Genomic DNA, 72,089 nt, shown 5'->3' with positions numbered 1-72,089 from the left:
TTGTCCAGTTTACCCCCACAAAACTTAGGGACATCGAAGGGTTCAAATCACTTCGTTGTTTTCTCCCGTTGTTTTGTCACTGGATAAAAGAAAAAAACAACAACAACAAACCCGCTCTGATGAACGCCCTGAAATTTGCGTTATACATATAATTCCCTATATTACGGAGTTATTACTTCATACTGCAACATTATAACGCTCTTTTACGCCATTCAAACACCCAGTAACGCATTATTACATTGTACTGCAATATGACTTCTTATTATGGCGTTATTACGCCTTCTCACAGCCTTTCAACACCCTCAATTACAGGAACCTGTAACCTCTAACGCTGTATTCCATAGATTGATAAAGCCTCACGTTTCTGCTCGATGTCTGCCAGTGGTTATTCAGTTTGGCGTTGATAATGATAGGAAGAGGAAATGTTTTGCAAGCCAAGCAAGTAGTTCTCTTCCGTCGTTTGCTGCCCGATTTCCGGTTAAAAATGTTTATGTTTTATCCAGGCAAAGGTAGTTGGAGTCGGGTATAGTTGGCTACGAAACCCAACTGTGCATTGTTCAACAGGAAAGACAACCTGTAAATGCTGTGAACGAAACTCGGAGATATAATAGGGACATTTGATTTATGGTTGTACCTGAAACGCGGATGCTTTACTTCAAATTATTGGAAAACTAAGTTTTGTGAAAAGTTTGACGGAAAACTTTCTAGTGAGCTGGTGAATGGTTTTCAACTTCGACTGCGTATTTCACTTCACGCTATCGTACTATCCAAGCAAAAAGGAAAATAGGCTATTTTGATATACTGTATAAATTCATCGCGATTACACAGTGGCATGATGCACAATGTCTTTGTTTGCACTCGATCGGTGTCTGCATGGAAGTTTGATCATTTTCTTAGCCTTGTCGTGAATGTTCGTTGATTCGTCAAGGAAAATATCATTATCTTCAGCATCGTCATCCCTTCTCTTCACTAAGAACTAGGATAAAAAGAGGACAAGATGTCTGAAGGATTTTACAGCAAAGTTTTGAAGAACCCAAAGGTCAAACTTCGATTTGGTGGAACCAAGACACCTGTCATCGAGGAAATCGACGCTTCTCTGCCAAGTCCGAGAAAACTTGGGAAGGCGTCCTCCAAAAAACTGGATTTTAAAAAACTTGAACCCGATGAACTCCTCCTGCAGAAAAGTCCTTTATATCGGTTTACCAACGAAGGTACATATTCTCGTCAAGAGTTAGAACTTGGCAATTTATCTTTTTATCTAAAGAGGATTACATCGAGGAAGTTGTTATGGGAACAGCTCAAATTAGTAATGGTCATATGAATTTGATTTTAGACTTTGCTGTAGACACCTTTCTTCCGTGATTTGCTTCTCCTTCGTATTGCACAAAGTGCCTAGTTGATACAGTTTGCTGACCGTTTTGGGCACTTGTTGCTTACAGAGTGCATGGTACGGCATTTTCCGCCCGTTGTCCTGGATGTATTTTGGTAAAGTAATTGAAAGTAGAGGATATAATTGAATCCCTTTAATCAGGACGGCTTGGGAGCCAGACGCTTGTCAAGATTAACCGACTGCCTCAATTGAAAGTGAAATTCATTCCAAGCTGTCACGTGATTGGTCTTAAAACAATTTCGATTTCGTATGGATATCTGACCATATAGTGTCCTGTTTAACACTATGTTTCTTCTCGTTCATCATTCTCTCCTGTAAAAGGATTTACCAAATATTCACAGGACAGTAATGCTAATCAGTGCTCAGCTGATAGGCATCATTATTTCATTATGTGTAAATATGTTTAATCTACGCAATACAACAATAAGCTGTAAATATAATCGCTCTTGGAAAATGTCTGTGAATTTTTGGCGTTAATGTGATGATCTGATCCTGTTGATTCTTTATTGAATGGTGGCAACTGGATTTCTTCCATTTATTGGTGACCGTTTTCGATCTCTGCAGAAAAACAATTTATCAGACACTTCTGTTGTTTTAAATTCTTTTTCTCGTGCCCTTATGCATGTATTATTCTTTGCTTTTTCTTTTTTCTTTTAAATCAAAGGTATGGCTATGTGCGCTTCCGACCGTTTGTGTCTGATGAATTGATGATGTAATGTATACCGTAAGATAAAAACACAAAGATTATCCTCAGATTTAAAGACAGAGAAGGAGACAATTAAGATCGAGCTAAATGAACAAGGATAGATAAGTGTGTAATTAAAGGGTGAAGAAGTTGAAAATTCCTGGAGTATTATTTTTCTTAATCACCGCCCATACGTTTACATTCAGTTGACATCTTGGTATTGGTCTATTTCTTCCTTTTTTCTAGGCGAGTCAAAGACGAAGAGGCAACTAAAGTCAAGGGGAATAGTCGATTTAATGAGACAACTCTCTAGTAGTGTGGAATTGTTGTCGGACAGCGAAGATTCATCCTATGGTGGCTATGACAACGATGTTCCCGGAGGTTCGGTGACAGGTGAGTTTGGTAAAACGAGTCGAACATGCACTGTTTATCAATCTATATCATACGTAACCTAGCATTGATTTTAACTATCACCCATGGAGCAATTGGTTTGGGCAGGGGCACACCATGTTTGTGAAGGACAGGTAGAATGTACAACTCCCTAGTAACACTGTGAATGATGTACCCGTAAAATTGGAGGGAGTAGATTCAGTAGAATACATGTGGTTGTTGACTCCTTGGTAGGGGATCCTATGTGAGAACCATGTCCAATGTTAGCCAGTGGACAGGGTGATTGACCTGCACATTTTCGAAGAGCACAATGAGCGAATCGAAGTCTGTCAATGTAATGTATAGGCGTTACAGATCGGATGGGAAGGGTTGATAATGCCAGAGGTAGTGCTCCTGGTTTGGCTGAGGGGCAAAATGTTCCATTCCCACTAATTAACCCCCGACCTCCATCGGACTGTCGGAATTCTCTGAAAATCCGAAGCTCTCAGAAATTAATGATTTTTTTTGTTTCATTTCGTTTAAAATGAATGAACCAAAAGTGCATGTGTATGTTTGTTTGCGCGGGTCTTGCATCAACAGTTGCGAGATTACATATTGGTCACAAGTTTTTCTGTATGATTGCGTCAAAGTCTTCAAAGAGTACCTTTATTGAAATGTTGCTGTCAAAATGTATTTCTTGTCAAAGTACCTCGGCCTTGCGTCATTTTTAAGACAAACGAAACCAGTAAACCTAAGAGAATCTGGTCCTGTCTGGCTAAACCTTTATCTTTCGAGATTTTCGTGTGACGGTCAGACGGTGGAAGAAGTATAGCTCGTAGGCCCTACACGTGACATTCTGGAACGGGTAACAACTAGATTAATCGCAATAATCACTCTTCAGATAGCGAGTCTCCCAGTCCATATATCCACAAGATAAATTTTATCCACAATACTAGCGTTAATTACCCATTGACTACCTCTTCAGTGTTGCCACTGCTCTGGTGGAGGGTTCTTCCATTATTATTACACCAGCACTACCAGATACCCATTTATTCATCAGGGTCAAGAGTAATTACCATCGGGTGAAACCATCCTTTCCCAAGAAGTAATCTCTCTTTAGGACTCGACCCTCTGACCTTCCTTTCAAAGTCAGGAGTCTTACCCACTCTACCACAGTGTCCCATAATCATAAGTCTTCTTCCACTATATAGAAAACAGCATGAAGAAGGTTAGCATTAGAACATGCCTACATCTGTAAACATATGAGAAGTATCTTATTTTTTTTTGTCTCAAAATCTGGTTTCAATGTTTAATTATCATTGAAACTGCTTGATGTGCATTTTATGCTACCCTTATGCTGTTGCTATATTTACACTGCTTTTGTCGATGACTATTATGAGAACTATCAAAGCAATGGTAGATAAAGGAATACAAAACCCCATGACAGCCAGTAATATTTTCTTTACACAAGTGACATGACAACGGCCAGCGCTATGGGTCTTGTTGGCACCTTTCCATGTTGAACCAACTAAGGTCGAAGCACAGGATATGGGCCAATTAGGCCTCTTCCGTTTTTGGTAGAACCAACGGTGAGTGTTCAGTTCCGCTCTGTGCCACACGCAACAACAGTTACTGTGGAACACATCGCTGATAGCTCTGCACGTTACAAGTACCTGTCAAGTTACAACATTATTTGCATGGGAACAATTCTTTCGACAATGTCTGCCAACGTTAATGGATTTACGGAGCTATACTTAACCTGTACATCGAGATGAAAACGGATGACCACGCCTTTGCAAAGTACCAGCCACAGTTTTGAAACTAATGCAGTTTAATTCCGCGCGCAAGGTAGAAATGGAAATATTGGCAAGTATTACATCAGTGATCATTACAAACATTGGCATCTGGAGACCTTCTAGTGAGTTATAAAAATCATCTAATCTAATGATACAACTGTTTTCGTAAACACGAAACTACTTGGGACACCGTCAACAGCATCATGAAGAAACCTCGCGCCAAGAAGAGCCTGCCTCTTCTCGACTCCACTGCGTCTCAGAAAAAAGGGAGCACATCACGAGGCGCTCAGTCGGCTGGGGCATCCTTGGATGACAGCAAGAATTCCTTCAAGGAAGAATCAAAGCTTTTGGAGGCATCTAAGCCTGAACGTGATGTCGAGAGACAAACGCGGGCATCGACATCGAAACGTTTTGAAGCGACGGAGCCCGGATCTGGAAGACAGATGAAATCCTCAATACTAGATTCTAAGGGCAGGGAAAAGACGACCGCTTCTGAAATGTCATCTGTACTTGCGGAGAGTGCGTCTAGCCCAAAGACACAAAGATCGCTGATGAATTTTGGTGCCAAGGTAAAGATTCGTGCAGCGACTGTAAAAGACCAGTCTGATGTATCAAAGAATGATGGCGGAGAACATAACATGAAATCTATATCACGTGATGAGCCTGACGTGGGTCCCAGTCGGCGACCACGAAAGTTTGACGCAAAGTCAATGACGAAAGGAATATTGGTGAAGGGTTTAGACATTGCATCAAACACAATTATGCGAGGTGATCGTAGTCCATCCCGATCAACACCAACTCGAACTGACACTTCTGAAAATGCAGAAAATCCAAAAAAGACTGCAGGAGTCAACGCGGCAACCGCTAGTCCTCTTCTCAATTCCAAGAAGTCGGTTAGTCGCGGTAAATCGCTCCTTATCCCAAGTAGGGAGGACCAGTTTGGTAAAATCATAGAACCTGCAGATGATGTCGACTCCATCAGTGGAATAGTTTATTCAGAAACGGAGAAGCATAAAGGACCGTCAAAAAAGTCAAAGAAGAAAGAACGAAGTGAATATCTGAAGCCAAAGGAGGTTCGGAGAAGTCCGAGAATCAAGTCGGCAAACAAAGTGGCAGAAAGATTTGAAACTGAAGGGTCAACCTCAGAATCAGACCAGGAGTCCTGGTACCCTGTTAGATCCCAAATGCTTCGTGATATGTACTCTGACAGTGAACGACGAATGGCGAACTTTGCTGACCCTCTTTATGAATTGAAGAACGTTGAAGAATTCAGCATTGCAGATTTCGACCTCTTAACCTCATACCCAGATGTTCCAAACTATGCCAGGGAATTTTCTTCATCCAGCTACGAGTTATTGGGTAGGTTTTCTGTATTCTGAATAACACCAACGTTCGCATGATGCAAATATTTCACACGTTTACTCAATGTTGAAATACTCCATTGCCACCTCATGGTTTGTGATGCTATATTTACTTTGACAGTACTCTCATTTGAGCTATTCTGGTCACCTCAAGTTCAGACGGACACTCTGGTTTCATGGACATTCTATGATCATCTGGAATACAGAAGCTCGGGCTATAACCCTAACCACAAGTGTTATTATGATGATAATGATAAAGGTTAGAATAGCAACGTTGATCAAATCGATCTGATTAAAAAAAAAATGATTTCTTTTTCAGTTACAAACCCATCGTGGACGTTCTGATTGCTGACAAGCGTTGGTTCTCTTGTGTTATTGAGGATATTGTTGGCTGTTCAGATTTCATTTCATCAGTTTTTCAATAATGAACTGTATTCATTTCACATTATCTTTGCCCTCTAAATTGATACCTTAAAATTTATGTTATGATCAATACACACGGCAGGCAGGAATTTACTTTACGCTTTCCCATGGGGCTGAGAGAAAAGATTTTATCTTGATGAAGATTGATTTGGAATCAAGTGATACAAGAGAGGTGTCATTATTAGCCAGGAAGAGAAACACACGTATTGACATGAACACTCGAGCCCGTACAAAGACACACACCCTTCCATGGAAGCCTAGGGAGGTGGGTTGAGCGATTTTTTTCAAGAACAGTGCCCTCTGTTGGTTCAGAGATTGAAGGGTTACTGTTTTCAACACATCTACATAATAATGAAAATAGTGAAAGCTTCGACGCGAACCGCGGTAAAAAAAAAAAAAAAAAAAAAAATAATGATTATCGCAAGAGACTAATTACCATGAATACCGAAACTAATGTGACGTATCTTATTCAAAGGCTTTAAGATACAACTATTCCTCTTGTTACTTCTTTCTCTTTGCGTTGGATGGAAGGACCCCCACTTATTGATAAGCAATACAGTATTCCAATCTGGAATACTGTATAGCTACATCGCACACCGTAAGAATCCATTGGAGGATTAAACTCTGATTTGATATCTGTTTGAACACTCGTTTGGTTGTTAGGTATGTATAAGTATATTCAATCACACCATTTAAACACTACTTTTAAAATAACATATTATCCCCCACCATAACCTGTTATAAATGTGTGACAAAGGATCAATACTATCGCTTTGTCCCAATCTTTTAATACCATAGAGAATACAGATTTTCTTTCTTTTTTCATTTCATCATGTGATCGGGGAAAGTTTGTAAGTTATGTCCGTAGCTCTCTTCCGTCTGTGAATTTCCGCTGCTGAATTTCCGGTTGAACCTTGGCAATGGTTATTGGAGCAAGGAGGTAGTACGTACTAGGCTTGCCTGGTATCTCTGTGGTTGGAGTCAGCTATAGTTGACTGCAAAACCTTTTTGTGTGGTGCATTGTTCAACAGGAAAGACACTTGTGTACGCTGCTGTAAGCGAAACGGAGAACTACTAAGCGATTATACAAGCTTCCTTTTGGATTGTTGGAGTTGCATATTCAAAGTTGAAAGAAGATCTTTTATGATGAACTGATGGCTGCTCATATAACTCTCTCAGCGTCACTGCATGTTCTGCTTTACGCCACATCAAACTAAGGCAGAATGGAGAAATATACTGTTCTAATTGCGTAGACCTACGTACATTTATCGTGTTCATACTCTGGTGTGATGTACAACTATACGTGCAATTACTTTGTGTCTTCATTGGGGCTGGTGTGGTCGATTTCTAGCTGTCCTCTATTATATCACTTTGAATCACATCGTTCTCTCTCTTCATGGACAATAAAGCCAAAAAGGATTCAGGATGTCACTAAGCGCTGAAGTTCTGAACAACCCGATGATCCGACAGCGGTTTGGCAGATCCGAGAATCCTGTCTCCCTCAAAGAAGACGGATCTATCCAAATTCGGGAAAACCTGGGAAGGCGTCCTGCGGGGCGTCCTGCGGGGCGTCGTCCTCACCAAGGCGCCTGGATGATGGTTAAAAACTCCATCCCAACGCTCCGTAGGCTGAGAAATCTCAATCCATTTACCAGTGAGGGTAAGTCATGTTAATGGGTCAGCACATTGAAGCACGATTTTCTCTATATGGAAGAAAATGACATTGAATTGTGCATTTTCATCTTCCTTTTGAAAACCCCTTGATGGATTTTCACCAAACTTGGCACAGGTAGCATGCCCAGGGGGTTTAGATCTCGATTTATCCAACTAAGCACCTTGCTCCCTTTGGGGCCTAAACCCCCAAATTAAGGACTCAATAGGAATCTTCTTCTCTAGAACAAGATGTTATAAAGCGAAATTGATACTGTGAGTTTGTACATTGAGAACAATAATTTCAGGCTTGTGCTCCCCTTGTGCCCTTAGAGTGGGGATGGGGGGTGGGTGGTGAGGGATCCAAATGAGGGCCTAACTTGTACATTTTCATCATCTTCTTGAAAACACCATGATGGATTTTCACCAGACTTGGCAGCTATAGCATTCGTAGAGGAGAAACGGATCTCAATTTGTTCCAATGGGCACCATGCACCCCTCGGGGGACCCAGGGAGCCAAAACCTCCCAAATTAAAGATTATTCAAAAATGTTTTTCTCTAGAATCAGAAGTGATAGGGCTTAACTCTATTTTTTCAAACTGCACTGTCACACCTTGTAAGTACAGTGTACTTGGCAAGCATTTTTACCGGTGTCAAGGAATATGCAGATGGACACCATACCATCAGCTTTCAAAGCTGGCCCTGCCCCCCCCCCCCCTCAAAAAAAGAGAGAAAAGCTTGCAATGTTCTCAGGTAAATGTCTGCAAGAGTGCGTGGAAAGTGAACTTGCAATACACAGGTGAGCGCGAGACTCCCGCGTCTTTAGTTGTCTTTATGCATGTAGTTTTTCCGACTCAAGTTGTTTATTTTCTATGCCCCTGGATTTCCTGAGGATATCTGGTGAGAGATTTCGCCAATGTCTCGTCTCATTTATCGATCCCTCGAATTAAGAAAGGATTCACGCGACATTGACGTAACATGACATCATTGAACAGACGTATGTTTTGACACGGATTGTCGCCCCTACACGGATTGTCGCCTCCTGCTCGGGGCGACAATCCGTGACGGGCGTTGGCGGCACGGATTGTTGCCCCCGTCACGGATTGTCGCCTGGCGACAATCCATGACGAGGGCTGGCGGCACGGATTGTCGCCCGCCCTCGAAGCACATTTTGCTGGGTAATATCGTTCTGGACATAATCATTGAAATACTTACACATAACTTACATGGCTACATCCATGCAAATATGCCATGTAAAAAGGAAGTGTGTATGTGCGCGTGCACATGATAATTTAGTGTCCATTTGTGTGTGTGTGTGTGTGTGTGCGTGATGTTATTATGTCAGTTTTTTGCGTATGTGTTTTTTAGCTGCGCGCGGGGAGGGATACCTAGTAAGCTGTTGCTGGCATAAACGTTGATATTGATTTTATCAGCAGCTTTGAATTTGATGAGTTTGTTTGGCAGATTTGTATATGAATTCGGAGTGGAGCTTGCGTGCGGGCGGATACTGCTTTTCTGCATACGGTCATTTAGTTATCAACGTTGAGAAATCGTTTCATCAGGAAGGAATGTGGTATCGGTTCCGGTGTGCGTCGGTATGTGGGAAGGGGGTTACATTTCGTTATTGCAAAAGTTTGTTATTCTGAAGGCTCATTCGTCCGAAGGCTCATTCGTCCGAAGGCTCATTATTCCGAAGATTCGTTATTCCGAAATTTCATTTTTGGATCAACGAACCTCTAGGTATAGGGAATTGTGTGTTTCGGATAAATGAAGCCTCGGAAAAAACGAAACTTCGGAATAACGAACCTTCGTGTGTGTGTTTGTATTTGGGTTGGTGAATGTGGGTGTGGGATGATTTAGGTTTTGTTTAATCAGGGGTTGTTGGGTTGGGGATTGGATTTTTTTTTTTTTTTTTGTTTGAAAAGATTTTCTGCATTTCATATTTTCTTTCAGAATACAAAAATAACAAAGGCAGGTTCAATTACACAAATACAATTCTGAAAATTATTGACATATTACATAGTAAGTCATATTTTGTATATAAAGACAAATGAAACGTTAAATAACATACAAAATGTTTATATGGCCAATAATGACTTGATTCACAGTACAATATATAATATATACATATGATGCAGCGGGCCGCCGTTATAAGCCGTGCTTGAACAGACGGACAGCCAGAGTTAAATTACCATTTTTTATTGTAGTACTTGAACACTAATACGGATGGGCCATGTTAAAGTGCGTGTAAATCCAGATTTATACAATTACTTGGTAAACAGGAGTGGTGCCTGTGAGTGCGTGTGCAGGTGATAAAGCGCGAAAGTGTTGATGGTCAGCACTTCTAAGAAAATGATTGAATATGAAGAAGGATAGTTATAAACTTAATGGTATGACAGATGTTTTTAGGATTTAATATTTAGGATAGATGTAGGCCCTAGATTTGTTTCGGTTGGGGAGGGGAGGGAGTGGTCGGTTTTTTTTTTATGACTGATTTCATTCTAGATTTGTTAATGTATTTGTGTTTTTTTATGTATATGCCCTTGTAAGTAAGAAGGTGTTACATGATCCAAACCAATATATTCAAGGAATATAGGTTTGGTAGGGCCCTACATGTCAAAACTTTCTCGTGAAGAAATTATTAGTAGGATTGGTCTACAATCGAGTTATCTATGTTGAAGTGAGATTATTTGTGGTATAAATTGACAAATGGATTTGTTTGTGTTTCGAATTGCCATTTTTAACTTTTTTTTTGTTCATGTTACACCCAGAATGGGTCGATTTATGAATGATTTGAATGAAATCAATAAATATCAAGGAAAAAAGTGTAGAGTTGGTTTATTTGCATTATGAGGATTTGTTTGAGTGTTTGTTGGTGTTTGTTTGTATTACATTTTATGTATTAGCGGTGTGCAATGGCAGTTCGTTTGTGCTAAAATCAACAAACGATTGACAAATTTTTTACGGCGTGTGGAAATTATTCGCTCATGCATAAAGCATGTCAAACCTATTCTGGGACAAAGAATAGTGATTGGTATGGACGTTCTAGTTTATAAGACTGATGGAAGAAAACGACTGCAGTGAAAAATGAACAAAGACAAATAACATTTGGGGAGGGTACCTCCCTCGTATGTATTTTCTCTCGGTCTCTCTCTCGCCTAGCCCGCCTCACCGCTGATATTAGTCTGGGCTCCGTCCCCTTTTCCTTGGTGCGACCAAGAGAGGGCGCAAATTTTCTTATTGCGATAATCGAGAGACTGCGCGCCCAACGAAAAAATCTTTTTTCTCGGGTTTCGCAATCCTCGGGTGTCACGCCCTCATACGGCTTGTCGCGTACAATCACGGCTACGAGTAAAAAGAGTCCAGAAGCTAGACTACGCTGATATTGGTTGACACACCCATACTATTTTTAGATCAACGCTGGTGTGAATTCTTTAAACACGTGCTCATACACTCTGAAGGCGTTTGTATTGCCACAGTAGCGCCACTATATACCCTGTCATGATATGACATGTTAATAATGAAGGTGGCATACATTTGTACACTTATTTTAATTGCCTCTCCAAAGGCAAGGCGTGTTTGAGATATTGCAGACTGGAAGCTATTCTTATAAGTTTATACCCCTATCTTGCCATTTGTACACTTCTTGATACAGTGTTAAATGTGCTATTATATAATTTGTTTGGATAGTTTAGCACGGCTGGTGAAGAGACTAGCGTGCGTCTGGCGTGTTCATACGATGCATCACCACACAGCGAGTATTCGAGATGAAGCACTCATTCGCAACTTCCAGAACCGAGTGTCCTTTTGTAAGATTTATGCCAGTTAAGAAGGTGGGATTGTAAGACCTGAAAATTTATAGTTTTGTGACCCTTGTGGATCAGTTTGATAGTGCAAAGGGTGATTGTTAGATTTGTGGTTTGCTCGATCAGTTAGCATTCTTAGCTTCGATCGTTCATGACACTTGCCTATTGAAAGTTTGATTCACGGCCCTTGAGCGTGCTGTAACTAGTGCAAGTTTAAGACATTTGGTGTCTGATTGGGGTTTGAGAAAGCGATATGGAGTGTTATTGATTGTTTGAAGAACAATTGTAAGGATTGATAATTGTGTTTGAGGTGAATTCGCAGTTGAAGTAAAAATAATGTGAATTCGGTCTGTTCAGGAACTATTTTATTAGTAATTAGCTGGCTTGGTGTTCCTTGGTAACCGGTTCACGCCAATAAAAGAGGCGGAGTGATATTTTGGGGTAAATATAAGGTGATACGCCTTTCGCATAGTCTCAAATTAGGCGCCCTTTGGTAATAATCACATATTCTGTATAATGTCATTGCAGACGTTTATATTGGGAATAATTAAACAAAGTAGTGGCACAGTTTATTATTTCAGCCTGTTTCACATGAACAAACTCCTCGAGTGGCTGATTGGTAGTTAGGCAGTCCTGTGAGATGCAATCAAAGAATCATTCACATGTTAAACTTGCAACTGGTTTACCTATTGGTAAAGGTTGGATAATACATGTATGTTGGATGCAACAGATTTCTACCAGTGATGTATTAATGATGAGCAAGGACTGTTTATGTAAAAAAAAAAGAACAAAACTCTGTATGAGCAAAAAAGATATTTTCATTGATACCTTTGGACAATATAACACAAAGATATAACAGCAACAGCTGATGTAGATTATATCATGATTTGCAAGATAGTTTAGACATGTGCATGAACATGAATGTGTGAATCTTTTTTCCTTTGGTGGCACATGCACATGTGAAGGAATTTGGTGCCAAAATTTAACAGAAGTTGAAAGTTACACTTCAAGTGTATTTGTTATAGCATTCAGGGAAAGGTGAATGCACATACAGTTGTATTGATTGGCATAACTTGTACACATAACAGAAAGTTGAGTTAACTGTGTTTATGTTATGTGTGTTTGGTCATTATTTCAGGTGTAACAGACACAGTTGTTGAATTTTACTACTGCATATACTACAACTAGCTACAGTATCTACAGCTACTACTGCTACTGCATATCGTACCATGTACCGCATACCACCGCACGTTCCTGTTTTACGATATCATACCTCACTGTACTGCATTGCGTTGCATTGCATCGAGTATTGTATGTCATATGCAAGAGAGAATAAAGGAAGCTACAAAGGTCTTTTATGGTAAACGCTCGTCCTACATCTCTTTATTGCAACAACGTGTAAGCCTGGAAGTTTGCTGAGTGAACCACAACATACCCCATACACACGTAAGCATACAGGCACACGTATACACACAGACAAACAAACCACTACCACTATACAACCACCACACATGCACAGTTTCTATATATTGTATTATTATACTCCAAACACACACACATACACACACACACACAACAAATCATACACATCACACATCATGCAGCTCACAATACACTCACACACACACACACACACACCTACGCATAACTTACCAGTCATACCCATCCCACCAAAGCTTAACACCGGAGGAACCACCCCGAGGCGACAATCCGTGACGGGGCGACAATCCGTGTCGCAACAAATTTTTTGCCAACACGGATTGTCGCCTTCGAGGTCAAAAACTGGGAACTGCACAAGCGTCACGGATTGTCGCCAGGCGACAATCCGTGACGGGGGCGACAATCCGTGCCGCCAGCGCCCGTCACGGATTGTCGCCCCGAGCAGGAGGCGACAATCCGTGTCGCAACAGACGTAACATGACATCATTGCTTTAAAATGATGTTCCCACACGAAGATTTTGTCCTATCTTTTTTCATGCTTCCCACGGCGGGTGTAGATTTCTGTGTTGTTGTTTTCAAAGGTATGTTAGAGTGACCTTAAAGAAATGAATGATATCATTTCTGCATCTGATAAAATTATGAAATTATTAGATGTATAAACAGATAGAATACTAAAATGAAAGTGCAGGGATTATCCACAACTGTGAAGACTTATAAAGCAGGTTTCAAAGATCGAGTAATAAGATGAACATCATATAACTGGCGAGATTGGCAAGCAAATCCGAGTGTAATGAAAAGCTTGCATTTTCGTCGCTTTCCTGGGGGCATTTCATGAAGCGTTTTGGTCGGATATTTTTCTGACAAACCGTTACAAGCTACTGAAATCCTTGTATCTGATTGGCTGAGAGCAAATTTGTCCGACAACTTTGTCGGACAAAATGCTTCATGAAATGCCCCCCTGGAATGAGATTGAAATCTGTCTTGACTCTTCCAACTTTCAAACAATCATCCACAATAAATGAAAAACGCCGCTTTTGATTACAGTATGTGTTCATGACTATTGAATAACACATACAAAAACGCCAGTTATTGTCTTAGTCTTATCATCTGACAGTTAGGAAGGGGTCTCCTTGTTTAAAATTCATAGAATCCTGAAATTTCGAATAATACTAGACAAAGTATGTGTCAGCTTCGAGATTTAGATTTAAAATAAAGTCATTAAAAAGGGAACGAAAAAGATTCCTATATTGTTGAGATTTGTCCATGGAACGACGACAACATTGGAAATTTCACCTTTGAGCAGCCGTTTTTCTTATGACAAGTTTGCATAGCTTATTGTATATTTTTCGTCACTTCTCTGTAAATATTCTCTGCACTTGAATACACAGTCGCTGGACAAAGGCTGTCGGAAAGTTAGCTCACTTTGTTTGCCAGACATGGACCAGTTTTGGAGTCCGAACACGGAGGTGGTAACTACATTCTAGTCAGTGCTGAGTGTCTTTGTGTTATCATTTTGTTCGAAAAGTAGGTGTTGGAATACTCTGGACTTTCAGACGTGGGCGACATTATCACCGTTATTCGCCTTACTACGCTGCCAGCAACTCTAAAGTCTAGTGGAGGTTGGCTATTACAGATTCTGCCCAAACTAAAACTTGTATTCATGCCGTAGCAGACAGGCAGTCAAGATTAGACTCATGGTAATTGCTGTTGAAACCTCCTGTCGCACTTTTCTACAAGTGTTCATTGCTTTTAGTTGAACATTATATATCGAAATATCGTGTGATCCTCAACATTTGAACTACAGTCTGCGCTGCTACCAAAATATGTTCCAATTGGCAGACAGGAAGCGACTTACGATTCCCATCAGACTGCTTGCTATATGCCAAGTGTTCGTCGTATATTTCATTCTCATTGCTCTCTTGTATGAACTCATCAAAACTGACGTTGAGTGTTAGTTGACCGTAAGCCCATTTTGTCCACGAGCTTTTGATACAAGAAAGAGTATTTTCGCACTTCAATCGTCTTGAATATCATCCCATTCCATTACGAGTTGGCAAACAGGTTCCGTAACAAGTAAAGTGACAATGAGCGCAGCTCAAAAAAAAAAAAATTATCACTTCAGCAAGTCCAGTGTGAAACAACGAATGGCGGAAAATGAGTCTGTCAAAGAGTCGGAATACGTCGCCAACAGCCACATTCCAAACAGCAGAACGTCTGCCACCAGTACCTATTTAAACTTCGTTCATACTGATACTTCTGATTCCGACAGTGATCAGTCCGCGGACACACGCCTGGCGGAGACTCCAGTCACTGAAGATAATCTAAGTAATCCTACTCCACTCGTGGAGCGGAGCAACGAAAATCATCGTCCACACACTTTTAAGGGTACAGAAACTGGGGAGAATTCCAGCCGGAATACCCACAAAGGCATAACCACACCGAAGGCAGTTTTGCAGCTATCTAAGTTTTCCCTTTTCTTCGATGAATGGAAAGCCAAGAGATCGACGGAAGAACAAGATAAAGGTAGCTTTACGACGTGCACAATTATAGAATTTAAATGTACAGTTACATCATTATGAATAAATGCTTAAGAAAAAGGTAAAAGAGAAATGCAATGTATGGAACTAGTGAGTATTGAGCATTGATTTTAACTGGTCTACACTATTTTACCCATTAAAAGAAAACACTTTCGACGAAAATGTCTAGACAAAATGTTTTTCCAATCTGAACTAAAACCAAAACAATAACAAAAACCCACCATTAATCTGTTTTCGTTTCATTGTGCAGCATTCATCGCCATTATGTTTTTCAAAATTATTGCACAGCACAAGGACCCATGTAAAACCGGCTATCCAGTAAATTATTTCAGAACATTGACTTCTCACTATATACACAGTGTTTCATTTCTTACCAGCTTCGTGCTCTCATATAGCTGTTAATTAAATCAGGATGATGGACATACAGTGGAGCTTATCACACTGAGTAACCTTGCTTGAAAGAAACAAGATACGGACATTCATCTATTATCTCACTATCATTATCTATTATGGGTTCTGAAGGTGGGATAAGTCCTTCGATGATATATCGAGAAAAAAGGTAATTAAGACGTGATATCCTGATTATCACATTCGAATTGGCTGTAATCACACAAATGCAAAAATAACAGAATCGTAGAGGACTCATTAAAATCTGACCTTTTGTACAAAAGTTGCGAAATTCACAAAGGTTTCATAAGATACTGCTTGTTGCTGAAAGTATGGGTCCTCAAGTGTCGCACGGTCGATTTCCTCACGATAAGGCAATATTGTCAACAAAATAACCATTTCAACTCGTTAACGAAATTGTCATTTCGTCACGCAACGACTGCTTCCGTGACGAAATTGTTACTACGTTGACAAAATTGTCATTTTATGACGAAATCGACAGGGGGACACTTTGTGCCCCATGAGCAAGCACATAAGTATACACAAATTACGTCTTGAGTTGAATGTACCACAGCCTCGTGTGCCTCATGGTAACACACACGCAACACCAGTTGCGAAACCACACAGAGGCCACGAGGCCAACGACTGTGATGTCCCACAAAGTGGTCGCGATGCCTTCCGAAACTTGATGGGTATGAGGCCTTTACTGGAAGTGGCCGATTTCTAAAATAAGAGTAACTAATAAGCCTTTTCATAGAGCTGCATAATGCATTCGTCCAACTTGAAGGTTGACTTCAGTCCAGCTGTGAGCTAGATTTAGCTATAACTGGCTTGAATATAGTGTAGGCCTAATCCTCTCTTGGTTGAAACAGGATAGAGGAATCATGAAGTGTTGATGTGAGTGGAGAATATAGATGGTACTGAAAATCATAGGCACAACAAAGTTGAAAGGAATTGGGATGTATGGGCGGCTAAGTTTTAAAGGAAATGGAAAGGGGCGTGTATGAAAAATAAACTAAGGAAAGCTACAAGGGACATTAAATTTATACATATTTATCAATAATCCTCTTATAATAGCATATGAATTTATTGTTGCCTATTAAAAAAAAAACAATGTAATTCATGTACAGTGTCGCATCTATAAAACAACAGTGGAAACTGTCGTTGACAGGCAAAGAAACACAAATCAATTTTTGGATAAAGTCGGCAGAGAGATTCGAAATTGAAGAGTCAACCTCAGAATCAGACCAGGAAGCGGGCCAGGAATCCTGGCACTCAGTTACATCCCAAATACTTCGTGATATGTAGTCTGACAAAAGTGGATGACGAACTTAGCCGACACTCTTTATGAACTGAAGAAGTTCAAGGTATTCAGCATTGCAGATTTCGACCTCTTGTCCTCATACCCAGATGTTCCAAACTATGCCAGGGAGTTTTCTTCTTCCAGCTACGAGTTATTGGGTAAGTTTTCTGTATTCTTACCAATAATAATAAGGACCTACCATTCTCATAAAAACAAACAATCATTTCAGACAGTTGCTTGATGCGATGCTATATTAGTGTCGACTATTTTTCATTCGCTTGTAGTTATTTCAGTCCCTCCCTTCAAGCTGGACGCTGTCTTCATGTCGTGGTATTCCAGAGACATGCGAGTACACTTTGCTCGAATTATAACCCCCACAACAATAACAGAGTTACGATAATGATGAAAAAGGTTGGTTAGTCAGGGACGGATCCAGGAATTCCATAAAGAGAGGGCGCCTGTATAAAATCAAATGGGGAGCGTACGCCCCCCATTTTTGTCTTTTTCTTCTGTTCTGGCAAAGAAGCAAAAAAAAAAAAAAAAAAAAAAAAAAAAAAAGGGGGGGGGGGGCGCCCAGTGGGCTCCCCAATGGATCTGCCACTGGTAGTAACAATAGTCCGATGGCTTTATGTCAAACCGAGCGTGGAAGTTCTTTTGCTGGCTACGCGTTTTTTCCCCCTTCATATTACCATAGATTCTGTTGATTGTTTACATTTCACAGGATATCAGCTTTTTAACATGAGATTTGGCTTGTTAAGATTGCATTTCGAACGTACTGCACACACTGTTCCGTAGTCCACACACGAACACGTACACCAACTCTGTTGGTTCAGAGCTATTACAGTTTAAAACACATCAGCATGAAAAAGCAAAAAGCGTTGTTTTTAACCTAAAACATGGATGCCCAAGGCAAAACGAAATTTACTCGGTGTACATGTATTTGCCGTTTATCCCACCTAATATGGACAATTTTGTCAACGACACCGGCGTTACTGTTCCCATGAGATTCTCACATTTCTCACATAACCCCCATTTTGAAACAGCTCCATTGGCTTCCTGTTCAGTCACGTATAGTTTTCAAGATACTGTTACTGACTTATCAGTGCCGCCATTCAATGGCACCAGAATATCTCAGTAAGTTCTTGGTCAGGTACGCTCCCTCTCGTAATTTAAGATCAACTCAGAAAAATTTTCTCCAATGTCCTATTATCACAACAAAGTTTTATGGTGAGCGATCTTTTGCCCATGCTGCTCCCACACTGTGGAACGCTGTTCCGTGTTATATAAAAGAAGCTTCCACAGTGTTAAAGTTTAAAACTGCTCTTAAGACATTTCTGTTCAAAAAGTATTATGAATGAGTTTGGTTCTGCATTTATGGTACACATATTGTACACTGCATTTCTTCTTTCTACTTCATCCCTCTCCTTAAAGCGCATAGAGACACCACGGTAGTGATATGCGCTATATAAGCACTGTTATATATATGTATATATATATATATATATATATATATATGAGATTGCGCAAGTATTCTACTTTTTTAGAAATATGGTTCACTACGTTTTAGAAATATACATACTATGGATACGATAATGTAGTTTCCTATTCGAGTTCATTATTTTTTTTCTTACATCCCCTAAAAGAAAATATTTCACAATATAATATTCTATAGATTTTTAACCTGTAACATTTCTAACTTTTTTTTTCTTAACGCAGAGCCAATAGGACGGCTGCAGTATTTCATTTAATCATGCGAATGTACTTTCCTTCGTCATACAATTCTATACCTATCAAATGGCTTAATGTGACGCATTATAAACCAGGTCCTGTTGTAAATGTGTGAGGATACATCCTCTTCTTCTCAATGCCGCTTTCACTTTATTATGTACCTTTCGAATATAGAGAATACAGATGGAAAATTTTGTTTTTTCGTGAAATGATAGTGGAAAACGTTCTGCAAGCTAGGTCCGTAGGTCTCTTCCGTTGTTCGCTGGTAAATTTCCTGTTGTGCAGCAATGATGGAGTCAGCTATAGTTGACAACGAAACCTAATGGTACATTGTTAAACTGGCAAGACACTCTACGCTTGTAAGCACAACGCGGAACTACAGTAGCGAAGTTGGATTTATGCTTATACTGTTATAAACGCGGATGCTTAACTTTGGATTGTTGGGAATTTTGGGCAAAGTTTGACGAAGAATTTTGTATCTGGTGTGAGCCGATGAGTGCTTGCTCTGCTTTGCGTATATATTCCACTTCACGCCACATCAAGCTAAGTGAACGTAGAATGGAGAAATTAGCTGTTGTCCTATATATATTACTAAAGGACCTATCACATTCATCGTGATAATTAAGTGATGAGACGCCTAACGTCAGTGTACGTACATTCGACGTGTGTCTGCATGAGGGAAAGTGGGGCCAATTCTGTCTGTCCTCCAGTCAACGATGTGCGCACAGCGTGGACTATTACAGGAAATGACATTGGAATCAATGATTTAGGTGATATTTTAAGAAACTGTGAGTATGTGATAAGTTTATTGGTGACTACTGAAAACTCGCAGCACACGGTGTGATCGCACTGTCTTTTCCTCTGGTGGTTTTCTTCAGACTCGTGAAACTTGAGGTTTGTCTCTGAGTTGACCTTCCGACTATGGTCATGGTCTTAAGTACTTGACCGTTCAGTAATTCGCCGAGGAAAAACACTTTTATATTCATCAATCTAGTTCTTTCTCTTCATGGAAAGGGGATTACAAAGAAGACAGGATGTCTCAAGACAACAGCAAAGTTCGGAAGAACCCAAAAGTAAAAAGCCTATTTAGCTTACCGGTATTCAAGAAACCTATCGCCATAGAAGTCGATGCATCTCCCCCTAGTCCGAGAAAACTTGAAAAGACGTCCTCCTCACGAAGACGCCACAACACTTTAGACGGTGTCAGAAAACTTCAACCCGACGTACTCCCAGTACCAGAAAGTCCACGTCGATTTACCCATGAAGGCACAAGTCCTCGTAAGGAGTCAGAACAAGGAAACCCAACGTTCTCTTTTGATGATGGCGACATTGAAAAAGTAGCCGTAGAACCAGGTAAAAGTGATAAAAATGCCCGATATATTCCTCTTTAACCTATTCAGTAGATTTTCTTATTCTTTATCTTTGAACATCCTTTTTCTTCTACTTCTAGTTCATTTTTTTTTTAATTTCTTGGCTACAATGTGCCTGGTTGATGGTTTTGCGAATTTTACGGGTCACGTTTTTCTAAACAATTCTAAATAAATATGTATGTGTTATGATTATTATGTACAAGTTTATAATCTTTGCTTCTTTTATTGGTATTGTCGTAATCGCATGTTCATTCAAAAATATGTTCCATATAGTACAGGCCTGTTTATTTTGGGAGGACATTTTTAAAATATTTTTTTGATGTTACAAATGTAGTAAACTCAAACTCAATAGGTAGGGGCGAACTACGAAATAATGCTCGACATGTCCCCCCTCCCTTTCTGTGTATTTCTGGTGAAATTTTCGGTAAGACACGGCTGCCACTCCATAATCAGGACTACTCGTGACAGGAGGAAAAGCTTTGTCCTGAAAAGTTAAAATGATGTTTTATTCCAATCTGCCGTGTGGTGTACTTTCCATGACTTGTACGATCGTATTTTCTGTTTGCCTCGTGCTTAATTTTGCTGTTTATTGACGGAATAATATTCGTATGTTAAAACAAACGTGAGCGAAATTTTGATTTCGTACGGATATCTTGTGAAAAATATGTCCCGGTTATGATGTCTCTTTGTGCTACAATGTGCCTATAAGTATTCACACGATATTGATGCAAAACAGCGCTCAGGTGACCGGTTTTTATTCTGTATTGTGTTCAGTAGAGATAAGCCGTGAGAATTATTAGGCTTGGAAATACATAGATCTATGAAAGCGCTATATATTGTATTTGGTGATACGACAAGAAATTTGCTCCTGCGACAATTGCTCTTGTCCTATTTTCTCCAAGGACTTAGAGATAGATGTAGGGATGTGTTAGGGTTTTAGTCTTAGTTTGATGTGATGATTAGAAATAACAGATAAGGCTTAAAGGGTTATGTTTGTGTGTAGGTCTTATGTTTGGCTATTACAAAGCTAATAGATATTTCATGGGAGCAATTGTTGCAGTAGCGAATGTCGTGGTAACTAAAGTCTTCATCAATACAGCAACTTGACTTGCTTCATTCATTGGCAACCATTCTCCGTCTATAGTCGTACCAAACCACAGTTTTGAGACCCGCCTGTTGTTGTTACCTGCTTTATCCTGACCCATTAGTGCGTTTTGCTTTGCTTTTTTCTCTAGTTGTACAGTCGTGATGGAATTCGCTTGAAGGAAAACGGAGGATACCACCATTTTCTTAAATGAAACAATTAGATTACTCAGACAGTTCTGAGACAAAAGCAAGATTACTCTCAATAGTGAAAACAAGGAGGAAAAGATATAACAAAATGGACCTGGCTGGTTGAACTTGTGGAGCGTAATGCAAACTTGTATTTTTGCACCCTTTCCATTAATGAGATCAAAATCTGTCTTGACGCTTCTTTTGTTATCAAGATAGCCATCTACAATGAATGAGGGATTTTGCTTTTCGTTCAAAGGTCATGACTAATTGTCTTAGTCTTAGTATCTGACGGTTAGGGAGGGGTGTGCTCGTATTCCTGTTTTACATCATAGAACCTTGTACAGTCATAAATGAGGTTGCGGTGTCATGACATTTCGGAAATATACAAACCATGTGTAAAGTAAAAAAAAAATGTAGATTTGAAAGAACGCCAGTGAAAATGAAAGAAAAATGCCTAATATTGGTATTTGTCAACGTAACAAGGACACAGTCTGAATTTCAATTCACCTTTGATCAGCTGCTCTGTTTATGACAAGTTTACATTATTGTGGTGTGTATTTTCGTTATTTCTCTGTCAATACTCTCCGCTTGACTACACATTCCGCCTACAGTCATTGATGCTCTGTTTATCAATGAGATAGCTCACTTTGTTCAGGAGACATGTTATGGACTAGTCGTGGTAGTCAGAACACGGAAGTGGTAAATGCATTCCGATCAGTGCTGTGTCATTGCCTTATCACGGCGTGGAATCCCCTCAGAAATGGGCGACATGATCAACGAGACATTTTTTTGCTGTTATAGACTGCTAGCAGCTCAAAAATCTGGTGGAGAACGGCGAGTACAGATTTTGTCGTGTGAAAATTGGAGCATTACACCAAGTGTACTGTGGTCGGAGCCGGACAGGCGCAATCAGACGCGATCAGACGCGATCAGACTCGATCATGGTAACTTTTGATGGCAATTTCTGTCCCACGGTTCTACAAGTGTTCGTAAGCTTTAATTGAATGTTACATAGACATTATCGTATCAATGACTCAACCTACAGTCCGTGCTGCTACCAATCTGTTCGGATTGGTAGACGGGAAGCGACCTGTAGCTAAGTAGCTTGTAATGATTCTCCTTAGCCTGCACGTATCTGCCAAAAGTTTCCGGCTCGGAGAAGATGTTCACAGACCCGTGTTTGCGATCATGGTCCTGCTTTTTATGAGTGCATCACAATCCACGTGAGTTTCGATTGTTTGTTGATGATATTATCAATCTTTTCAAAGAGTTTTTATACGAGAAGGAGTATTTTCGCACTTCGTGGTGAAGATTATCCAATATTTTCATTACAAGTCCGCAAACAGTATCAACAACAGTCAGTATCAACACCAGTGACAATAATAATAATTCAACATAAGTTTCACTCCAGACAACAGATGGCTGAAAATGAGTCTGTCAAAGTGTTGGAAAACACAAAGCTCAAACAGAGACACTCTTGGAATACTGACATATATATCCCAGGAACAAGGAAACTTAGAAAGCGATCTTCCCGCTACGATATTCCACATGATGTCGACGTTCCGGACGGTGCTCAGCCCACGGAGACTTATCGTCCAGTCACTGACGACACTTTGAGTCCATCGGAAATTAGTGATGTAAGTCCATCGTCTGTGGAGCGGACAAACGAAAATTATCGTCGATATACCCACGAGGGTGTAAGATCACCAGAAACTGGTGTCCACAGCCCCGATGAGGCTGGGGAGAATTTCCGCCGGAAAGCTCACACCCACGAAGGAGTAAGGAGTCCAAAGCCAGAGTTACAGCTATCTAAGTTTTCTTTTTCCTTCGATGAATGGGAAGCCCAGGGAGCATCAGAAGATCAAGGTATAGAGAAAGTTAGCTGTATCACGAACAACGTGTGGCTACACTCAGTGGAATCAAATAGCATCACATGTCATGATAAATAATACTTATATATATATATATATATATATATATATATATATGAAGAGTTTGTTTGCAAAAACCGATAAGTCCATTTTTGAAGATTTTGAGGTAAGATCTCTGTCATATAGTACAAAATAATACCTTTGAAATGATATATTGGTCACTACATATAAAGGTATATTTTTGAAGTTATGGTCAAAAGAAGCAAAAATTTTGCTATTATTCTCTTTATTTTTCTTGACCTTTAATCGCAAATATCTCCATTTGGCAAATATGGACTTATCGGTTTTTGCAAACAAACTCTTCATATATATATATACTGGGTGTCCCAAAAAAAAGCGGAACGGTGGATTTTCAGTGCCTTGCGGTCTAAAAGTTATATATCTTTTGACATCATTAAAAAGAACATCTTCCGCAGAATACTATGATACCAAAATCATTTGATTTGGTTCAGTACTTTTTATTCTACACCAATTTCTGAAAATGCAGTCATTGTAAAATTTCGCCGGATTTTTGCGACTTATGAGATAATAATTTGAGTGCGACACGCGATCCATACGGTGAATATTGTGTAAGCTCGGTGATCCATGTCAACAAAAGATACAGCTTTCACATTGGGCACGGGCCAGGAAAAAAACAAACCAGTGTGTGTGTGTGTGTGTGTGTGTGCGCGCTCCCAATATGAAAGCGTTATCTTTTGTTGACATGGATCAACGAGCTAACACAATTCACCGTATGGAACGCGTGTCGCACCCAAATTATTATCTCATAAGTCGCAAAAAATTGAAAATGACTGCATTTACAGAAATTGGCGTAGAATAAAAAGTGCTCAACCAAATTTAATGATTTTGGTATCATGTCTTTCTAATGATGTCAAAAAATATATCACTTTTAGAACGCAAGGTACTGAAAATCCACCGTTCCGCTTTTTTTTGGGACACCCGGTATATATATATATATATATATATATGGGTGAGAATTTTGAACGATGTACAATTGCCAATTTTCGCACCTTATGACATTCTTTCCCTTAGAACACGCCAGGATGATCTAAGAAACCGGATTTTTTCATGTCATCTCAAAGATTGGTAGATTTCCTTTCAGGAAATATATGGTTTGGTTGACTTTTGCCTGATATTTTTCATTTGACAAGGACTTAAATCGTAAAAATACGGTAAAAACGCTATTTCCACAATAATCTTTGTTTTTCAAACTAATAATGTGCATTTTTAAGCGTACGTGGCATCTAATATCTGACCATGTTCTAGATCTGACATATCATGGGTATAAACCACAAAATTATAAGAACTTTACGAGCACGTATAAAATCACAGAGAACAATTGAAATATCAAAGTCCTAAACAGACGAACGTCCGTGGTGCTTTTATTTCTATCGCTGCTGCAAATTCTACTTTGTTGTCCCAAATGTAATGTATACGAAAATTTGGTGTTCCACCTAATGAATATATCCTGCAAAAATTGTACGTCTCCTGGCTGTACATGGGGTGTAATATTCTTTTATGCAAAATTATACTCAGTTTTCGTCACGGACGTGCTTCCGCTATTTTCTAATAAAAATCGTATCACATTAAACGCTATTGGTGATATTGTTCTGAGTCGTAATCAACTAAGGTCTAGCCACACGATAATATGCTTGTTTTGAGTTTCTGTCCATCCTTTGTCAAATAGGAAACGAATTTATATTTTTAGACGAACCTCCGAGAAAAAAAAGAACGTCCGTGATGATTAAAACGTTTTCGAGTGGGACACCATCTTGCTTTGATGACGAAGGTGCATTTTACCTTTGGCTCTCTAGCCGAGGAGCTGTATGTTATTTTTGGAGCGGACTGAGGCTTGCCCGCAGTTTTTGGACAATGCAATTCACCGAAAACCAAGCAAATAATTAATATTTTCTCTAAAAATTCACCTCCTGATCCCCCTCTGAGCAATACATATGTTGTAAGGATGTCAAATTTCTTATAATTTGCATTGACAATACCTTTTCAAATTTTTGAAAGAGTTAGGAAGGCTAGGTACTCTCTGCCGATTAGTTATCCGTCCTGGAAGATGACCCTATCAGTAGAACGAACGTCCGTGACAATTCCAGCGAACGTCCGTGACGTATGCAATCCCTTCGATAGGGATAACTTGTCCTGAAAGTGTCCTGTATTCTTTAAAACTTTTAGCTCCAATAGTCACAAATAAAGTTTTACAAAGCAAACAATGAGTTTAAGGCAGTAGTTTCAGAATTTTTAAGGCGTCATGTGATCATGATGAAGAAACAGTTGAAAATTTACTCACAATTTTACGCTTGTTTTCCCTCTAATTATACAAAAACAGCTAAACATTGAAAACAAAGTTGTAGGAAAATAGAATTTTGCGTAATCTGTAATTTCTGTGCATTTAAATTTCTTTCTAATGAGGATCTGGAGACAATTTGTACTGTTACAGGTTCTAAAAGTTTCGCTCACGGACGTTCTGTCCGAGAAAGGAAATTGCTGATAATTACAAATATATCACTGCACATAAAGTTAATGTTAGTTGAAAATATTACCAAATCACCGAGCCGCTCATACCCAAAAGTGAATAATGTTCAGCACTCAGTTTACTTGTAATAACATAAGGAAAACGTTTTGGTCACGCATGTTCGTTGGTAGAATAAGTCAATGGATTACATAGTAGGAGAAAGAGGATCAGTGCCACTTTTTAGTGACAGGTGCGCCAAGTGTTTATCTTTTGAATATGGTAGCTGCCGTCTCAAACAGAACACATCCAGTTTGGGCCTCCATAACGGACGTTCGCTGTAATTGTCATGATATTAAATGCCTTAATTCATTCTTATTTTTTTCTTCATGACGATTTTTCTCTCATTCTTTCAATAGCCTGGACATGCTGCGACCAAACAGAAAACAGAAACAAAACAAAACAAACCAAAATAAATCCGAAAAGTGCTACGTAATCACATGCAGGATAATGACGAAAGAAGTCTGTAATGGGCATGTGTTGAATAAAAAATGGAAAAGTTTCAAAAGTATATGGAAGCAGTTAAATAAAAGTGACTGAGAAATAGAGAAGGGATCGAGCTCCAACACACAGAGAAAAGAATTGCCAGTGCACTCCCGTTGTACCAAATTCCTCTGGAGAAGTTTTTGTTTGTTTGTTTATGTTTTTTATTCATCGAAATGTTGTCACAAGCGAACAAAAATAATGCAGTATACAATTATTTTCTGATGAAAACAAACAAATCCTCCGCTTATCATCACATGGTGTTGTTTTATACTCATCAATGAAAAGCAATGTTCATTTGTAATTCTTTCCAAGATTTTTTTTTTCATTTTACATTTAAGAGACAGAGAGATCATCAATTTGTTTGTGCTTTTGTGCTTACTTTGAAAACACATGTTAAAAAAAGTAATGATTGAGAATAGGTTTAAGGTTGCACTTTGATACGTTCGCTCTTCCTAAGATTCGTTACTCTGATGTTCAAAGGTTTGTTATTCCGAAAATGAAAAAAAAAAGTTTGTAGTTAATTAAGGAGGTTTGTTATTAACAATTTTCTTATTCCGAAAGTTTGTTAGTCCGAAAAATAAATATTAAGGATCATTATTTTTAGGTCCGTTCTTCTAAAAGTGGAAAGGGCCTGATATTAGTTTAGGTGAAAATGGTTATTATGAGGTTTTGAAATTTGGAGGTTTTAGTTGTTAACTTAATTGTTTCTCCACATTTGGATAAGCGAACATGATTTTTCATGTTCCAATTAATAAACCTTTCGGTTAACCTTCGGAGATTCCTATTATTTACCGAATAAAAAAAGCTTCATAATCATACGAACTCTATCAATTTTCGTATTGACAAACTGTGTGAATAACGAGCCTCCGAAATGACGCGCTACAACATGTTTGTTATAACAAACCATATTGTATAATATCGAAGTCACAAACATCCATCCAAGTTATATGGACTTATTGTCTCTTGTTATAACGAAACTTCGTAGTATCGAACCTATTATCATTTCTGACTAATATAATAATACAAATTCTCCTCGGTAACTGTGTGTAGCACAAGGAGCAAACATAGGGGGATTTCTTCCCAAGGTATTCGTTTGCCCTCCCCAGCTAAACTTCGTATTTCTATAACAGAGCACATTTCTGTTGTCTTTCTATGTTAATTCTTTGTCATAATTTTAGCTGTGACCATGTTCGTTATAAGCAAATTTTGCATTGTAGACTTTAGATAACAAATTTAGGACCTGAATCTTTACTTCATTATAAAGAAATTTTGATAAATATATTCGTTCTCAAGGATGGACTACGTCACTGAGATTACACGTACGGTTGTACGTTCATTTACGAGAGATGGAAAAATTGTTTTCTTTGATTCCTCAGTATGAGAAGATAAACAAGCTTATATAATTGAGAATTGGTAATATCTGTTCAGGATTTTGCAGAGGAGTTTGTTCTCGACATGAAATTGCTGTTTGTTGTGAGTAGAATGCGTTTCCAACTCAAGAGAGCTGCATCTTGTTTGTTCCGAACGTCCGTGAGCTACATGCGAACCTCCGTGATGAAAACTATGCTATGTTCGTTGGGTTATAGAGACTGCCTAGATCAGATACATCTTAAAAAGGTATGTTATTATTTGGGAGTGGGGATTGAAGTATGGGATAGTGAAATAAGAGGACAAAATATTGAGTTTCTGTAAAATGCGCGTAAAGTGGAGAAAGTGTTTAGCGGAAGAGCAATATTTCAACAGAAACGACGAATTTAGTTAAATCATCAGTTGTCTACCATTACGTACAGGTTAAGAGTACAAGCTTAATATTCTGCAAGCACGTACACATGTCCCTTAAGATACTTTGTTAGGATTTTGAACTGAATCAGATCTTTGCAAACTATGTTATATGGTATTCAAGTGTATGTGCTGTACTATTCCTCACGGACGTTCGCTGCTCTGGACATGGTAAACTTCAGCGGTGAATAAAAACTTGTTCCTCTGGGAAAATCCTAGTATAATTGGGTTCATATTAAAGCTTGAGATATACTCTTTCAGGTAAGATGAATAATTTGGAGAATTTCCTACTTTTTAAATTTTGCCTTGTTTTGGCTCAATTGTACATCGTTCAAAATTCTGACCCATATATATGTATATATATACTGTATATATTATATATATACACTGTATATATTAAAGCGCATTCATAATGATAATTACAAAAATAATGGCTACTTGTACAGCACACAGGTCTACCTTTCAGTGCTCATGGTGCTTATAGACATACAGAACAGAAAAACTGGATACAGAATAGGATTATGAACAATTTTATATGTATACAGCTACAGAAAAAAAAGAAAACTTGCGATTGAGCTAATAAGGGAGTTTTGAGTATAGATTTAAGTTTGTCTGCACTGTACTGTCCACTGAAGTGACTGGGGCCCGTTGCATAAAAGTTACTAGTATGGTAACTTTGCCATCCATTGGTAACTACCATGGCAACAATACTCAACAGCCAATCAAAATCAAGAATTCCGTGGAAGTTACCATTGGATGGCAAAATACCACAATAGTAACTTTTATGCAACGGGCCCCTGGCCATGAATGATTATGTCCAGAAGAAAAGTTTTGCCGTCTGAACAAAGCATTTAAACAACATTCATCTCCATTCAGTACTTCAAAATAATAATTGTACAGCACAAGGACCTATGCAAAACCCTATACTACCCAGCAAACTATTTCGGGGTATTTTGTATACTAAGAGTTTTCTTCACCAGCCTCGCATTTTCGTAAATACGGTTCAAAAATAAAATGAGAAAGATGGACGTATATATAGTGGAGATAATGAACATTTGTTTTTGACAGCAACGAGATGTGTGCATTCGCTCATGCTGACCTAACGGGAGTAATTATATATTTTATATATATATTTATTTTTAACCACACCTTAAAGGGACTGTACAGTACTGGTTGAGGTGGGGATTCATGTTTTGCACATTCCTATGTGAGATAATGAGAAACCTCTTATGAAATATGAAAGAGCATGTAATTTTAAGAAGGGTTCAACGTTTATTTGATGAAAATTGGTTTTCAAATGGCTGAGATATCCAAAAAAAGTGATAATAATAAAAGGCAACAGGCCACAACTTTATTAGGATCTCTTTGTTTCACCTTGTTTTTGGATATCTCAGCCATTTCAAAACCGATTTTCATCAAATAAACTTTTGATACCCCTTAGAATTGCATGCTCTTTGACATCTCATAGAGTGGTTTCTGAATATCTTGCAAAACGTTAAAAGCTAAATCCTCACCTCAACCAGAACTGTACACACCCTTTAAGTGAGAAAGTTTTGAAATCTGTGTTGCACAATTTTACGTGGCAGCTAATCATAGAAACAGTATGCAAGCATCTACGAATAATATCGTAAGTTGATGATACCATAGCTTTACAGGTGTCAAGGTGACGTACAAAACTAAATGTCTAATAAGTTCAGTTTTTGCATGAAATATTTAAAAAGGTACATTTTCCCTCAATTGTTTGCTGTAGTGGTGCAGCATTCCAGCTCTGATGGCTTTGAAGGAATATGAAGGATTTTAACTTCGATAAAAATCAGCCTAAAACATTACAGTAGGCTCAATATGCTGCTGTTTTGTGCGTGAAATCAATGAAGTGTTTTCACCATTATTCATGTGTCCACTATCACTATAATAATATTCTGGTCCGAACATAAAGAAGCAGTGATTGTCCAATTGATGTAAGTTCTGAATCATCAAGGTAGCGTTCAATAATGGTCCAAAGTTAAATCATGTGAAACCATCCTTGGACTTTGAAACAGTAAGTCCCAATGCCATTAGATATATTTAATTTTGTACCTTTATTAACCGTGATAGACCGGGCTTCGGCCTTTTTCTGTCTTCTTTTGTTTGTTTTTTCGCTAAGCTAAATCCAGAGGGGGGGGGGGGTGGGGGGGGGGGGTGGAAGCGGACTCCCCCCCCCCCATCTCATCCATCAGTGGTGCGATCATAACGAAATTCGGCATGCCCGACACTCATCACGTCGTAATCTATAAGATTGTATCTGAAATTTCTTTGAAATGATCTATTTCTAATTATAATTAATTAATTGTGCTAAATTAATACCAAGAGCTTATCTTATCCTAATTAATTGAGAGTCTACTTTTGGTTTATATATCTGTTTAAACATATTAAACAATTGTACATCACGAAAAACTTCCCAAAGTTATTTCGGTAGCGCGCCTGCCTTGCGATAAAATGGCTCGGGTTGGGCCACTTGTTCGAATCCCAGAGAGTCAGTCTTACTGAGAAATGTTGTGTGTTTTCATGCCGTCACTTCCATTTGAATCATAGCACTATGCCTCTCGGAAAGAAATGATAATGATAATAAAAACAATCTCAATAATAATTATGATTATAATGATAATGATAATAATAATTATTATTATTATAATGAGAATAATGAAAAAAAAGATTAGGTCCCCTGTATGAGAGAGTCATAATCCCCGCGCGTGTAAATCAATCAATCATTCATCGCAAAAGCATTGTCCATTACTTGATGACAGTAGTTCGTTAAAGCAAGGCAAATATATTTGAATAATAGAGATTGAATCCTAGAAGGCAAATTGTTGCTTTGGTTTAATCATCCATCCTAGATTAAACAAATTTTTGTCTAAACCAACCTTTCACAGATACCAACACATATACCGCTGAACCGGGGAAAGAAAACAAAAACAAAACGGCCGATGATGATGACCCAACTTCGGAATCTTCCGATGATGACACCTCCGGTCTTCTGTCGGCACCACCTGAGATTCTTGCTCGGGGACCGACAGCAAAACGCGCCTATGCCAAAGCAGCCCGAGAAGGCACGAAAAAGGTTTACCGAACACGACTTATGCTCGTCGGCCAGGAACGAGTTGGGAAGACCAGTCTAAAGAAGTCACTTACAGGTCAAAGGTCAGTTACCCTTCACTTCACTTGGCTTCACACATGTAAATGCTGTCAAACACATCCAGCTCATATTGCAAAAATAACTCAAAATGTTCAAACTAGATTTGTGTGCATATGTTCAAAGTGAAGAGGTAGTTTTTAATTGTCATCAATCTGCTGTTATTGTCCAGTCAATTTATAGTGCTTGTTGACGATTCAATGTACAAATTGTGATTTCATCCGCGCTTTGCATTTACTTCAATGTAGATTCGATAAGAATGAAGCAATCACAGATGGAGTTGAGACTTCAAGCGGATGTGACATCAGTATAGAACTTGCAAAGGCTGGTGGGAAGTGGTGCATTCATCAGAAAAAGGGCGCCACTGATGAAGCGAATGGTGAGCAGAACTTTTCAACTTTTCTCTATGATTAAGTTATTTTTGTCTCGCCACCGTAGCGGAACCGAGACATAGACATCACCTTTCAGTCGTCGTTGGCGTCTTCAACAATTTGTTGTACTCTCTCTCTAACTTTCCACAGCTTTGCGCTACGATCACCAAACCCACACCACATGTACATAACCTAAAACTGCCGGTCAGGTTCGAATATCTTATGTTCAGTCCGTCAAGGTCAAAGGTCAAAAGTCAATGAAACTGCTGTGATTTTTTTTAGCAGTATGCACTGCTTGTATCCACAGAGTTGAACTATGACCATCAAATTCACACCACATGTACATAACCTAAAAACGCTGGTCATAACAAATTTGAAATATTGATAAGTCCGGCAGGGTCAAAATGTCAATGAACTTTCCTGATAAGCAGTCGTCTCACGGCATTGTGGTGTAGGACTTAACCTTACTCTCAATAACTTTGCACAGATTTGAGCTATGACCACCAAATTCACACCACAGGTACATCACCTAAAGATGCCGGTGAAGTCTGACAAGGGTAAAGGTCAAATAATCAATGAACTTTACCCGATAGGCAACGTATGCCCTATACACGTAGTATAGTGGTGTACTCTTAAGAACTTTCTGCAGCTTTGAGCTATGACCGCCAAATTCATACCACAGGTACATTACCGGAAGATGTTAGCCAAGTTTGAATGTTCCTGATTTCTGACAAAGGCAGAGATCAAACTGTTAATGAACTTTCCGTGACTTAAGCACCATATATATTGTGTGTTCTCAATAACTGTCCTCAGCTTTGAGCTATGACCACAAAACTTACACCACAAAACCTTGAAACTACCACATGTTCAAATTCCCATTTCTGTATGCTTTCAATGAATAATGATATTGCGTTTAATCGAAATTATGATGCCATAGTCTCACACGTAAAACAATGATTAGTTAGAACCGTTATACTATGAGCTGTTTCACATTTTCTTGCAGAGGACTCATACACGCAGGCTCTGGCTGATGCTATTGCCAAACAACTCATCATAAGCTCACGAGCGGTAGGTTGTTTAATGAGAAAAGTATTGAACATGATATCGTAACCAGCATATCGATTTTTTTTTTCAGGGTTATTCACCACATAGTAATCATATTGCAAAATTTTGGTAATTTCACTAACCATAAAACTTAATTTCTTGATTCACATGCCAAATTTCATATATATTGCACTTTTTTTCAAATAAAATGCGTTTGTTGACCCAAAAACCCACAACAACTGTCTAATAACATACAATCTTTTTTTATACGCTGCGTTTGTCTAAAAACTTGAAAGAGAGAATCACCACCCCGGTAACATTTGAACGTTTTCTGAACGTTCTTAGAACGTTCCAATTTCGTTATTTGGACGTTTTGTAAAAATATTTTCTGAACGTCTTTTTGTGGAAGGTTTTCGACGTATTTAAAACGTTTTAAATGGACTTTATGAAAACGTTATGAGGACGTTCTGTGGACGTCCAGAAAGCTTTTGACAGCCGTCTATAACGTTCAAAAAACAATCTAAGAACGTCTAAAAAGTCTTATGACCCTTTCCAGAAGAACAGGGCGGCGAGGGGGGTTTTGTTGGGCAGTGTGCGGTTGAGATGTGGAGGCCAGTGTCTTGAGGTAAGGTGTTGTGGATGTGGATTTCTCTGATTTCTCTGATTCTTCTAGAGTGCCAGTGAGGAATAGATGTGATGAGGTGCCTGCGGTCCCAGTCGATGCGGTGGTCTTCTCGCTGTGCGCGTTTTACGATGGCTGATTTCTCCCATCGCAGTCGCTGAGTTGTTGGCAGGTCTTGTGTTCTTTGAGTCTAGTGTCGAATTTGCGGCCTGTTTCCCCGATGTAAACTTTGCCCCACTAGAATGGTGTGCTATATACGCGTGGTTACTTGTTGGGCGGGTTCTTGTCCTTATGTTAGTGAAGAATGGAGTGTAGTTTGTTGGGAAGAGCTATGCCTGACTTGGATGATGGCTGATCTCAGGATGCGTTGTAGTTGTTTGGAGGTCTTGCCGATGTATGGGAGCACGACAGTTGTTGGTGGGCTGATGACGGGAGTTTGGTCGGTGGGGCACTGTTTGTGGTCTTTTTTGTTGGTGGTTGTGTGTGGATTTTCCGTCGAGGGTACTGGTTGATGGTAGTGAGAGCGTTGGTGACATGTCTGAGTTCCTTGTGTAGATGGTCTTGGTCTCTGAGTTGATAGGCTCATCTGATGAGGGTGTTGGGAACAGATTGCCGAACGGACAAGTGGCGGTGAGACCGGTAGAGGAGGTTTCGGTCAGTGTGTATTTGTTTGCGGTAGACTTGGTGAGAGGGGAAACTGGAAGAGGTCTTCTTGACGAGGATATCTAGGAAGGGGATGCAGTTGTTTTCTTCTATCTCAATGGTGAACTTGATGCTGAGATGCTGTAGGTTGAGGTGGTTGAGGAACAGATCAAAATTTGATCAGCTAGGGGCCAGACGACGAAGGGTGTCGTCGACGTAACGGAGCCATAGGGAAGGACGAGTGGGAGAAGACCGGAGAGCTTTGGTTTCGAAATGTTCCATGAAGATGGTGGCGATGCTTGGAGAGAGGGGGACCCCATGGCTGCTCCTTCCAGTTGCTTGTAGTATTCAGTGCGCCATTTGAAGAATTTGGGGTCTAGGTAGGTGAGTATGAGGTCGTGGATTTGGTCAGGGGCGAGTTGGTTCTTGTTTGGAGATTTTGGTCGGAGATGAGTCGTTAGATGATCTCGCATTCTTCGTTAACGGGAACGCTTGTGAAGAGGAAGACGACATCGAAACTGACTAGTAGATCGGAGAGCTGGATTTGGGTCTTGGAGATGACTTCGACGAAGTGCTGAGAATTGGTCACGTGGTGGTCAGAGAGTCCTACGAGAGGATGAAGCAAGGTGATGAGATGTCTTACTGTGTTGTACCACGGAGATCTTCGGATGGCGATGATAGATCGAAGTGGAGTGAGAGGCTTGTGTATCTTAGGTTGGCGGAAGAGGATGGGGCAAGTTGCGGAGGAAGAGCGGAGTTGGAAGTAAAGTGGTTTGGTTGGAGCGTCGGATCGATGGAGAGAGAGAGTAGTTTCTGGTTGATTATTCTTTCTGCTGCGGGGTAGGGTCTCTCTTGAGTTTCGAGTAGGTCTTGGCGTCATCAAGTAGGTCTTGAATCTTGCAGTCGTAGACTTGCTCCTCCATGATGACAGTAGCGTTGTCTTTGTCAGCTTGTAGGATGTGGATGGTCTTATTGTGGCGAAGGTCTTTTATGGCTGTGCGTTATTTATTGGTGATATTGGGCAGAGCTTTGGTGATTTGGCGTCAGAAAGGGCTTGGGGAACTTTGAGTCGGATGTTGTCAGCGGCTGCCTAGGTGAGGAATCAAAGCTTTGGTTCAACTTGTTGGATAACTCCGAGAAAGAGACTTTCTATGGAGCTACGGAGAAGTTCGGACCGGGGGATAAGACGTTGGGTTCGGTTTTGGTGAGCCAATGTTGGCTGAGGTTGATGACCGTGTCCATGGTTGGTGGGATGGCAGGTCGGTTGTTGATAGGGTGGCTTCTTTGGGTATGAAGTTTGTCTAATTTCCTGATCTGCTTCATTCGGATGGAATGAAAAACCTTGCGTGCGGTGTCGGAGCTGAAGGTCTGTACTTTCCGTAAGTCGTCTGGTTTGAGTTGTTGGGTGAGCTGGGATTAAGACGACGAAACGTTTGAGTCGATGATGTGAAGCTGGTGTCTGGTGTATGCGATGCGTTTACGGGTGAGGGCTGTTCCGGCTTGGTGTAGGATGCTCTGATCTTTGGGGATGACAATGGAGGACATGAGTTGAATGCCTGTGGGATGATGTTGGAGTCTCGCAAGCGTTTGAGAAAGGCGAGAGGGTTGGTGAGTTTAGCGTTGGAGAGTTTGCGTTGGAGAAGTCTGGTGGTGCGTTGAATAGGCTGATGATCAGTGAAGGAGGAGGTTTGCATGGTGACAGTCAAGCTGTCCGGAACGTCGAGCCCTCTCTCTTCGCTCTCCTTACTTGACTCGCCTCTGGTTCACAGTCTTTTTCAGGACTACCACATGGTTAACCGCAAATCCGGTTTCCGTTAATGACGAAGACGTAGCAGACATAAAAACGTTTTGTAGCGTCAATTGATGTTTTGAAAACGTTTTCCAAACACCTTTGCTCTGTAAGCACCAACTTTGACGTTATATGTACGTTTTAAAGACGTCCATTTAATATGGAGACGTACGGAAACTTATTTATAAACTTTTAGAAAACGTTCTGAAAACGTTATGTGTTTACTGGTATAGGATCGTGATTCTGTCTCAGAATTTTTTTTTTAGATAAACGCACCCTTCGTCACTACCTCACTTTTCATCCCGCAGCAATAGGGAAACCCAAAACGCATTGATAAGAGTCTGTGGGCATACAATGTAAATCTAGAGTGTAGTAAAGAGATGTAATTTTTACAGGGTAACAGTTTAATTTCCTCACTCTTCAAAATCTCAAGATTTTTGTAGGTTCTCTAGGGTGATGAATCATATTTTCCTCTTCCTCGCCTTTCAGAAAGACAAGCCTGAGAACCAAGGACCAGATACTATTGACGGCATCGGTTTCAATCCATCTGAAATTGGTAGGTGTGTCATGGTCGCTGATAGGTGTGTCATGGAAGTAAGTAGGTGTGTCATGGTAGCGGTTGGGTGTGTCATGGAAGTAAGTAGGCGTGTCATGCCAGTGGGTAGGTGTGCTTCGGTGATGAGTACCGGTAGTTGTGTGTCGGTAGCGGGTAGATGTTTTTCAGTAATAGGTAATCGTGTCTCATTAGTGAAGAGGTGTGTCATTTTAGTGGTCAAGTGTGTCTCTGTATTGTGCAGGTGTGTCTTGTTTGAGGATCTCGTGTCTCATTATTGGGTAGTAGTGTCTTGCTAGTAAGAATGTGTGTCTCACTAGTGGGTAACATAGATGGGGCTCTGGGAATCAGAATCAGACTTATTGTACCTCATGGTGATGTCGACGACGGTAGTAAATGGTCATCGCGTGCCAAGGCCTGGATAAAATGAGACTGCAATGATGATCAAAATTATTTTGATAGTTTGTTGTCTTTTGGAGGGGGTATGTATGAAATTAGGACTATTCTTTGAAGTGCCTTTCTTGCTATATTACTATAGAGTCTCTTGTTGGTCCCTCTCCCTCATCGGGCGCCGCGTCACCTTCCATCGAGCCATCCATGCCACAGCAAATCGCCAGCCTGGTGGAGAGAATGCTGAAGGAACAGGTGCGGCTGAAGCAATGCGGGGCAGTGGGCGGGGCAGTGGGCGGTGCCAATCCTGACTCTTCATCAGATGGAGAGGTCTCTTTGAGTATATGGGACTTCGCTGGGCACGATGTCTATTACACAACCCACCAGGTTGGTTTATTGCTATCGATAAAATCTTTAGCGAAACTGCATGGATATGAAATTCTCGTGTACCACAAACGAATAAGTAACAGCCATCCACACAAAATGCCAATTATTGTGTCATTAGCCTTGTAACTTGTTGTTTACCTATATATATATATATATATATATATATATATACTAGAATGGATGATTACGAGGGTTGGAGAACTGTGTAAATGGAAAAAAAGTGAGTGAGTCCTATGTAGGGACGTCGAATGAGCAAATGAAGTACGGATGTGAACAAACTACCATTTCTCGTAAAACAAATAGCCAAAGAAATCATGAGGGCACGAAAATCCAAAGCTAGACACTTGCCTAGTTTCGTGGAGTCATGAATAACTTCCTCGAGGTATAAGAAAAGATTAGAAAATTCATTTATTTTTTTAAAGTCTGGATTCGGAAAAGGCTCCCTGCTCTTACGACGCAACGAGATTGATAACCTATAATGCTCATACTCCTCCTAATAGATCAGGGCGCAGCAAGAAATTATCTTTAAGTTTTTGTCAGGTAACGATTTTCAATTGACTCTTTATTTGTTTCTTCTTGGCTCCGGCAAGTGACCGATGTCTTAATTTCCTTTGATTTCCATACTGTAGTGTTTTTCTGACAAACAAAACTTACAATATCCTTCTCTGATAATAACACCCGTGACTAAAAACGAGATTTGCCTTCGATGTGGAAAGTAAAAAGTAGCACGAGTATCTTGCGAGTATCAAAGTGCAGTAATGACTTAGAAGTTGGATACTTCTTTTTGAAACTGTTGTCCTTTACAATAGCAGAAAATGTAGACTATTGTTGGTTTGCTCTCTCTGATTTCATCAGGTATTTCTGTCATGGCGTGCAGTCTACGTCGTGGTCTTTGATCTGAGTCACGACCTTCACTCGGTAGTCCCACCTGAGGCTAGAGACGAAATCTACGAAACGGTGAGTGATCACGATTTGAAATCTTCTCCTGTCTCGTAAGAGTGGCGTTGATTAAGATAAAGAACAAACAATTGATGTAAGGCATGGATTGAAATTTCTTAGTCTCGATGTACAATTGCACTATGGGGGATGAGTTGGCTCAGTCTGCGTCTGCCTTACGATCCTAAGGACCCGGGTTCGAACCCGAGTCTTGACTGAGCAATGTTGTTGTAATCATACCGTCCTCTCTGGCAAGAGGCAAAACGCTCTGTCTCTCGGATAGGACATAAAATGGAGGTCCCGTGTGTGAGAGAGTCACAACTCATGCACGTAAAAGACCCCGATTCATTCATTCATCGCAAAGAGCAGGGTGTTTACCCGGTGAAGTGGTCCTACCTCACATCCAACTGGACACCATGGAAGACCAGCTTTGCATAGCTGAATATGTGCTATCCAGCCATCTTCTCAGATGGAAAAGGAACAAACAATTGTCCTATTCATAATTATATTCACATTGCTGATTTGAATCATAATAAACCATGGTTTGATCCCTTTCACGTTTCACTCACCGATTAAACATTATAACACAAATCTCTTTGACCTGTTAAGATTTTATTCATCTCTTGTACATAATGGATTCATCATATTATATACATTAGTTTTTATTGATGAATATTTGCACATTATCCACCTTTCGAGATTATTTGCTCAGGGAAACTGATGACATTTCTTTTCTTTGAGACCATTGCGGCTCATTTGGGCTCATCTGTTCTTTCTGTCAATTTCTTTCCCTGAGTCAAGATAACTTGTAAACTTATTCTATATGACATTCCCAAGTATTTGCTTCTGCCTAGCAACTCTATAAACTCTTATCCAAAGAAATAGATACTTTAGATAATAGGTTGGCATAGACGCGAATAGAAAAATAGGTGCTATTTCGTCTTAGATGATAGCAATATTTAAGTCACACACCGGTACTGGAAATTTATTTCATTTTTAAATTCGTCAGGTTTTCAATGTCGGCTGTGTAGTGAGATAAGGGGTGAATTTAGTGTGTTGTCTGACGCGGAAGAATCGTCAATGTAGCAATCATTGTTTGAAAGCCGAAGAAATACTCTTGCAATTGACAGTGTTAATAATCAAACATGTGGACACAAAAACAGAATAGAAGTTTTGTCACTGTTCTCGATTGTGCCTTATTTCCCCCCACAGTGTGGCCAAAGTAAGATTCGATCCATAATGTTCAGCACAGTGTGACGTTTTGCTTGTACCAAATTACCTTTCAATATAGGACGAATTTACACACCACAAAGTCGTGTGAAACACAGAGGCCTCGATATAACATTGTGTTGACTTTGATTACGACACATGTATGCCATTTTCATCATGCGTCTCGTACTGTGAGTCACTGGTCACTTTGTTTGGTCTATATTAACATGAAATCTGATTCAATCGATCTTTGTTTCTCAGGCCAAACAGAATTCGAAGTCTGAGTTGACATGTCTTCAATTCATCACGTTCTGGCTGAACTCCATCTTCGCTCATGCTGTAGCGCCCTCTTCGGTCACCACAAACAGTACTTGCAAGACGCACCAGAAATCACCCCCCATATTCATCGTGGGGACACATAAACAAAGTATAAGCGGAGATGCCAAGGCGAGAGAGAAAAAGGTTAGAAGAAAAGTTTTTGGCAATACGTAGTTGTCATCATAGAGTTGTTTCTTTTTTTAAATGACACACGAATTTCGTTTTTGTTTTGTTTTGTTTTTTTTTTTGGGGGGGGGTAAAAAACAACTTGAACGTCTTGATTCTGACTTATTTTTAAGGGAAATATCATTCCCTCTGCTTTCTGAAGGAGGCAAGTTCAGCGCTCTTCCTTTATGCTGGTGAAGTTTACCAAGTTCAGCGCTTCTTTCATCCAGTGAACGCCTAAGTCTGAATGCTAATTAGTTCCGACCTGTCATAGGTGCGCGTCTCAGCGAAGTCTCCACTTAGGTCGCCGTGGGTCTTTGCAAGGTTGTTGAAACATCGCGGAGACGTTATCAGGGGCGGATCCAGGGATTTCGAAAGGGAGGTGGGAGGGGGGGCTCCAAAAATATTTCTGGTGCCACTTCCGGGTTTCATCGGGTACCTGACAAAGATGGTATCTTCAAAAATTAGAGGGGGAATCTTTGTTATTTCTTTTGTTTAAAGAAAAAATAGGGGGAGGCTCTGGATCCGCTTATGGTTATGGACAAAATTAGTCTCCACGACTTGGCCAGAGTTGATGGACACGTTGCGGAGACGTTTGTGAGACCAGCCGGAGAGTAGAAAAAGTGTCCCAAAGAGCTGAACATGTTCGATTCTCCCGCGACTACCTGGAGACCAGGCTAGTTTCCAGGAGACGTGTCCGCAACGAACAGAGACTCGAGTCACCACCAGGTCGCCGTTTCGTCTCCATGCCAATAAGACACCCATTTGACCGTGTGCATCGTCCCTCACTATGGAAACAAACTTAAAAAGTGAGAGCGTGAAGTGTTATTCTCCTTCCATGTTCAGAGTGACTATGATATGCATATAAAGTAAACTCTAATAAACAGATTTAAGAAGTTTCTCTTGTTCTCGTATGTTGTCAGTAAATTTTCACAAAGTTTCTTGATTTCCTGTATATTTTGTGTTACCAGGTGAAAGCCGCCTTCGAGGATATCCGGAAGACGATACAGAAGAAGCCGTACGAATGTCACGTGATACCTCGCTACTACGCTGTAGACAATAGTCTCGGGGAGGATGATAAGGAGGTGTGAATAAATTCAGCATTGGAAATATATCAGTAACCGACGAACGCATTGTAAAGACTTGGGACTTAGACGAGTGGATAATGCCGTTAATTTTAATTCAGTATGAAATTAGAAACGGGCTTAGAAAGAAGCTAACAAGTCTAAGGTACCATTGCACATCACACATCACATATATGATATTATAAAATTGGATTTAGAATCTCTGCAATCTGATTGGTCAGATATTATGAATTGATTTTGTACTGATGCACTCTGAGCCATGCGTCCGGTAGAATCCGACCGCATGGCCGTGCGTCCGTTAATATCCGAAAGCAGGGCTTAAGTCTTGTATAGAGTTGTGGGTGTACTGGACGCATAATGGGAAAAAGATTATCGAATTTCATGAATTTACGGGCCCATTTTACAACACGAATGATGCACAGGTTTATTTCGTAGGTCAAAAAGAATTGGATGCGCTATTTACTTTGGAAACAGTCTAAAGCCCACTCACTGCGCTCGTGGGTTTAGACAGTTCCAAAGTTAAACTTGCATATCCAATTCTCACCGATCCACTCCGTCCTGTGCATCATTAAATTTTGTAGGCCTATCATAACCAACACTATTAAGTCCTGAATCGTGGGGGCGCTGCAAACATGGCATAGTGGATAAGATTCTCGACTCCCGATCGGAGGGCCCGAGTTCGATTCCCGTCCAGTGCTTACGTCCTTGGACAAGATGTTTTACCCGGCCATGTCCCTCTCGAGCCAGGTGTATGAATGGGTACCTGCCAATGCTAGGGTAATAATAATGGCAGGGCCCTTTGGTAGAGCAGTGGCAACACTGAGAGGTTACCCTGGGTAAATAAGACATTATTATTATCATTATTATTATTGTTATTATTATTATTATTATCATTAATATTATCATTATTATTTTTAAATTTTAGTGTTTAACCACGTTTACGATTGATAGTTGCTGCTAGGTGATTTATTGTGTTATAGATGTACCAAGTCTTCGATCTCACAAACCTCGGTTCTGACACAGAATGTAATCCTACCATGTGATTCTTCTGTAAATTCCCAGATCGCTGCTCTGCGGGAACACATAGAGCGAGTGGCAAAGGAAGAGCCGTACATGGGTGAGAACATGCCGATTAAATATCTTCTCTTCGAAGAGGCTCTCGCGGGCAACAATATCAACTACATGTCCCTCAACGAGGTATGCTGCTGTTCTTCATTATCAAGCTTTCTTTAGCTCAAGAATAGCTCTTGACTATATTCACAACCCGGTAATATTGAGTAGCCCCGGACAATCTTTACACACTATCCCGAATCCCATGCAACCCGCAGTCCGGTACTCTCTGTAGACCTGGAACGTCATTTTTGTGTTTGCACAATCTTGCACATGCCCAGCGAGTAATGGAGATGTGAGAAGTAAATCGAAGACATTTTTATGAATGAAATATATCGGAGAAGTTGATATTTTTGCTTATATTTTGTAACCCTTTGTGTGTCGAGGAGTTCGGACGGTTTGAAAACCGCTGTGAGGTTTTTCTCTGCTACTCCGGGCACTCAGACCACACAAAGAGTTTGGGGAAAGCGATGTACTATTTGGTTTCTTCCAAAAGATTACTTAGACTTGTCAGTATTGTCATGATAATTCTTCTTCTTCTTTTCCCGACAGGTTCAAGATATGATGCGGGAAGTTGGTACATACAGTGACCAAGAGCTGGTCACCATGCTCCATTTCTACCACGACCTCGGCTTCATTGTCTACTTCGGTGAGGTGGAGACGGAGGACGAGGAGGAGGAGGAGAGTCACCTACGAGACATCGTCATCCTCAACCCACAGTGGCTCATCGACGTCTTCAAACAGGTCATCACTGTCCTGGAACCAGCCAAGAGAGTAAGAGTTAGGGGTTCTATTTTTTCCATTAAGTGCTTCCATTTAAGGTCAAAGTGCAAAGCGATTGCAGCGTAATGGCGTGTGTTCACCCGATGAGAATAAATGATAATGCGTTCAAGATAGAATGGGTCTACTTCCAATGAAGCCGATCCAAAAACTCAACTTGTCAGGATGATCTTTGCATACACTTTGCTGACTACTGTAATTCATTCAATTTATCTTTTAAGTTACTTCTTTTTGTTGTTATTTGCTCTTTCTGTTTTGATATTAAAGTGACAGGTGTTGTAGATGATTTTTTTCTCGCATGCTCATGGCAATTGTACTCGAACTGTACATGTTAGCCAGTGTTAGCAAGCGATGGGATTCAGTCAGATGAAGTGTGCTTTGATGCAGATTTCATAAGCATCACATCGTAATCTTAGATATTTAAATGAAATTTAGTCCTTGATGTTGTCGCTATGTTTAGGACGGCATTGTGAGCGATGCTTGGACCAAGCTGGAGCAAGACGGAGTGCTTGAAGAACGTCTCATCCATCACATGTGGGAGGGATTCCTGGAGCAGAAGGGCGCCCTCGTACAGCTCATGGCAAAGTTTGACCTCATCTGCGAAGCCCCGCCCCTAAAACCCGAGAGTACAATGAGCGATGGAGAGGAAACAATGGTAAGTCATCAAGTAACAGAAATACGGCGTGCTTGTGGCAAGACTGGGGGGAGGGGGGGGGGGGAGCATTGTAAGAAAGTTGCGATCAATATTGGAAAACCACAAAATCAAAGGTGTAAGTCCAGAGATTAATTGCTGATCCATTCTTTTGCAAGAAAAGGTTACGCTCGATCAAATGCAAGTCTTGTTATCACTTGCAAATAAAGGGCAGACTTTATCAGATGAATTTAGGGTAGTGTGCAAATGTGTTTATCATTCACTTTTATTTGTCTCTCATCTTTATTTCAACGCCATATTACAATGACGTCATAATGAATAGACCACGGGAGTACTTTTCGGAATATTGCGTGTTGCGTAACTTTCCTCTGGTCTCACTTATATCGCAGACTTAGATTTACCAGGGGAGAACCGCGCCTTTATCGCAGCAAAGTGGTTTATCTTGTGCCTGTTTAAATTGTCTTTAGAAATGAGGGAATATGTTTTTTTATTGGTTGGACAATGAGAGTTCTTTTCATCATATTTTCATCGTCGCCCTCTACGTTCACTACTGTTGTACTCACAGGATGATCGATCAGTCATGAAGCAGTACTACGTCCCATCCAGACTAACACCGTCTTGCTCGCGAGAGGACATCGGGCAAATTGACAAGAAGTCGTCGTTGGAATTTTACGTGGATTTTCGTGGTTTCTTACCGGGTATGTTCCCAAATTCCCTAGGCTGAAATAACAACCGAAATAAAGATTTTAAAGAGGCCCTTTTGTTCTTTTAACTGAATTTCTCAGTTTGAGACATTCTAGAATGTGTGAAAGGGAGCTTCAAAACTAGCTCCGTGGTTATTCTTTAACATTAAAAATAGTTTAAACTCATTGAAACAGAACAGTGGAAGGGTTCATGGAAATTGGATATACAATTAAATATAAAGGAATTTTCCTTTGTTTTGTTTTATATATTAATCTAATTGTGCAATGGTTTTGATGAATAAGATTGACCCTTTGTTATTTTAATGTATATCTTTTTTTCATCGCTACGTTGTATTTTGTGAGCATCTCTAATGTATACATGGCCATTGTTAACAATGTCTGTAATTCAGCCTCCGGGCTGCGAAAGATATTGATTAATAAAACACCATTTCAATTCAATTCAATTCAATTCAATTCCATATTTCTCTCAAAGCACTATCCTGCTACTTACTTGCTTTTTCAAATTTCAGTTCATGACGTCACAACCTCTCATATCTGTTCTGTTATTACCATGTCATTTTATTGGTGATTTGAACAATTTGCAAATAAGCAATTTTATAACTCTTGACGTCATTTTGTGTGTCATGAAGATGGCTTGTTTCACCGTCTAATGACTCGCACTGTGCGGTGGATTGACGATGAGGGCGGAGAACCAGTTCTTTTGTTTTACCGCCAAATCAGTCTGATGCCAGACGACTATCATCAGGTTTTACTTGAAATGCTGCCACCTCATGAAGCTGTCATCAAGGTAATTATTGTCAGAGACTGGATGAGAATATCAAAATATCGCTTGCCTTGTACCAATAGTCATTCGTCCTTACTTAATGAAAAATGTGTAGCTGTGATCTGCAGCCTGTAAGAGTTAAAGGGGAAGTCCAGTCCAAATATAAGTTAATCTGAAAAGAAACAGTAAAATATTACGAGTTCAATGGTATAATTTTGAATGAAATCGAATGAAAGATAAAGAAGTTAGGATATTTTGAAGTTTTGTGAATTTTTCGGGAAACAGTTCTTGAGTAGTCAGTATGAATATGCAAACGGTAAAGTGAACATGTCATCCCCTCACCACTTATCATAGAGCGTGTTTCTACTGAGCGACGAAAATTCGAGGTGATGCCAGCCGATGTGTGGTGATACCGGCCGATGCCGGCCGATACCGGCCGATGCGTGGTGACACCTCGAATTTTTCCTCAGTAGAAACGGATCTGGTAGTGGCCGATGCCGGCTGATGCGAGGTGCTCCGTCGTCCATCTATTGAGGTGGTCGATGCGTGGTGACGCGAAGGACGATTCTCAGTAGAAACACACCGGGTAGCGAAATTCGTGGTGTAACGGACGTCTAGAATTTCTCCCCGCGCTTTTCAATCGGTTCATCGCACACATGTGTACAAAATACGTGTGTACACACAGCGACCGTGTTCGCATCATGCTTTGTTGGTACCACAACTCGCTTGTGTATGTGTTTGGTGATAGGCCCTATACGTTACGTTACATGTGAATTGTGGCATTCATCGCCTATTGTTCGCGTGATTAACAGCCTAACTTATTGCATTACTAAGCCCTCATCACTTACTTGATTTTACACCGCGTTATTTCATTTTATATTGTCTCGAATCGCGAGAGTACCACATTAGTATGTCCGCAGCCTTGAGAAAATCTCAACTGGACCCTCGATCTCCAAAGATTTCTCATCAGTCAGTGGCAGGATACCAGTATGTTAGTTCGGGGTATATTGGATGGGAAGACGAAGAGAAATGGCTAATTAAAAAATAGCCGACGCAGTTGTAGCAAAGCAGGCAGGGTTCGGATCGTATATTAACAGGCAGTGCGTGCGTGACCCAAATCTGTGACTTAAAAATACCTGACTTCCCGAATCGCCGCATTTGCACGTCACCTTTGCATCATCTCGTATTTTATCGCTCAGTAGAAACAGCTCGAGTGGTCATAAAATACGAGGTGCTGCGTTGGACAAAATTCGTGGCGATGCCAGGGATGTGAGGTGCTCTCAGTAGAAACACGCTCATATACTCGTAGTTTGTACATAAAATTGTTGAAATTTCCAGTTTTTCATTCAAACGCAATTATGCCAAGGCTCTATTCCTTGTATATGTAACTGATCATTATTCTGAAGTTATTCAACCAGGAATAATACCATGTTCCAAACTTCAATGAAAGAGACATTTTTATTTTTTTTGTCATTCTTTTTTTTTGTACACAATCAATGGCGAATTGTGAGGTTATGACATGGTTAGCTCACTCTCATTTACATATTCATAACCACTGTACAGGAACTCATACAGGAATTAGCAAAACTTTAAAATGTCTAAATGTCTAAAACTTCCTTATTTTTCATCCTATTACAGTCAAAATTTTACCCTTGAACTCTAAGGTTTTACTCCTCTTGATCAAACTAACTATATTTTGACAGGAACTCCCATTTTTTATTCTCTCTTAGTATCCCAGGACTTCGAGGGTATCAGACTGTACAATAAGAACATAACAATCCAACCGACATGATATGGGGAACCTAGTCCCTGTAGCATTCAGTATAACATGATACACTGTGTAACTTCCCTACAGATCACTGTCTTTAGAGCTGACATTGCAGACCCGGAAGACGACGCAGGCGTAAGTCACGTGACTGATCCTCCCAAACCCGATGTTGTGAAACGGGTAAGTAAAGGTGATGATTCTGAATATACGGAGAATAATGACAAAGTAATAATGTTGTTGACAAAAATAAGTTAAAACACTCTTTCTTGGAAATAGAGATAATTGGCCGTCTTCAGATAGGGGATAGCGACAACATGTCATGTACTGATAACCCCCTTAGTTATACTGTTCGCATTGTTCTCAAGAAAGAAACGGCACCACATAGGTTATATTATGTTAAACATTGTGGCAACATTACACGATTCCAACTGAATGCGATGCTACCTGTTCTTCGTATAAGTTTGAATGATAAGTTCATTCAAATTGTTATCATCAATTCTTCACGTAAATTTTACTGGTTCCACCTTAACCGCATTACACACGCACAAAACTCACCTTAAACGAACGTTTAATCGAGTTCACTGTCACTGGACACTACTCTCTTACAGGTCATGACCTTTCTAACCGACACACTGGCCAGTATCCGCCGTCAGATGGCTAAGAGAATCCAGTATGATGTATGCTTTGCCTGCCCAAGGTGCGGCAAGAAGAAGACGTTTAAGGAGGGAAGTAAGAAGCAAAATCTGAGATGTGGTATGCACGCCATTCGAGTGGCCTCCGTCTGGGCCAAGTTCGGTGAGAAAAATGTGACTCATTCACTCTACATGCGAGTTGACTTGAGTACAATTAATGAGTGTAGCCAGACAAACCAAAATGAAATGTTACCCTTGATAGAGTTTATAGGCTTATGGAGTTTGATATATGTTCTGGAATGTCTCCATTAATCGTTGCTTTGTTTAACCCTAACTAGGCCGGGGGTATTTAGGTAGTTGATAGAGCCGGGGGGGGGGGGGGGGCTCCCAGGCCCCCCCTCCAGATCTCGGCCGTCGACCGCGCGATCGCGACGAAAATTGGCACACACATCGCCTATGATGTAGTCTAAAATACCATGAAGTTAATTTTTCAAAAAATCATCATTTATGCTAAATTATGCTAATTTATGCATGATGATGCATAAAATCAGACTATTTGGTATAAATCACACAAAAAAAGCTCAAAACAGGCACATTTTTTGTGTAAATATTCTGTTTAGTGTCCTTAGCAAATGTAGTTTAAAAAAATTGTGATATCAGAAAAATTCCTAAGTATTTTATTGTTTTTTTGAATTTCTTATGTATTTCCTTGTTTTTTCGACTTTATGTTTTTCATTGTTTTTTCGCTGAAATTTGTCCGCGACATCGCTCCGAACAAGAAAATATGTTATTCAATGATTTTAATCAATAAAACACCAAAATAATCATGCTTTTATGAAATTTGCCAGTAAGCACAGTTTGCATTGAAATTGTACACGAATTAACGTTTTTGAGCAATTTTTGGTCTGACATGCATGTACATATTTATGCGTAACTTCGGAACCGCGCGCCCGGGCGACGCAAATTTGGTGTCAAAAGATGCGGGAGACTCGAAAGAAAAAAGTCATGAAACGTCGCTGCGATAGCTTTTTGCGATTGCGATACATCGCGCGGAACGTCGAGGGGGGGGGGGCCTCGGAGGCCCCCCGGCCTAGTTAGGGTTAAAGGGACATTCCAGACGATTTTCATAATTTCACATCATGTAGTACATAAATCGACAACTCCATGTATAGATTTGTAGAATTCATTGTGGTTCTTGATCAGAGAAACAATACTTTGAAAACCCTTAAACAGATTACACTGAAGGATGATGGCATAAAAGGTTCACATATTTCAGAAATGTGCAGTGTAATTCTATTATTTTAGTGCTTACTTGCGAGTTCACCTGTGTATAATCTATGCATGCCGTTTTCTTTTGTTCTGCTTCCTTGAGCCCCAACTCATGCATTCTTATGATGACTCTGCCATGTCATCATCCTTGTTCATTGCAATTTGTTCTAAATTTTGAAACTGTTCTCATTCTTCATCGATATTATCATAAATTCTGAAAATCTGTCCTTTGTATAACTAATTTATAGTTGTTCAAATGTAAAAATATGTAAATCATCCGGAGGTCTCCTTTAAAGACATGTGGGGATTAATTTGCTTTACCGATTGTCACCCCTTTTCCTGATTATTATTTTTTCATTCTGAAATAAATTTCTGCTTTATTGACTCTTTGACAAATTGCCCTTCGTAAAGGCACCGATTATTCGCTGTTTTAGTAATAATACTCTCCACTGAAGCGAGAGAAATCGGTGCTTGTTTCCGTCGATGTAGGGCGAATGTCAATTGCAATAAAACGCCTCGAGTCAAGAATTCGGTTATTTGATCTATGGTATAATTTGACGATTCTATGGTACTTTTTTGAATTTATCCTCAGATAGATAGATAGATACTTGAACAGAGTTTTAGTGAGGATGAGTTTATTAACCAGTAGAAGACTTATGACGTTATCTTCATTTGACTTGGTGATGTAGCAATCTTAAGATGTAACGTATAGAGTCATAAAATTTTCTCCTTTTTATATTTTCGTCTATTTAAGATTCATTCACCATAATTGCATTTCCGATGATCATCTTTAACGTGGAGTGGAGTTTTATTTTCGGGAGGTATTTCTAGACATTGTTTTATGTTTGGGAAATATTCTTAGACATTGTCAAATGACGTATTTCTGTTCATTTGAAATTCTAATCGAGAATGTAAAACACCTTCCCTATCAGCTAACGATATTCTTCAAATACTAAAGATCCGTAGCTTTGTTATTCTGGGGCTAAGTTGAATAAATAACATATTACTCAATCGTTTTACATTACTGTCTTCGTTTAAGTCATTTTAAGCATGTGAGGCAGAGCACTGTATTTCATTTTTGAGCCTCTTTTATTGAAAGATTTATCTTTTATTCGAAAGATACTTGTAACATCTGCAGGAAGACTTTGTTGACGAGCATATTATTTTGTTTTAGTTCTTTCTCATTTTTTAAATTAAAATTCAACATTATTTTTAGTATACATAGTAACATAAATATCAACGTTCTTAATTTCATTACGGTTTTCACTGTTGTCGCTAATCTTATTGGTACTCTGATATAACTACTTGTTATACTATTATCATTTTTAGTAAAAGATATCCATTCCCAGGACACCGAGTAAACTACAGAGAAGTTTATCGTTTGACCCTGTATTCCAACATGTCAGTGTGTGTATTTCATGTCTTCTAGGTCTGGAACACTCTGGGGCGGTCGGAGGGAGCGAGAGTCCATTCGTCTGCAGGAAGAAGAAAGGTACGTTACCTGTCACATGATCAGTTGCCATGGTAATGTTTGCCTCAGATACCTTCCTGCGGAAATAAATGATGACAAGAATTTTCCAGTGATTTTTATTTATCATTATTTTCTATTTATTTTTATATTTTGCTTGTCAGCGGAAGAAATCCGAAAGTGGCACCAAAAGTTATGCTGAAGGCCTTTTCTTTCTTTGTTTTGTTTTGTTTTGGCTTGTTAGTTCATGAAACCCGGAAGTGTGCCCGCACCAAAAGTTGCGCTGAAGGCCTTTTCTTTCTTTGTTTTGTTTTGTTTTGTTTTGGCTTGTTAGTTCATGAAACCCGGAAGTGTGCCCCCACTTTTGAAAACGTTCCCCCTGCAGTGATGTTTGTTAACCTTCTCAATACAACTGAATATAATGGTAGAATAAAACTGCTGTGCTGTCAATGATATCAATCGCTTACATTTATATCTTTCACCTAAGTGAGGGTATTGTGTAATTGCATCAGCATATTCTATTGACGTAAAAAGTGTTATAAAATGAATCAATGTTGGATAGTTTTGCAAAGAGAAAAAAGAGGCTTCTTTCCAGTGCCGTTATTGCAATATTGAAACAAAAGTAGTCTTTGTATGAAGGATGCATTTTTTTTCTATACCAAAATCTGAACCTTAATAGCAAAGATTGTAAGCAAGACATGGGGATGCGTTGTGTAATGAGATGACATCGTGGATTTATGAAAAGTAAAATACCATTCGTTGTTCTTCTTTCTTCTTTATGTGAATGTTACTGTCTTTGACCACCACGCAATACCAATCTTTTGTGATTGTTTGCGCATAATGTATCGCCGTGACATCTTGATATTAACAGCTGACTCTTTTTTTCTTCTTTTGTGTTGTTTTTTCGTACCTCTCTAGACGTTCTCTGTGACAGGTACTTCAGTGACCTAGCGGAGAAGATTGGCTCTGAGTGGAAGACCCTTGCCTTGAAGTTGGGCCTCAAGAAGGCTGACTGTGACCACATTACTGAGGAGCATCATGTACCCGTCGATCGCATTTTCAACGTGCTGCACACCTGGCGCGAGAGGGCGTCGTGTAGAAACAAGAAGGAACGGATTGCTGAGCTATGCAAGGGACTTTGTGATTGTGGGCGAACGGACTTGGCGGATCGTGTCAAGGAGGATGCAGCAGGAATCAGCTAACAGTACAGAGAACTCCTCACATGACATTATATGAAGTGCTACTTCAGATACTCCAACCACAAACTGCATCTCTTTAACTGGAGATTTTCCCGCCTGGAACACCCAGTTAGCTAGACAGTCTGTGATCGCGCGTACCATATACACATCAGGAGCGCGAAGCGCGACGTCTTTTCCGGCAGGGGTCCATTGCCCATGTACTAACGGCCTGAAAGACGTAGAGTTATAAGTCTTGTCTGGTGCTATCTTAGCCTTATTTGTTTAACATATTATATTATTAAAGTTGTGTGGCAGAACGCTATATTTGGCGCAGGAGATACACAACTAGAGCATGAGAAATTCAAACTCAAGCGGATGAGCGGGAGATTTTGAGCAACTGGTCGCAAATATCCCGCCGATCTTCCGCCGGAAACATGAGAGATAGAGATTTTGCCTCTTTTGGAACCGGCTTTCCCATTATTAGCAAAACTGATACTAACATACCGTTGTATCCGTGATGTTTGGCAAGAATATACATATATCAACATTTTATATCACTGAATATAGAGCCATATTTTTACCTATCAGTGATACAATGCGACAGAGGCTATATAATAATTATGTTTGTCGACGGCGGACATGAAGTGCCTTCAAACATAATGTAGTAATAAAAAACACCTACATGACGTAATAACACTGTGTTAGTCTTTTGAAACATCACGCGGTCAACGGCCAAGATCTGGGGGAAGGGGGGGGGGGGGGGATGAGCCCCCCCCCCCCCCCCGGTCATACGAGGCATCAAAATAGCCCAGTCTTTTTAGGGTTAAAGAGCAATATACTCATTGGGGGCGCTGTTCCATAGTGGATAAGATTCCCAATGGGAGTATCCGAGTTCGATATCCAGCCCAGTGCTTAGTCCTTGGACAAAATGTTTTACCCACCATGTCTCTCTCGACCCAGGTGTATAAATGGTTACCTGGAAACGCAAGGGTAGGAACAACGGCAGGTCCCTCTGGTAGAGCAGTGGCAACACTGAAGAGGCTACTCTGGGTATTAAATAAGACATCACCATTATAATAATCAAATGTCGGTTTGACAACACGTCTACTCGTTAAGTAAAATCTTATCCTATTTCTTATAATTTTTTTTTCTGATTTTTACAGTGTGGCAATACAGTCACTTCGTTGAATAAAAAAATGGGGTCCCCAAACCAAAGAAAGAAAGGAAGACAGAAACAAACAAAGAAATATGCTCGAGATTGTACAGTCGTTGGAGATCAACACCGTCAGACTCTTGCTTGTTAACATACTTTAATTACCTTTCATACAAATATGAGGTAATGGTTCCAGGGCAAGTACATTTTATTCACAGATGTGAGTTTTTTTTTTTTTTTTTTGTGGACCCAAATATTTCAATGCTCTTTCTGTTGTTAGAATTTACTTTGGCTGATATACATTCCAATATGGTCAGTCTATAATTGTGCGGCAAGCTTCAGGCAAACTCCATAAGGGTGTTACCGACGTAGAGAAAGTTTGAGTTTCTATACGCGGCTACGACAATGCGTAAATCTCGTGTTTTCATGAAACAATTAGGTAGGCCTACTTCATACTATATCAATACTTCATACAAAAGTATGCCTTATTGTAAAATGGATGTAAACAGGCTCAAGTATCAATGCCGATTTTGCGCCTAGCTAAACCAGGCCCGCTGGACACATGGCTGGTAACATCAGTTAGGGCCGGATATGATCATGAACACTGCCACAGCTTTAATAGTCCCTTACTTATATCACTCCATGAATTGCAAACGTTCCATCAGGTGTATACATTGTACACGAGTCTCACTAGCTGCGGCATACCAGAATGGTGTTACTGTCAAGCTAATAAAGAAATATTTTGATGAAAGGAATTACTGTTATGTTCCACATCATTTCAGTAATCAGTGACACATCTTTGGATGCATGAAATAATGGTCAAGAGGAGGAGGAGGAGGAGGAGGAGGAGGAGGAGAGAGAGAGATGGAGAATAGATAGAGTAAGGAGTTATCAGACAATTCCTTGAGGCGGTGAGAAGAAGCGGTGCTGATATACGCGGTGCTGATATACGCGGTGGAACGTTTAGGGGTTTGGGGTGAGGGGTCAATGATATACCACCACCACCCCCTCCCCCATGTGTTTCTATTGTGTCGGTACACTTTGATTTGAAGTCATACATTAAAGGAATGGTACAGTATTGGTGGAGATGAGAATCGGGCTTTAGATTTTTTGCGAGATACCAAGAAAACACTTATTATAATAGTACAGAGCATACCATTTTAAGATGAATTCAAAGTTTATTTAATGAAAATAGGGTTTGGAATGACTGAAACATCCAAGAACAAAGCAGAACAAAGTGATCGTAATATAGTGTGGGTGCCATACTTTATTAGAATCGCTCTTTTTTGGATATCTAAGCCATGTCAAAACTAATTTTCATCAAATAAACGTTGAATTCCTCATAGAATTACATGCTCTTTCATATTTCATAAGAGGTTTCTCATTATCTCATCAAAAAATGTTAGAAACCTGAAATTAGCTCTCAACCAAAACTATATGACGCCTTTAATTGGGAGTGAGGGAAAGAAGTGTAGCCTAGCTCCTCAATGTTTCGATGAATCATATCTTAAATGAAACTAAATAGAGTAACATAATTCCCCCCCCCCCCGATAAAACGTTTCAAGTCGCCAGTGTACTTAGTACGAAGCAAATATTAATTGTACAACAAAAGCGGAAATCACAAATTCTCCCTTCTATAATATTGGCTGCCTGTAGAAAAAGACTATTTTCAAGATTCTGTTAATAGCACATCATTTAGTTCGTTCTTTTTTCCCCGTGTACATACGTGACTCTATTCCAAAATACAATCCGAAACGAAGTCTACGTTCATCATCACATGCATTGCTACTACAAACACACAGAGTAAAATGTGAATGAGAGATCGTGCTTTCTCCGTTATGGGACAAAAAAAAAATGTTGAATCAGTTCCTTATTCAGTTAAGGCAACTGTCATCTACAGAAACATTCAAATCCAAACTTAAATTCAAATGTATCTGTTCCTCTCATGCACACTGAGGACTATAACTACAATAATATTCGGAACAATTGTATTCTATGATTCTGGTATGTGTTTGTTTGCTGTTTACTATTTTCTTCTCTGTTCTGTTTGAACATGTATATCTATCTTTCCATTCTTTGAAGCGCCATGAACATCGAAAGGTACGTAGATATTTGCGCTATACATATAGCCACTATCATTATCCATATTATTATTATTATTATTATTATTATTATTATTATTACTACTACTACTACTACTACTACTACTATCAATTCATGTATATATATATATATATACATATATATATATATATATATACATATATATATACATATATATATATATATATATATATATATATATGAATATATATTTGTATACATACAAAATACATACAAGCATGCACGTGCGCTTGTAATGTACATTCACCTTCATTTACGAGAACAGAATGACAAGAAAATAATGACCTCCAGAAGTTGGCAGGTTTTGATACCAAAAGCTTGAGATGCATACTCCGTATATTCTGACCCTGCACAATATCCAATTAGGATCTGTATGAGAGCTGCCATCAGGAGAGTAATTTCAATTTCAATTTATTCAATTTTCCACAATCAGGTTAAATATAAACAAAATACGACTGTGATTAAAAGTATCAACAAGCAATCCAATACTGCGTTTACATGACAATTCATATGTACATGTGTATAGGCATCTCAAAGGGCTGTATGAATACGAGAAAGTGTATGGGGATAACAAAAGTTGCTTATCGAGGTTAACCCCACAAACATGTCATGCATAACGAATCCAATCAATCAAGTGTCATAAAAGATATGTATGTACAGAATAAAATTGTATGTAAAGAGAATAAGATAAGTTCCTAAATCATAAAAAATGCAGTCATACAGGCAACTAAGAACACACTCACACACACACACACACACACACACACACACACGCAGTCACGCACATGCACATAACCATACATGCGACATATACACAAACACATTATTATGCCGTAATACTTCATTTTTGGTGTTAAACATTGCCAATCATATATAGATACTTTTAAATACGTTTGAAAATATCGAATGAACTGCTAAAAATCATTCTATCACTCAAACTATTGTAACTGGGCCCTTATAAAAATAGAATGTTTTGAAACATCAGTTCTTATTAAAAGAAAAATGGAATTTGTCGGCTAATCTAATATTTTTACTGTGCATATTATACTATTGACATGAAAATTCAAAAATATGTGACGAGGTATTTCAATTTTCAAACACAAAAAACATAAAAATTGCTACGTTGTAATATTTCAAATCAAATATATTCAGAAATTTCACTTTGGCAAAAAGAGGCTTGGTATGCGCTGAAAAGAATGATTTGGAAAGTACTCGAATAACTCTCTTTTGGAATAAAAACAATCTGTTCATATAATAATTTGTTGAATTACTCCAGGCAATGTTACAATAATTCAAATGTGGAAATATTATAGCATTGTATATAACATTCTTAAAATACATCGAGGTAAAAGTAATACAATCTATTCAGTATCCCTTACTCCTTACTCCGCGTACCCAAAACCAACAGTAGAACGGGGGACAATGCTTTTGTGACGGCTGCACCGCGATTGTGGAACGATCTACCTCGGTTGGTCCGCATTTCCCCATCCCTTGATGTCTTCAAGAAGAATCTTAAGATTTTATTTTTTGATGCCAATCTGTGACTGAATTTTGTTGTGAAGTGCTGTGAAGCCATTCATTGACTGTGTAAGGGCGCTACATAAATGATCCAATTGTATTGTATTGTATCCCGACACCATTGGATCCCTTATTACAGACACTACCAATATGCTCATGCCATGTTAATCGATTGTCAACGATTATTCCGAGGAACCTGGTTAAGGAAACACATTTTATTTGTTCTTCTCCAATTTTAACAAGATATTAACATTTATATATCTTTTGTTAAATATTATACGGTTTGTTTTCTTAATATTCCTAATCCTCTTTTTAACGGATAACCACTAAGTGAGTTTTTCTAATTCCATATTGAATCGATTACGTAAATTTTGAGGATCATTACCATACATAAAGACACTTGTGTCATCAGCAAATTGAATGAACTGCAAAGTACTGGATACATTGTAAATTATCATTCATATAAGTAAAAATATGGGTCCCAAAATGGATCCCTGGGGCACTCCATATTTTATAGTTTGTAACTGAGATTTAAAATTATCATTGATAACAAAATAATTGTTTTCTAGCACTTAGGTAGCTTTTACACCAATCGAACAAAACACCCCTAATTCCACATTTTTTGTTTAATTTTTCTTGTAAAATAGAGTGATCTTCGGTATCTAAAGCCTGGTTAAAGTCAAGAAATAATGCCGACATTATTTCTCTTCTGTCAAAACAATTTGAAAATAAGATGCAATGTATAGATGAAGATATGAAATGCCCGGGTCTAACTGGTGATTGAAAATAATGTTGCGTTATTAAAAAAGGAGAGTGTTTGACAAAACAGCTTTTCTAATATCTTTGAAAAAAACGGGGAAAAATGATATTGGCCGATGATTACAAGTATCATTTTCTTTACCATTTTTGAATATTGAAACTACTTTAGTGATTTTCCTCTTTTCCGGAAAGACTCCTTACTCTATGTAAAAGACAAATTAAATATGTTTGTTATACGAGTAGGAAAATGGATCATCGGATACATAGAACTGACAGTAAAAACATCCAAAAAACATGAATATATGAACAAGTAAAAGAGTAATAAGATCGATATAAAAATCTCCAGTTATACAAACTTCTCTATATGCAACATTTATAATTTTCAAAATTTGGTCTAATGATTCTAAAAAGTGTTGGCTAGTACAACCTGGAGGTCTTTAAATTGCACCAAAAAATATCCTACGGCCAGTTTTAACTTCAACAAAAACACTTTCTACAAATTCTGAATAAATGTGTATTTCTGATCTGTGTATAGAATCTAAATCTTTACGAATAAAAATTCCAACTTCATCTCCTCTTCTTTTTTTTCACGACCATTACCAAAAAAACAACAACATCAATTTAACAAAAATGACCTTGTTTTAGTCATGCTCCTGTAATCCCTGTTGCACTAAATGTGAAATCTAAGGCATGAAGATGAGATACGACAGAATCCATTTTTTCCCAATACTCCTTGTGTTTGTATTCATACAGGTAAGTATAACACTTTTTTTCATTTAGTTTTAACTAATGTACAGAATTATTCAAATCTTTAGGTAAGTACAGACATTATTCAACAGTATCATTTTAAGTTTCAATCAAATCAAATGACAAACGACTAGTTGATGCATTTATACCTACACCATTTGCAGACGTTTTGTAGTTATTGATGATAGGCATATCGACACTGACGCAATCAATCTCGGACAGCAATATACAAACTAATGAACTCATTAAATTTGGTTTTGAAATGATGTATAATGTCAAACATTGGTTAATAACCAGAAACCAGAAAGGTATGAATTGCAGACTGTAGACAACTGTATATAAAATGTTACCGCATGCTCATGATTACGTCTCATGGGGGAGGGGGGGGGGGGTTGGTGGTCAGGGGTGGCGTCTGGATATCTGCGGACAATGTTATCAGTTCCCATTTGATGCTTCGACTGCTGCAAATATTATCCCATCTATGGACCATGACGAGGATATATGTCGATGGAAGATATACTAATGAGAAGGAGATAGAGGTGGATAGAGCACATCTTAAGGAAGGAAGTATGATGACATAACGACAACACTACGCCGAGAATCCTTTTGGATTGACAAGTTAAAGACCCTCCACCCAAACGGAATTAACATGGAATCTTAATGTCATCTCCTCATTTCTTCACAACTTATTGTAAGGAATTGATATGTACTAGTAATTGTAGAAATGAATGTAAGTATGTATGTATTATGTTTTGTAGTTGATTATTTGAATTATTGGGAAGTATTGAATGGACGTATGAAGATGTATTATACAGAGATAGATGAGAAGAGATTAATTGAATGTTAGCGTATAGAAAAAAATATGTTATTTTTTGTGATGATAATTATTAGATTAATTGAATGTTAGTATATAATAAATGTTATTGTTTGAGATGGTTAGAATATTATTAGTTAATTAGTCTAATAACCAGTTAGTCTACTCCCAACTGGTCTACACCCAACTCGTCTACTCCCCAACTGGTCTACTCCCAACTGGTCTACTCCCAACTGGTCTACACCCAACTGGTCTACTCCCAACTGGTCCACTCCCAACTCGTCTACACCCAACTGGTCTACACCCAACTGGTCTACACCCAACTCGTCTACACCCAACTGGTCTACACCCAACTCGTCTACACCCAACTGGTCTACTCCCTTCGTCTACACCCAACTGGTCTACACCCAACTGGTCTACACCCAACTCGTCTACACCCAACTGGTCTACTCCCTTCGTCTACACCCAACTGGTCTACACCCAACTGGTCTACACCCAACTCGTCTACACCCAACTGGTCTACTCCCAACTCGTCTACACCCAACTGGTCTACTCCCTTCGTCTACACCCAACTGGTCTACACCCAACTCGTCTACACCCAACTGGTCTACTCCCTTCGTCTACACCCAACTGGTCTACACCCAACTGGTCTACACCCAACTCGTCTACACCCAACTGGTCTACTCCCTTCGTCTACTCCCAACTGGTCTACACCCAACTCGTCTACACCCAACTGGTCTACACCCAACTGGTCTACACCCAACTGGTCTACTCCCTTCGTCTACTCCCAACTGGTCTACACCCAACTCGTCTACACCCAACTGGTCTACTCCCTTCGTCTACTCCCAACTGGTCTACTAGTTACATAGTTTTTTTTTGTCTACCCCAAACTCCTTCTTCCAGTTTCCTTTCCCATTGAAATAGGTTGAACACTCTTGGTGCCCCATTTGGTTTGAAATTTTTGTTCTAATTATGACAATTTTATTACTTTTTATTAAAAAAAATAACGTCACAGTGTGAAAAACTTGCTGTGTTACATTTCTGCTGGATGTGTAATTTATATCAGAAGCAATCACGCAGCATTTTAATATATGTCCAAACTTCAACACTCCATCCATTCACCTTTGATACACAATCATAAGTATGGTAAAAATACGGCCAGGATGTTGACTGGATAGTCGTGTCTCTAATATATCTTTATATTCAGCATGTGCGGAATAATTAACAACTTTAAAGAATAGACTATTATTGGTTTTTGTACCCTGGCAGGGTTATGAATAGCTCGTGACAGTGAGACGGACTGGACACTAGACAAAGTGGTATATTCATTATTAGCATGACCAGATAGGAATGATCAGTTTGGGTAAATTGTTGAGAGTACATCAGTTGGGGAGTAGACCAATATTGGGTATAGACGAGTTGGGAGTAGCCGAGTTGGGAGTAGACCAGATGGGAGTAGACGAGTTGGGAGTAGACCAGTTGGGAGTAGACCAATTGGGTATAGACCAGTTGGGTGTAGACCAGTTGGGAGTAGACCAGTTGGGTGTAGACCAGTTGGGTGTAGACCAGATGGGTATAGACCATATTGGGTATAGACGAACTAAGAGTTGGACGATATGATAACTAGACAAAGTGAATGTAGACGAGATGACTTGTAGACGAGGTGGGCGTAGACAAAGTGGCAGTAGGCGAAATGAATATTAGACGACATGACAAGTAGACATTGTGAGTATAGACGTCTTGGCTATTAGATCAATTGCTCAGTAGACGAAATGCTCCTTAGACGAGTTGGGTATTAGACAGTACGGGTAGTGGGCAAAGTGACTACTAGACAATATGTGTACCAGACAAAACAAGTTGTAAACTAAATGGGTATTAGACGAATCGGTAATAGACGATTTGCCAGTAGACCAATTGGAAAATAGACAGAGTGGCTGTAGACGAGGTCGCTATAAACCGGTATGGGCAACCATTGTCGTAGTCTAGCGGGCGACGCATTTTTAGCCTAAATCAGTGATTGGCAGTCAATAGAGGGCGCGACGATGTGGAAGTCAAGTTGACTAAAAATCTTTAGTCAACTTGACTTCCACATCGTCGCGCCCTCTATTGACTGCCAATCACTGATTTAGGCTAAAAATACGTCGCCCGCTAGACTACCATCGTCGTTGCTTCAATGCGAGGGGCGTTTCCCCCGATTAATGATTGACAGAGCATGCACACAGTGTAGTACATGTTCACCATTATACTCATCGTTCCACTTCAACATACAGAATATACTTCCTGCCGACTTGTCTATGAATGCCGCACGGATAAAGAATTTCAGCAACACTGTTGACATGTTGAATTGCCCTGAAAGCCACTATCATTACTACTGCATGAAATGTTGAAGTCACGGATGTGTTTTGGACGATCCACGGTTATTTTATCACCAAAAGGAATTAGGGAAGAAGTTGGAGATAGGCTCCCGACGAAACTGGTAGGAAAAGGAACCAAACTCAAGTTCAACACGGAAAGTCCATAGTGTGCGTTTGAGAACCGTGCAATACTAGTAAGTGGGTTCACATGCCTACGGGCAATAGTAAATGTATTTACTTTTGTGTGCCCTGACCCTCATGTAGTCTCCATTCATTTCATTTCCATTTTGTGTAACGTGTACAGTACAGTGTATCCTTTGTAATGTTCATTCTGGTTTTTGTTTCATGTTTGTGATGTTAATGATATGTATCCTATATTCTTTACCTGCTCGAATAAATAATAATAATAATAATAATAATAAATGGGAGCCTGTGCTGGACCACACGTTTATTCACTTTTTTTATTGATTGATAATTTACAATGGCTGCAAATCGTTATGCGAATTCAGATCTAACTCCAACACAGATTCAAGGGTCACCAGGCGAAGAGCTGGAGAACGCTGCGAGGAAATATACCTTTATGTGAAAAATAAATTGAGTAAAACGGACTTCCACAATTTGCTCTTTTAAATTAGGACTATTTGTCAACAAGTGACTATGAACGGTTTGAAAAAGAAATGCTGGTTTTGTCTTTCTTTTTTGCGATGATTAAATGCAACCAAAGGATGATTTTCAATACCTGTGCCGCGATTATTGAAGTGATTAAGTTGTTCAAGCTTTCCGACGAAGTGAAAAAACATACGGAGATATCACCATTTCTTTTCAATAAACCATAACCATAATAACTGTTGACAGTTTAATATGAAAAACATTTTTATCAGATCCATTTTGTATATCTAACAATATTTAGCATTAATTATACTGATTCAAGTTTGTACATTAATTGCTCTATCCCTAACTCACATTTTAGAACTATTTTGAAGAACTAAGGCTGGGTTTTTGTTTCACGTGCACTAATGGTAAATGATGCCTTTAATGACAACCTGGATTAATTACTGCCATCTTGAATTTTGTGTGCATACTATTTTTGTCGCAAAATATGACACATTGGCAAAATTTGTGCCAAATTCCAATCCTCTATCTCTTTTTGGAAGATACTTTCTGTTCAATCTTATCTGCCTCAGAACAATCTACTATGAAATATTACAGTAATAGCGACCAGCGTCACCTACCACTTGGCATGAAAAGTTAGTTTGCAGGCTCTTGCAAGTCACTAGACCATTACAGTATTACATGTGGCCATGTGAATACGTTGTATGGAAATGCATAAATATCATTTTTATAAGTTTGAGATGTTAACTTGTCAACTGTGTATGATATTGCCTGTAATTCCATAAATATGAATTGTGCCTCATTAAATCGCAATCTCACTCTCAGGTTTCAAAATGATAAATACTAAATCCTGCATTTTTATATTTCTTCCTTTTTTCCAAAACAAAATGAAAATATGGATTTTCTCCCCCCCCCCTAAAAAAAAAAAAAAAACAACTCCCCCCCCCTTTATCACAATATCCAGCTAAAGTGGTATAAACTGTTAGGAAGTTTTACTCTCCTTCATATGACATCAAATTTGTTGCAATCCAATGTCTCTATGAAATATTCAATTCAATAAAAATGGTGGCCCTATTGGACCGCATCTGTACTTTGGAGGTTTTTGTAACAAATCTACTGAGGCGTACTTATTGAACATTGCTTAGTATGTTAAAGTGGTTAAAATATGCATGGTCTTGTTTATAGAGAGAGTGGAAGTCGAAAGTAAGCACGATTTTGGAATTGACCCTCTGTGAAGTTTTTGGGAACAAATGCGTTTTAATATATGATATTATGTAAAATGTGTTTTCAAGTTTTAGAAATTATCACTCCTGAACCGAATAAAATACTGACCTCTCCAAATTCTATAGTTATATGGTAAAAATGTTAATTTCTACATTGTTTTTATAAACATTTTTGAATTTCATTTTTTTTTTTTACTTTTCGGAGAAATATTCATGGTGCATTCTGCAAAATGTCTCCATAAAAGATTTAAAACGGTTTGAAATATCATTACAATGTTCAGAATATATAAAAACATATAAATAGACAGCAAAATAGACAAAATTGTATCAACATCGAAATAATACATTTACTTTGGCGCAATACACTAACTCAGTTTTGATGGCCTGCAATCTTGAATTTCTTGAGTGATTGATCTCAATTTTGTCTTAAAATTTCTGTAGCAAGGTTGGAGCAAGGTTTCAAGCTTCTACCTCTATTTGAAAAATATTTTTTTGCTTCATCTCATCTGCTTCAGAACAATCTACTTTCAAACAATAGCGATCAGCGTCACCTGAGCTACCACTTGGTATGAAAAGTTAGTTTGCAGGCACAAACCCTTGTTTATCGAAGAATCTGTCTGCGTTTGCCAAGACTACTACATGCAGTGGCACTGGCGCGCCCAGTGATGCCTGGAGTAGTCTTGGCAAAGGCAAGACTTTTACGACCAACAAGGTCTTGTCACAATTAAAGTGGCCATTTTTACATAAAGTGAGTTTTCAAGTTTGAGACCTTATAACTCCTAGGCCAAAAAAATGGTACTGACCCCTGATTTTCTCTAAATATTAATCATATGGCAAACAAAATTCTTGAAACGTTTCAATATAATCCATCAGTCTTTCTGTGACTTATACTGAATCAAGCATTTTGAAGATTTTCCTTTTTTTCAGAAAAATATCAAAAATACATATTTTCCCTAAAAATTTCAATCTAGTTATCACAATTACCAACAAAAATGGTATCAATTTGTAAAAAAAATTATTCTCTGTCATATGATATCAAATTATTGAAATCTAATGTTTCTTTCAAATTCTATCTTTCAAATAACAAATTCAGTAAATATGGCTGCCATCTTGGACGTCATCTTGGATTTGGAGGCTTTCACAACAAATATTTTGAGGTAGACCAGTGGAATGTTATTTGTTACAATTAAAACTTGAAAATAAGCATGGTCTACTTAGTTTATAGAGAGAGAGTGGAACTCACTCTAACAGTAAGCGAGTTTTGGGGGGTTGGCCCTCAGGATACAAGTACAACATTCAATTGCCGTCCAATCGCTCATCATTTTGTTTGTTTGTTTTGTTTGTTTGCTCTTATTTCTGCATTCAATCAGATGCAATTTGAATGCAAACTTCAAAAAGTACAAAGACAAAGAATAACAAGTGCAATGAAATAAATCGATAACAGTACATAAATAGATTCACATAGGTGATTGCATTGAGCAATGTAGATACACAGAAACATAAAATAAAATATACAGTATTTTTCAGTAAACAACAGAGATAATTGAATGCAGGAGACCACCATCATAAGCGATTAAGCTTGAAATGGATGGAGGCCTCATAAAATGACTATCCAACGACATAACTCTCTTGGAGGAAGGTGATCAGGTGAGTGCAGTGCAGTTGCAGGTGAGAGTGCAAGATGCAGTTGAAGGAAGAAAATTGAGATTGACAATAAGATGACAATCTATACTATAAATATTTATTAGCTCAATTGGTTTGGAGAATATAATTGTATCAAATATCGTTTAAGTGAAGCTTTCAAAGAATAAATACTTGAACAAGACTTTATATTATCCGGGAGATTATTCCAAATATCCGGACCCGAGTGTCTTATAGATTTATGTGTCACTAATAATTTGGGATTCAAAAGGTGGAAATTTCTACATATACGAGTAGGGTACGAATGGACAGAAGTATTGAACCTAAACATGTTATCAAACGATGATGGAAGTTGATGATGTATATATTTGAACATAATTACTGCTACTTGAATGATATTCAAATCAAAAACCTGCAATGTTTTAAGCTCATGAAATAAAGAATCAGTATGAGCCAGAAAATGCGATCCTGTACAAATACGTATAACTTTCTTTTGTAATTTAAATATAGAATTTATTTTGGTAGAGCCGCAAGTACCCCATACAACATTGCAATAACTTATATATGGAAGAATTAAGGAATTATATAATAGAAATAAAGTTGAACGAGGAAGAAAGAACTTCAGCTTGGAAATTATCCCTATATTTCTAGAAATACACGTTGTAACATGATGTAAATGATCATTCCAAGTCAAACTTTCATCTATATATACTCCTAGAAATTTTGAATTCATTTTCTTTTCTAATGGGATATCATCAATGTTAATATGTATCAACGTATCTTCATTATGAGAATGAAGTTTGAAATGAATAAAATGAGTCTTTTTTATATTCAAAGAAAGTTTATTAGACTTAAACCAATTTGATACTTTACTAATTTCATTATTTAAAGTGTCGTTTAAAATCTTAGGATCTTTATGAGAATAAAATATATTCGTATCATCAGCAAATAGAACAAAAGAGAGAAGAGAGGATGTATTTATGATATCATTAACATAAAGAAGGAATAATAATGGGCCTAGAATTGAGCCTTGAGGAACACCACATTTAATCAAAAGGGGTCAGATTCACAACCATTAAAAATAACATATTGTCTTCTATTAGTTAGATAATCTTTAAGCCATAAAAGTGCTTGTCCTCGAATACCATAATGACTAAGTTTGGTGAGTAAAATAGAATGATCAAGAGTATCGAATGCTTTACTCAAATCGCAAAATATACCTGCAACATGTTCTTTGTTTGCAAAAGCACTTGTAATTTTGTCATAAATTTGTATTAGTGCTAAATCAGTTGAATAATTTTTTCTGAAATCATAACAACATAGAACCGTCAATTCATCGTGAATTCAGCTATCTAAACACAAAATTAATATGGATTCATATCGGGATGCTACTCATCCAGCTGAATTACTGATGTAACCATTAATTTCTAGAAGATGGTCAGAAATAAAGTCGCTATTGGCCTACATCACGTTTTGACAATGACGAGACACCGACTGAATGCCTATGCATCTACAGTAACGACGGTAAGTGATTGTGCACCCCTTAATATCAGAGTACATCCTGTGAAAATAACACTTGCTACATTAATAAAGGTAAGGAATACCCAAATACCTAGTATGCTTGAAGCAAAATCATGCTTGGGGCGCTACAATAATTATGATGCATACCGAGGTTGAGATGTGATTTTTTCTTCTGTCTTGATTTTGCCGTGTATGCAAGTTATTGTCACATCGTTGTCGTTTTTTCCTTTCTATTGCTTCTACCGTTTTCACATCATTTCCACATTATGATTAGGATGTATTTTATTGTATGAGGAAAAATGGAAATTTGCACGTCAGAGGTCGAATATTCAAGTGTAAATTTATAAAATCTGAAACCTGAGGGCTGAAGGTATAGGAGTGGATGGGAGGGGGGCGGTGCATGTTGGCGTTTGTATGTGATGTGTGTGTGTTTTCTCGCAAATGGCCTTGATTTCATTGTTTTTCTTTTGAGAAGCAATGGAATATGCCCCCGTTTATTTTGAGCAAAGTGTCCCCATTCATGCGTGCATTTTTCGAGACTATAATATGTGTGTTAAAAAAAAAACACGCGGATTTCGTTTTCTTGGTTAAAAGACTTACAATGTAAGTTTGACATTAGTTTGCACAATGTTTGTGTTACTGCATTTTGTCTTTAGTATTTCAAGAGTGTAAGATTGACATTATTTTGTGCAATGTTTGAGTATGATGCCCTTTGTATAATGTTTTGTTTCTGTTTCTGTGAACGGTTCCGTTTCTGTGATATGAAGTTGAACGAAATTCGAATAAAGAATTATCCAAAAAAAAAAGTAACTGAGTGCGCTGTGTGTGTGGATATGAGTGTGTTTGACTGAGTGTGCTGTATCAATGGGTTTGCTGAAGACTGTGCATTTGAGTCTTGTGTGTATTGTATCACCCTTATCTTAATATTGATTTTGATTGGTGTGTATAGTGGGCAGCATATCTTCCAAAAACTCGCCAATTTTGAAAGAATTATGCATTTCTACTATTTGTATCTCAGTCCGGCAGTCCTTTTGTGTTGAATCTGTTGGAAAATGTTTTATTTTTGGTCTTTTGATGTTGCCTTTTTTACAATATTCCCTTGTGCAGGAAACTGCATTATCCACACAGGACTTCGATGTAAAACAGCTTTTAGCTCATCATTGTTATCCTGGATAATATTAATATGTTCAAATAAATAAGTAAATAAATGAATATATGAATAAATAAATGAATAAATAAATGTGAATTTCAGTTGACAAAAATTTATTGATATACCTCTTTAGTTTTCCAATTTGTTCTTGTTTCAGGATAAAGAGTGACGCAAGGGAACGATTTTTTTTTTTTTTGCTTTTCATTTACGTCTCTCATTGTGTTAAATTGGTCTTTTGTTATGATTGCCCTCTTGAAGGGCATTCGTCAGTGCATGACAAAATGTCAATTCTGCACTTTTTACTTTTGTGCCCTGGATTACAAAAACGACTGTGTTCACTCATGCGTTAAATTTCTCCCGTATTGTTCTATTGTTTTTTTTTTTTATAGCCAATTGACTAACCTTTAACATGGTATATGACACAAAGGTTTCTATCAAAATCTATGAAAAATATTTACTGGAAAAAGTGCTTACTTCTTCGTCTTTTTTTTTTTTGCTGAGTGTATATAAACTTATATATGTGATCGTGCATCACAGAACGAACAAAAAGTCGCACACACTGATTTTGCGTGAGGACTGAAATAGGTGAAATAGGTCAACCTAGCCGATCTTGACTTTTTCATATTTTCCGAAAGAGCAAGTCTTCTTTTACATTATGCTAAAATTTTGGATCATAAAACGGGCGGGAAAGTGTTTTTTTTTAAGCAGTTTATCTCGATCATTTTTGGTAGAATAGTGTTATTAGGCGTGTCTTTAGAGTCCCTTTTTCATTTCTAAAAAACCTTGTACACTTTCTTCACTTTCAACTCAAATTACTTTTGAAAGGATAGTGCTACTGCTTTGAAAGTTAGCATTAATTATTAATCAATTAATTATGGACAGAATGTGTTAATGAGGCATGCTTAATTTCAGTTTAATCTGATAATCCCTTCATTGTTGTTACTCTGGTGGTTTACTTCCTGTTTTTTCTCCCATTCATCGCACAGCCAGCACGGTTTGGTAAAGATTAAGCTCTTGAATAGACACTGTACTTCAGAGCCTCTTTCCTCAGTTCACACTTTTCCTGAGTTTGTGCTTTCTTTCCAATATTTAGATAGGTTAGAAGAGTCCATTTGATTTGAGTTATACATCATTTTAAAGCTGAAAGTCTGCTCTTTCAGAATATGGTCTTAACTAAAAATTCATGTATGGCGACTTTTTGTTTGTTTTGTGGTGCAGGGTCACATATAGGGGGTCGACAATACGGGTTGCTAACCTTGTCACTGGATTTCCAAACGGCAGTCTTTTGGTGGCCCGATCGGGCACCTACATTACATGGGATTCAAAATCGTTTCTTATGTTTCCCTTTATTTTGGGCCAAAATGTTTTCTTTTCTTCTCGCCATGGGAAAAAAAAAAGCTGGTGTCGTGTCCTGAAATACATGTATATTATATACATATAATTTTATATAGTACAATAAATAGTGGGATGGAAGGCGTTGCTTTATTTGTGACTTACCTGGACAGTGGAAGCCTCGTCAGCAACTAAATCCATCCTACTATATATTGTACTACATGGGCTCCTATACATAGTTGAGCACTGTCAGTCATATTGCAGTTCCCACTCTACTTATGTATATATATATATATATATATATATATATATATATATATTATGACTACATGTCATACAATGTATAATTTGCTTTAATCACAAACATTACTTATTTTCAATCACACAGATAATTCCTTGCTGCCAGGATGGGGGAAATCGAAGATGTAACTCTGATAGATTTAGCAGATGTGATCGGTTTAAATACCACTGAACTCGGTGTCCATCTTGGCTTCTCCCTTACCGACTTAACACGCTACGCAGCTTTGAATCACTTGGGTGGAGATGTGACGTCACAGGGAACACTACAGATGTTAGTTGACTGGAGAACGAAAACAAGAACTGCCCTCCAAACAAAGATATTAAAAAGAGCGATGGAAAGAGCTGAACTCGACGGAATTGCAGAGGAATTCTTTTGGTCAAGTAAAGTAGAAATCGATTCTATTCAGAGTTTGGGGATTTCGATTTATCTATAATAATATGACCACCAAAGAGAGCTACAATGAAGTACTTATATCAGATGAGATAAATCATCGATGGCTTCAGTCACTTAGAACTTGTCCATGAGAGTCTTACATTTACGGTCATTATGATTAGGGCTATTATAGTACACATGTGAGTCTTTCCCAGGACAATTACCCCAAACCCTTCCCCTGACCCTAATCCTAATCATGCACTTATACTTTACCCTTACCAACATTCTAACTCTAAACCTAACCCTAATATTGACTCTGACCCTATTACTGACCGTTTTTAGGCGGGATGTCATTTTCCTGACACGGTCTCTCAGTAGAGGTATTTTCACTCATACACACTCTGTGTAGAACATGCTTGTTATTACACATGTGAATGAAAATTGAAGTGAACTCTCATTCTACCTAGCAAAGATTCTCGTGGCGCTGTGGACGTGGTGGAAATCAGAACGTGAAAAGAATAGTCATTATTTCTACGATACATTTCAGTGTAGTATTATAGGACTTGAGAACACAACTATTGTAAATTAAGAAGGCACCTTTTAAGGTTCAATTTTATTTCATTTCATTTATAAAGTCTTCTTTAAAAGCAGGGTAGTCCCATTCAGTGCCACAAAGGCCTGTTTTACAAGGGAGCCCTGCGTTGATAATACCATGGGCGTAAATCCCGGGGGGGATGGGGGGGATATATCCCCCCCTGAAATGGAGGAGGGGGGGATGGCCTGTACAATCATCCCCCCCCCCTGAATTTTGAGGGGAAAGAATGGAGGAAGCAGAAATGTGATTGTATCAATTTTGGCATATTGCATGACGTTTGTACGCCGGCCTTCAGACAGGTAACAGAGCTGAACAGTATTCTATCTTGTAGGAAAATATATAATTTTCTCAAGCGCTCGCTCGCTTCGCTCGCTCGCGAAGAAAGTAACATCGACATACACTGTAAGGTATGGCTCAGGCGTTGACAACGTCAAATAGTATAGGTCTACATGTAAACATGCTATGACGCGAGTAACTGGGGACCATCAGCAAAATATGTACGAAAACATACAAACAAACAATAACAACAACTTTATCGCCATAATTGAATGCCCTCCATTTCCTGAATCATTCTTGAGAAACGACAGTGACTGATGACTCAGTCAGGATACATCTATGGGCATACCAAGGAAAGATCAGGGACGTCGAATCTATGGGGGGCAAAGGGGCATTTGCCCCGCCCCAAGAAGTGTTTAGACAGACAAATCATTTATCCCCCAAGCAATTCCCGAGATGAGGACAAATCTCGAACTTTCTTAATGAAAAATTGTCCAAATATCGCCAGAACTATGCACCAGATCGTTGTATTGCAATCATGAACATGCAAAAGGTCCGCTGTACAGGATATGGGATAAACTTTGTACACTTTTCACATAGACGTATATTCCCTAATTTATCAAAGAGTGTGCAGCAGATCTTTCACTTAACAAAAGCAACCTAATATGTATAGAGGCGTCGATGGGGGGGGGGATGGTTCTCAAATAAAAGTGGGACAAACAAAAGCGAAAAATATAGCTACAAACGGCAGTTTTTGGAGTGTAAAATTTTAAAATTTCAAAGCTCGCTCGCTCCGCTCGCTCGCATTTAACCGCTATGCCATTCTCCTGATGTTGCTGCCAGTGATTGACAGCAGGTACACCCGGTGCGCCCCCCTTAATTTCCAAAGCGAAAATATAGCTACAAACGACAGTTTTTAGGACTGGAAAATGTCAAAATTTTCAAGCTCACTCGCTTCGCTCGCTAGCATTTAATCAGTATGCCATTCTCCTGATGTTGCTGCCAGTAATTGCCGACAGTTGCGCCCGGTGTGCCCCCTTAATTTCCAAAGCGAAAAAATACAGCCACACACGGCAGTCTTTGGACTGTAAAATGTCAAAATTTTCAAGCTCGCTCGCTCCGCTCGCTCGCATTTAACCGCTATGCCATTCTCCTGATGTTGCTGCCAGTAATTGCCGGCATTTGCACTCGGTGTGCCCCCTAAATTTCCAAAGCGAAAAAGTATAGCTACAAACGGCAGTTTTTAGACTGTAAAATGTCAAAATTTTCAAGCTCGCTCGCTCCGCTCGCTCGCAGTTAATCGCTATGCCATTCTCCTGATGTTGCTGCCAGTGATTGACAGCAGATACACCCGGTGCGCCCCCTTAATTTCCAAAGCGAAAATATAGCTACAAACGACAGTTTTTAGGACTGGAAAATGTCAAACTTTTTCAAGCTCACTCGCTTCGCTCGCTAGCATTTAATCAGTATGCCATTCTCCTGATGTTGCTGCCAATAATTGCCGACAGTTGCGCCCGGTGTGCCCCCTTAATTTCCAAAGCGAAAAAATACAGCCACACACGGCAGTCTTTGAACTGTCAAAATTTTCATGCTCGCTCGCATTTAACCGATATGCCATTCTCCTAATGTTGCTGCCAGTAATTGCCGGCATATGCACTCGGTGTGCCCCCTAAATTTCCAAAGCGAAAAAGTATAGCTACAAACGGCAGTTTTTAGACTGTAAAATGTCAAAATTTTCAAGCTCGCTCGCTCCGCTCGCTCGCATTTAATCGCTATGCCATTCTCTTGATGTTGCTGCCAGTGATTGACAGCAGGTGCGCCCCCCTTAATTTCCAAAGCGAAAAATATAGCTACAAACGGCAGTTTTTGGACTGTCAAATGTCAAAATTTTGAAGCTCGCTCGCTTCGCTCGCTCGCAGTTAATCATTATGCCATTCTCCTGATGTTGCTGCCAGTAATTGCCAACAGTTTTTGCCGGTGAGCCCCCTTAATTTCCAATGCGAAAAAATACAGCCACAAACGACAGTTTTTGAGACTGGAAAATGTCAAAATTTTCAAGCTCATTTGCTTCGCTCGCTCGCATTTAATCATTATGCCATTCTCCTGATGTTGCTACCAGTAATTGCCAGCAGTTTTCGCCCGGTGCGCCCCCCCCCCCTTAATTTCCAAAGCGAAAAAATACTAGTACAGCCACAAAGGACATGTGGGACTGTAAAATATCAAAATTTTCAAGCTCACTCGCTTCGCTCGCTCGCATTTAATCGTTATGCCATTCTGATGTTGCTGCCCGATTGCTGGCAGTTGCGCCCGGTGTGCCCCCATAATTTCCAAAGCGAAAAAATACAGCCACAAACGG

General features: G+C 39.0%; 1 protein-coding gene across 1 annotated transcript; it reads left to right on the top strand.

Annotated features, from left to right (window-relative positions):
- The first annotated feature begins 22,764 nt into the window (after positions 1 to 22,764).
- Positions 22,765 to 51,612, top strand: LOC140236105 (uncharacterized). Its single transcript, XM_072316077.1, has 18 exons — positions 22,765 to 23,386; positions 31,147 to 31,414; positions 31,655 to 31,785; positions 32,781 to 32,845; positions 36,364 to 36,430; positions 36,966 to 37,204; positions 38,060 to 38,161; positions 39,611 to 39,811; positions 40,804 to 40,917; positions 41,980 to 42,114; positions 42,580 to 42,801; positions 43,268 to 43,462; positions 44,025 to 44,157; positions 44,793 to 44,950; positions 46,782 to 46,874; positions 47,303 to 47,489; positions 50,025 to 50,087; positions 50,982 to 51,612. The coding sequence occupies exons 1-18, from the start codon at positions 22,765 to 22,767 to the stop codon at positions 51,263 to 51,265; spliced, it is 3,279 nt and encodes a 1,092-aa protein (XP_072172178.1). The 3' UTR covers positions 51,266 to 51,612.
- The last annotated feature ends 20,477 nt before the right edge of the window (positions 51,613 to 72,089 follow it).

Source organism: Diadema setosum, chromosome 12 (genome assembly GCF_964275005.1).
Source record: "Diadema setosum chromosome 12, eeDiaSeto1, whole genome shotgun sequence".
In the NCBI taxonomy this organism is placed as follows: domain Eukaryota; kingdom Metazoa; phylum Echinodermata; class Echinoidea; order Diadematoida; family Diadematidae; genus Diadema; species Diadema setosum.
This window is presented reverse-complemented; position numbering and strand designations above follow the sequence as displayed.

What these genes read in the sequence shown, in the direction of transcription:
- LOC140236105 (XM_072316077.1), top strand. Translation starts at nt 22,765, where the DNA reads ATGATATTATCAATCTTTTCAAAGAGTTTTTATACGAGAAGGAGTATT. An exon ending in TTTCAATCCATCTGAAATTG is followed by an intron (nt 36,431 to 36,965) that starts GTAGGTGTGTCA and finishes ATATTACTATAG; the next exon opens with AGTCTCTTGTTGGTCCCTCT. An exon ending in TCCTGGAACCAGCCAAGAGA is followed by an intron (nt 42,802 to 43,267) that starts GTAAGAGTTAGG and finishes CGCTATGTTTAG; the next exon opens with GACGGCATTGTGAGCGATGC.